This window comes from Erythranthe guttata, chromosome 10 (genome assembly GCF_056151865.1).
Source record: "Erythranthe guttata isolate IM_541 chromosome 10, IM_541, whole genome shotgun sequence".
Lineage (NCBI taxonomy): Eukaryota > Viridiplantae > Streptophyta > Magnoliopsida > Lamiales > Phrymaceae > Erythranthe > Erythranthe guttata.
Window position 1 is genome coordinate 16,307,474 of NC_142542.1, and position 72,089 is coordinate 16,379,562.

The 72,089-nt window shown below is 37.0% G+C and overlaps 1 protein-coding gene across 1 annotated transcript; it reads left to right on the plus strand.

Annotated features, from left to right (window-relative positions):
• Positions 1–25,781: 25,781 nt before the first annotated feature.
• On the plus strand, positions 25,782–47,381 carry LOC148767703 (NAC transcription factor 47-like). The gene is made up of 4 exons (XM_088824760.1): positions 25,782–26,054; positions 26,842–27,131; positions 27,216–27,602; positions 47,277–47,381. The coding sequence occupies exons 1-4, from the start codon at positions 25,880–25,882 to the stop codon at positions 47,379–47,381; spliced, it is 957 nt and encodes a 318-aa protein (XP_088680886.1). The 5' UTR covers positions 25,782–25,879.
• The last annotated feature ends 24,708 nt before the right edge of the window (positions 47,382–72,089 follow it).

Consider the following 72,089-nt stretch of genomic DNA (forward strand, 5'->3'; position numbering starts at 1 on the left):
AGGAAAAGAGTAACGCTCGTCGTACGAATAAGAAAGTTGTTGTGAAAGAAGTTGTTGTTGAAGAAGCTAACGATAATAAAGACGAGCAGCCACAACCCGAAGAAGTAGCTGCCTCGGATTTGCGCGGTGATAATACTAGCCATGATGTGGCGGCACCTCTAAACGAGGACGATCGTTTCGATTCCGAACTATACATTGCCAAATTTGATGTGTCTTCCGAAGAATATCAATTTCCGGAAATCGAACAAATATTTTCAGAAGACGTTGACTTGTACCTTGATTGGCTGCAACTTCCTAACAGCCCTGATTTTAATTCTCAGCAGGTGCAATGTCACGATATTTATGACGGGTCTCGTTTTTATTCTTTTGGCGGTGATTTGAGCTCTACTTTTAATCGGAGCATGCCAAATAAGCGGAATTTTGACAGCATGCAAAACAATGGAATTCCGGAGAGCATGCAAAACAATGGAAATCCGGGCATCATGCAAAATAATTGGAATCCGGGCAGCATGCAAAACAATGGAATTCCGGAGAGCATGCAAAACAATGGAAATCCGGGCATCATGCAAAACAATGGAATTCCGGAGAGCATGCAAAACAATGGAAATCCGGGCATCATGCAAAATAATTGGAATCTGGGTTGCATGCAAAATAATTGGAATCCGGGCAGCATGCAAAACAATTGGAATCCGGGCAGCATGCAAAACAATTGGAATCAGGGCAGCATGCAAAATATTCCAAATCCGGGCAGCATGCAAAATATTCCGAATCCGGGCAGCATGCCAAATATTCAGAATCCGGGCAGCATGCCAAATATTCAGAATCCGGGCAGCAATCAAAATCCATATTACATGCCAAACGATCATCGGGCGGCTTCTGCTGCTTACTATTTTCGACAACATGGGAGGCATAACTTTGGCATGCATGCGCATAATACGAGGAATGTCGCCCCTCAGTTGCCGAATATTTACGGAGAAAACCTAAACGGGAAAAATATTCAACATGGTCACTCAAGCAGCGGGGGCAACAACTTTGTTCCCCCGCCGGGGGTTGGTTCGACAACTTACAACACTGATTATCATCCGAGGAAGAAAGCTCGATCTAATAGTGGTTTGGAGTTGAGGTAGTGCTTTAGGAACTAGTAGTTAGGGTTTTCGTTTTTTCGTTTTCGGCACTATTTTTTCTGAAATTTGTGACAACAGTATATGTGTTGTTGTTGGTATATGTGATGTAACAGGGAGGTTCGAGCAAAGTTCGAACCCCATGCTCCCCATATTGTGGGGAAGAGATTATATATACCATTTACCTTAGTGATTAATATTTTCAAGTATATTTATATATTCTTAGTCGAGAATTTAATAAATAATTCGTAAATTATATTATGTTAGTTCGTAAAAGTTTTGAATTTCAGATTTGAAATTTTTAGAATATCGAATTGTTTTCGTATACATTGAAATATGGTTGGGTTTTGAATTTTCTTTTTTGGGAAAAAATATATGACTTATCTCCTGCTTTCGAATTTTCTCAATCTCCGACGATCTCTTATTTGAGTGTGTTGGTAAGTTTTCGAGTTTTCACCGTCAATGGTAATGTACAAAAGAAAATGACACGGGGACGTTGACACGTCGAAATGGGGAAACGAACACGGGAAAAATCTTATTTTTCCGAAAAAAAAAATGGATATGAAAACATGGGAAAGCATATAAATGTTAAAAATATAGGGGTGTGTTCATAAATTCTAAAAGATGATGCAATCTTACATTTATGCTTAACGTCAATTACATGTTGCATCCGCAAATTATATAATTTATAAGTTCCAATCAGTATTATTATTCAACAAACTATAGACGGTGCAATAAATTTGTTTTACTATAGAATTGGCATTTATAAAAAATATTAGAACACCACTAGAAGTGAAAATTAATGAGAAATAAGATTTTCAATTGTAATTTAAAGTCTTTATCTAAAAGAGGTTTTAGATTTTCTTTTGGATAAAAAATACAAACATGTTTCTTTTGGGTGGAAATGTATTTTTTCCATTACTATCAGAAACGCCCTCAAAACTTCTAAGTAATTATAAAAACGGCCCTGAAACGTATCCAAAGCACAAATAACATATTTGTACAGAAGTTTCCGTGCATCATAGTGTTGTCACAACATTATTTGCTTTGTATATCAAAATTTAGAAAATATGTCACAACATGGTCTCTCTCTCTCTCTCTCTCTCTCTCTCTCTCTCTCTCTCTCTCTCTCTCTCTCTCTCTCTCTCTCTCTTTTTGTTTATTTATTTTGCCCTGTAAAAGTGAACAGAAAAAGTAAGGCCAGAAAATTAGTAAAACACAAAAAACTGGCGTATGTGGCTTTTCGTCTGTACTTGTTTGTTCAAACAGTGACATGTATATATGATCACAATTAAAATAAGTTTTTTTTTTTTTTTTTTCTATAGTCTACTGCTATTATATAACATAAACTCGTATATTCAGTTGTTCTGACTCTGATAACATGTTGAATGACAAAATAAGTTTGTTGCCGTTGTAAATGTATTTACTACAATTTATATCGTAGCGAAAAGAAATACTCTTTTGCAACAAAACAAGTTGTTGTCTTACATGAAATTCGTTGTGAAATATATATAATACTGTTCACAACAATATATTTCGTTGCCTATGAAATTCAAATGCAACAAAAATATCTTGTTGCAAAAATGTTAATCTTTAGCCACAAATACTATATTTCGTTGCTAAAATATAACCATTGGCAACGAAACTAATTTCGTCGATATAGAAATCGTTGCCTATTTTACATTTTCTTGTAGTGAAGATATATCTTAGTGCAATTGTTTATGCGCTTAATTAACATATGGCATGCAGGTAGTTGACGTGTTCTGAAGTCTATAAATACATGCATGTCCACAAAGCAAGTTTTTATCACATATTTTAAAAGAGAAAATGAGAGAAAAAAAAAAAGATATACTAGAGTTATTTCAATATTTCTTTTAGAGTATGTTGTATGAACTCATCTCGAGTACATAACTTATAAAATCTGTTAATTTGTGCTGAAGGCTAGACTTGATTGTACGAAGAATATGTGTAAGATACATTCATTAAAGGTAAGATCATTTATTTTATTTTTATTTTATTTTTTTTATCCTTATAATATTGTTTATATATGTATATTTCACATTTTAAAGGAGTTCACAAGTATTTACTTGTGGATATTAAATCCGATGTTTTACGATTACTCCGTTGTATGTTATGTTTAGAGGTATCATACTTCACATAAATTCTCTATTTTAATTATTTACTAAGAATTCAGGGCTATTGATTATTCCTTTTTTTATATATCATTTATTTATTCTATGGTCTTACAAAACGACAATTACTTAAATACGTTCATATCGCCGAAGAAGTCAAGGGGTCAACAGGTCAAGTTTTACTACAATTACTTGAAATGCGTTTGGGTAACATCCTTTTCTAGTTGGGTACGGCTTCGACTATTCCCGAAACCCGCCAATTAATTAACCATAGACATATTTTAGTGAATGGGCGTATAATAGATATACCAAGTTATCGCTGCAAACCCCGTGATATTATCTCGGCGAAGGATGAACAAAAAACCATGTATTACTATATCTTTGTACTTTTTTATCAATTTTTTTTCTAAATTGTGTAAGTTTAAAAAATTATTTCTTATAAGATGCCTACGTATTTTCATTTTTATAAATTTTCTAAATTCTTTTAATTATTTTTTTCAATTTTATTTTCTTACATTTCTTGCAATCAATACATTTTTGTTTGTATTTGACTTCTATGTTGTATTTCAACATTAACATTTTCTGTTGAATTTAATATGACCTTATTTTGAAATGAATTTGTTTAGTGGCAGACCGAAAACGACCAACTCAAAGAAAATTGCTATGAAATTTAAATACAGTAGAAGCTCGATATATTAATACTCGATAAATTAATAACCTCGTTAAAATTATAGTTTCTTCCAGTCTCGACTCGATATATTAATACTCGATAAATTAATAACCTCGTTAAAATAACAGTTTCTTCTGATATCGACTCGATAAAAGCCTACTAAATCATTAATTCGATAATTAAATATTTCGCTAAATAAATAGAATTCTGTTAATCCCGACTGTATTAATTAGAGATTTAACTGTAATCTCGTTTTTCTAATGTATATAAAGCATTCGCTTATTAACATATTATAAAATCTCCGATTCTTGGTCTAGATACCGTGGAATCTAAGTTGTTACTAACCACTAGTATTTCTCCCCGTGCGATGCACGCGATGCACGAGGTGATATTGCAAAGAGTAAAAACAATAATAACTTCAACACGTGACATTAAAATGAGTATATTTGAAGAAAATATTAAGCGAAAAGTCATGTATGATTTGAAGAGGAAAACAAAGTTACAAAAATAGCATCACCGATTTCGTAGAAACATAAAAAGTTTAATTTTTTTTTACAATGACGTCATTGACAAAAAAAAGGGAATAACAAATAGAGTTAAGAAAAATTAATAATTAAAAAAAATAGTTACAAAGATGTAAGAGAAATAAAAATTACAATTGAATAACAAAGAATGTTTAAAAAAAATTAAAAATAAAGAAATAGAGAAATTTGAAAATTCAAAAATAAAGAATGTGTAAACTGCGGTAATAAAGAAATTCGGAAATGAAAACATGAAAAAGTACTGAAAATCGAGTATTAGTGAAAACACGAAAACTTAAAAGGTGTAGAGACACCTGAGGAGAACGGCAAGATTCATAGACTAAGTGCTTGAAATGTTCTTTGTGGCAAAATTGTATGGGTCGTCTAAAAAATCGTTAACACGTTTAAACTATTAGGAAAAAAAAAGGCAATAAGTTAGCAAATTAAACAATAAATTAGCAAAGTAAAGTGCTATTGCGTATTGTTTGGGCAAATCTTACTGTGTGCGAGATTTTTTAATGCTTTTTTCACTGCCGAAATCTTTCAATTATTGTAGAAATAACAAACTGATTCAGTTGCATGTCTGACAATTAAAATCATAAAACAATTAAAATGTAAAACCTATAGAATTTGAGACCATTGTATGAGAGTAAGAAAAACACATCAAATCTTATATAAACAAATAGTTATTCGGACATCGATCATAACGTAATCCTGGTTTCTATTGAGCAGAGTCTAAACTTCTACACAATCTTTCATAGTAACAAAACGTAGTGTATGAATCATATGCACTTAACACAAAATAAAACTGTGTAAGATAAATAACACAAAAAATAAATGACCGTATGAGACCATATTGAGGAAATTTATGTTAGAAAACAAATATTAGAAAGAATATTCATAACTCAATAATAAAATAATCATGGAAAATAAAACCACCCCAGGGATAAGTGATGTAGATATGTTATACATAACATAAAACTCATTGGTTGTGTTTGGTAAGCTTTTGGGCTTCCATTTCCATTTTATTGTGGAGAAAGATGTTTTGGGAGAAGAATTTGAAAATAAAATAAAGTTTGTTTGTGTTTTGAGAGGAGACTAGCAAGTCAAATCATGTCTAAAAGGTGTTGGAAAAGGGTATTTTGAAAGAAAAATTTGAAGGATAAAGTGATTTTAGTTTGTAATTTAGTGAAGACAGCTTTCACTGTAGCAGTCAAATCATGTCTGTTAGAGAGAGAAAATTTTGAATTCTTTTTGGGGAAAGTTTTCGAAAATATTTCAGAAAGGTAATTTTATTTTGGGGAAAGAATGAAAACACAGCTGCTTAAGAATATTCCTGTCAAATACCTAACAAGTAATATGAAGTTAATAAGAGCCATACTTTAAGATTATATAGCAACACCTGCTTTAAGATTATTTACTGCACCCAAAAGAAACGGATTAATTACTCCACAATTAAATGCTTATACATCTTAAAGAATAAATAAAGATAGTCCAAATTTCTTTTCACATAAAAAACGAATGAATTATAATCATTTGGTTAACTGAAGCATAACACATGAAAAGGCAAATATAATTACTTGACAACTACTTACATATATCATTATATGTAAGATCAATTATCACTTAATATGATAGTTTTGTAGGTATGACTTTTAAATACAAAAAAAAAAAAAAAAAAAAGATGAAACTTTGGCAATTCTAATTACCAAAATATACCATAGATAAACAACAAAGAAAGTAAACATTCAAGAGGATTGTAATGCATCGAAACAACAAAAACCCAATAACTCAGTGCATAAATGTCATCAAATTAGAAAATTTACCAAAATATACCATAGATAAACATGAGGCGTATAGCAGGCAATGCAAAAAAAAATTATCAACAAACGGAAGGGAAATCTGTATGGCCATTATATTAGAGCAGAGACAGATGATCGATGAAGCACGGAGTTGTGGGAAGAATTTCACAAATATTTATGGAAGAATCAACTGGGAATATGTAGAAAACTGACGGGAGAAAAACAAAACAAAATATATTGACTTGCAAGTAAACGGACAAAAAATGTTGGGTTTCGGGCACGCGTACGCAGCGGAAAACAAAAATTTTATGCGAATTAAACGAGTTTAAATCACATAAGCACATGCCCGACAAATTAAAATCAATTAATTGCGTACCTTTGCGCTTACAGCGAAATTAAATAACAACATATATGCTAATTAATTTAACCGAATTTAAATCAATTAACATTCTCGCGTTTAAACCAAATAACATGCTTGCAATGATTTAAAACGATTACACATAATCACATAAAATCATACGAAAGCAAACATGAATATATATAGCGTTTAAACGAAACAAGAACTTCGAGTTCGTGTGTTTACCTCTTGAAGCATGAGGCAGGAGCGCTAAGCAAGTCGAGATTTCTACGGAAACCAATCCGTACAATCGGGGCAGCAGCGGTGCAGCGGCAGCGGCGGTGAGACGGCCACGGCGGCGCGTGAATCTCACGCGCGGTCTTCCGGGGCGGCGCGTGGGGCAGCGTGCGGCTTCGGCTCGTGCGCTGCTCCTCGATTCTTCGATCTTCGGTCTTCCTCCTCTCGGATTTCACCTCGTATACTTCGATCTACTAAACACGTGGCACTAGACACGTAATAGTTAGAAAAACGGAAGAAAAAGAGAAGGAAAAAGCTACCGAAACAATCGGCCGACGAACGGCCGATTCCGGCGAAACGGCGGCGTTGACGGCGGAGGTGGCCGCGGGAGAGAGAGGCCGAGAGAGAGAGGTGGACGGCTAGGGTTAGGGTTATGTCTTGTGTGTTTGTGCAAGGCCTATAAATCAAGTATTTATAGTCCCTTGCATAAAACCCTAACGGGCTTAAGTTGGACCGGGCCCAACAGCTTAAGCTCGTTAGTGTCTTTACTTGCTCGTCTCTCTCAATTCAATGATCGGAAAATTGCAACAATTACATTTTCGGAATCATTATAATATCCTCGTCATTACGAGTGCCATCTTTCATTTTCCAACTTTCCAAAAGTGGAAACCCTAGTTCAGTGCACTTTCTAAATTTGGAAACTTCCCGATTTAGAAAGTTCACTAACACGTTTGCCTATTCTTTTCCTTTTCTTATTCTCATTCATAATTCCAAATTACGAATGTTGGACTCAATCGTATTGACTTCCAATCATGCAAAGATAAACTATTTTATCTCTGACCGTTTATTCAAAGATCTCATGTGCACGAGCAGTGTGACCCTCGATGGTTCAGGTGTAAGCTAGCCGTGGGCCCACAACCCTTTGTAGTCAAAACTCGTTCCTTAGAGTTACGATTAAGATGAAACTCGTTTCACCTTAATCACCCAACGAATCAAGATTGGCGTCTAGCAACTACGCGTCATGATTCCCTAGATACAAATGAAGTGCCTGCAAGAACCTTCAGATATAGTTAACGTACAGTACGGTCCCTTCGATTCATATGTCCCGATCGAACTAGAGGCATTGGTTCATCGAGACCTCTTTATATGTTCAATGACGGTGCGATCGTTCTAAGTGTTGTAATCCTTACGTGCATGACTTAGAGAATCGAATTCTCTAATCATCACTTAGTCAGCTCTGGCCAGAGACTTAGAATGATTACAAACTTTCAGAACACACAGGACATCCAAGACTATTCTAGCGATCGAATCCCCGACTACAATGCACAGACCTCCCACTAGATTTCGGACTGCACGAACACTGGCCCTTGGGATGGTCCTCGGTGGAACTCAGGGACAGGTCACGATACAGCTGGTCCTCTAGTGAAGTCACGGTGATGTCTAGGTCATAAGGACTAATGGTGTACAACTATACCATAGATATCTCTACTCGATTATTGAGAACCACTTAGAGATTTCTTGGGTGAGGGAGTTCAGTCAACTCGTCAACTTACGAGAACCCACTTATGTATGCCGATATCACAATACCGTTTACTGATGAGATGCAGTACACATACACTAAGTGCTAGTCTTAATGGGAAAGGCCGATATCCTCATTAGTGGCGTAACCCTTCGACTAGGAACACGTTTAACAGTTATAATACTTAAGTAAATATCTCACGATCTTAACGATCAATTACTAGTAGTTGTAATAACTGTAAGGACTATATCTATGCTTGTGACAAAGGGACAAAGATATAGAATCCCAAGGTGTTTTATCATTGATACGAATAAAGGTTTGTTTATCACATTAATAAATATGAAAGACCACAGCCACACGTTGGCTTGTTGGTCACCTACTCTAACAATCTCCCACTTGACCTAAAGCCAACTACCCATAAACCGCAATCCCATCGACTCTCGATGTTTCTCATGGACCGATCTTGGTAAATGCTTCGTGAAGGGGTCTGCAACGTTCTCTCCCGAGGTGACTCGTTCTACCTTAACTTCACCTCTATCAATGATCTCTCGGATCACGTGATACTTCCTCAGAATATGCTTCGACTTCTGATGAGATCGCGGCTCCTTAGCTTGTGCCACGGCTCCGGTGTTATCACAGTACAACGGTACTGGATCACTAGCATCAGGAATGACACCCAACTCTTGGATGAATTTCCTTATCCAAGTCCCTTCATTTGCTGCTTCGGATGCTGCAATGTATTCCGCTTCGGTAGTGGAATCAGCCGTCGTGTTTTGCTTGGAACTCTTCCAACACACGGCACCACCATTAAGCGTGAATATAAATCCACAATTCGACTTTGAGTCGTCCACGTCCGATTGAAAACTAGAGTCGGTAAAACCCTCTAATTTCAACTCGGCACCCCCATAGACCAAAAATATATCCTTAGTCCTTCGCAAGTACTTGAGGATATCTTTCGCGGCTTTCTAGTGAGCCGGGCCGGGGTTAGACTGATATCTGCTTGTGACACTCACAGCATACGCAATATCGGGTCTCGTACATAGCATGCCATACATTATGCTTCCTATGGCAGAAGCATAGGGCGTCATTTTCATCTCCTCGACTTCACTAGGTGTTTGCGGACACATAGATTTCGAGAGACGAACCCCAAGGGACATTGGCAAGAATCCTTTCTTGGATTCTTCCATGCTAAACCGTTTCATAACTGTGTCTATGTACAGGCTTTGGGATAATCCAAGCATCTTTCTCGCTCTATCTCTATAGATGCGTATTCCTAATACATAAGATGCTTCTCCCAAATCCTTCATTGAGAAACGTGTGGACAACCATGCTTTCGTTTGCTCCAACATTCCTACATCATTCCCAATGAACAGAATGTCATCAACGTAAAGCACTAAAAATATCACTGCCCTCCCACTAACCTTCTTGTATACACAAGGTTCCTCCGGATTCTTCTCAAAATCAAACTCTTTGATAGTTGAGTCGAACCTAATGTTCCAACTTTGGGATGCTTGTTTCAATCCATAAATGGATCGCTGGAGCTTGCAAACCTTTTGCTCACTTCCAGAAGATATGAAGCCTTCCGGCTGCGCCATGTAAATTTCTTCCTCAATATCTCCATTAAGGAAGGCGGTCTTCACATCCATTTGCCATATGTCGTAGTCGTACCACGCAGCTATGGCCAGCAAAATCCTAATGGACTTCAGCATCGTGACTGGCGAAAAGGTTTCCTCATAGTCAACACCTTGCCTTTGAGTGTATCCTTTCGCTACCAATCTAGCTTTATAGGTCGACACCTTTCCATCCGCTCCAATTTTCTTCTTCTAGATCCACTTGCAGCCAATAGGAGTACATGGAGTCCATTTCGGATTTCATGGCAGTTAGCCAATGTCCCATGTCCGCATCCGATACGGCCTCATTGTATGTTCTTGGATCTCGTCCAAGATCAATATGATCTTCATCATTTTCGAGGAGGAATAACCTATCCGGCATTTTCCGAACTCTTTCGGATCTACGTACCGTAGGTTCAGGAGGTATATTAGTGGTTTGTTGTATTGGTTCGATTACTTGTTCTTGCGTTTGAACTTCATTTTGTGGTTCTTGAACTACTTCAAGTTCTATCATGCTGCCCTTTCTATCGGATAGAAACTCCATTTCCAAAAAGGTGGCATTTCTTGAAACAAACGTCTTTGCTTCTTTGACATAATAGAACTCGTATCCCATTGAGTCTTCCGGATACCCCACAAAATAGCACAAGTCGGATTTACTATCCAACTTATCTCCCACTAGCCCCTTCACATAAGCGGGACAACCCCATATCCTAATATGTTTGTAGTTGGGTTTCCGGGAATGCCAAAGTTCATACGGTGTGGATTTAACTGCTTTGGTGTTAACTCTATTCAGCAAATACGCGGCAGTACGAAGTGCATGACCCCACAAGTATGCCGGTAAGTTTGTGAACCCCATCATTGATCGAACCATATCTAATAAAGTTCGATTCCGACGTTCGGATACTCCATTAAGTTGAGGAGTTCCCGGTGGAGTCCATTGGGACTGTATCCCGTTTTCTTTTAGATAGTCAATGAACTCGATGCTCAAGTATTCTCCACCACGATCGGATCGCAGCTTCTTAATACTTCGTCCGAGTTGCTTTTCCACTTCGTGTCTAAAATCTTTGAACCTTTCAAATGTTTCGGACTTGTACTTCATCAAGTACACATACCCATACCTAGAATAATCGTCGGTAAAGGTAGCGAAGTAGTTATATCCACCCTTCGCACTAACACTTAGTGGACCACATACGTCTGTATGGATCAAATCCAAAAGACCCTCGGCTCGTTCCATTTTCCCTTTGTAGGGTGATTTGGTCATTTTCCCTTTAAGGCAAGATTCACAAGTTTGCAGTGATTTCACGTCCTCCAAAGAGAACAATCCTTCACTGACAAAATCGTTCATCCTTCTTAAAGAGACATGACCTAATCTAGCGTGCCAAAGTTGTGCGGGGTTTTGATCTATCTCCTTACGTTTTGCTGATATAACATTAATAGGTATTTCACTTGGATTTAGTTCATACAAGTTGTTTAATAGTCGTCCTTTGCAAATCAAATTCTCATTCTTTTGTATAATGCAAATCAAATTTCCAAAAACAAAAGTAAAACCTTCAATATCTAATACAGGAATAGAAATAAGGTTTCTAATGAGGGACTGAACAAATAAACAATCGTTCAAAACAATAGGAAAACTAGAATCCAAAACATTTAAGTAAATTGTGCCAATGGCTTCAGCAGCAACTCTTGCTCCATTCCCCATCCTTAGGAAGGTCTCACCCGCTCAACGAAACCCTACCCTCCTGGATACCGGTTCGCGCCGAAAGACGTAGAGCTGATTGTCGATTATCTGAGGAAGCGGATTCGAGACGAGCATATACCCGTACCGGAAATCAGCGACGTCAATCTTTATCAGGCCAATCCTCAGACACTAGGAGGTTTGTTTCTCTCTTTTTTAGTGTTTTTTTTTTAGGATTTTTTTTTAGGGTTTTTCAACTGTTTTTTGTAGTATCCGTGTGTGTGACGAAACGCAAAAATCGATATATTCTTGATATATTTAACACGTGCTGAAATGTACTTACTGTTTTCCTTTTTTTCTTTTACTTTTTTAAAGTTGAAAATTTAGATGTGTTTTTTTTTTTGGGTTTTTCAACTGTTTTTCGTAGTATCCATCAGTGTGACGAAACGCAGAATCGATATATTCTTGATACATTTAATACTTGCTAAAATGTTCTACTGTTTTCTTTTTTTTTCTTTTTTTTTTAAATTGAAAATTTAGAGTCTTGTTTTTTTTTTTCTTTACGTGGATTCTACATGATGAGTTACTATGGTTTCACACGTGTGTAAAAATAGAGTCGGATTTATCATTGAAGATGAAGATTTAACACGTGTTAAAATTCATATTTATTTTTTATTTTTTATTTTTTTGGTTGAGATTTTAGATTTTAGATTCAACAAATTTGAATTTCTTTTTTAAATTGAGATTTGAAAATACAGTCTATCATTGAAGATTTAACATGTGTTGTTTTATTATTATTATTATTTTGTATTATTTGGTTGAGATTGTTCTCTGTGGGTATTGAGTTCATTCACATGATATCTTGTATAGATACTTTATATGTGTGAAGAACACATCTGAAATATTCTTAAAGATTTAACTTAACACATGCAAATTTAATTATATCTATTTTTTTCCCTTCTTTTTTATTTTTTTTAGTTTTGGATAGCTATCTATCCTAAACTTGGAGAAAATGAGTGGTATTATTTTACACCGAGGGACCGAAAGTACAAAAACGGGTCCCGCCCTAGTCGATCTGCAGGCACCAGTTATTGGAAAGCAACCGGTTCCGATAAATCTATTTGTTCTTCCGACGACAAAATTGCTGGTTACAAGAAATCGCTAGTCTTCTACGAAGGAAAACCGCCAGCTGGCACCAAGACTAATTGGATCATGCATGAATACAGATCCAACGAACCCTCTCGAGCTCGACCTAGAACCGACAAACTTGACATGAGGGTTTTATTTTATTTTCTTTTTTTTTTCAATTTTCTTCACTATATATATTTAAAATCATTTATTTAATTTTATTTATTTTTTGGTGTGCAGTTGGACGATTTTGTGCTGTGCCGTGTGTACGAAAAAACGGGTGAATCGGCCGACAATCCGGTCAAGGAAAAGAGTAAAGCTCGTCGTGCGAATAAAGAAGCTGTTGCGCAAGAAGTTGTTGTTGAAGAAGCTAACGATAAAAAAGACGAGCAGCCACAACCCGAAGAAGTAGCTGCCTCGGATTTGCGCGGTGATAATACTAGCGGTGATGCGGCGGCACCTCTAAACGAGAACGATCGTTTTGATCCCGAACTATTCATTGCCAATTTCGATGTGTCTTCCAAAGAATATCAATTTCCGGAATTCGAACTAGTATTTTCAGATGAGGTTGACTTGAACCTTGATTGGCTGCAACTTCCTAACAGCCCTGATTTTAATTCTCAGCAGGTGCCTTGTCACGATATTTACGACGGGTCTCGTTTTTATTCTCTTGGCAGTGATTTGAGCTCTACTTTTAATCGGAGCATGCCAAATAAGCGGAATTTGGACAGCATGCAAAACAATGGAATTCCGGAGTGCATGCAAAACAATGGAAATCCGGGCATCATGCAAAATAATTGGAATCCGGGCAGCATGCAAAACAATGGAATTCCGGAGAGCATGCAAAACAATGGAATTCCGGGCATCATGCAAAATAATTGGAATACGGGGAGCATGCAAAACAATGGGATTCCGGAGAGCTTGAAAAACAATGGAAAATCCGGGCAGCATGCAAAATAATTGGAATCCGGGCAGCATGCAAAACAATTGGAATCCGGGCAGCATGCAAAACAATTGGAATCAGGGCAGCATGCAAAATATTCCGAATCCGGGCAGCATGCAAAACAATTGGAATCAGGGCAGCATGCAAAATATTCCGAATCCGCGCAGCATGCAAAATATCCGGAATCCGGGCAGCAAGCAAAATCCATATAATTACATGCCAAACGATCACCGGGCGGTTTCTGCTACTTACCATTTTCGACAACATCAGGGGCATAACTTTGGCATGCATGCGCAGAATACGGGGAATTTTGCCCCTCAGTTGTCGAATATTTACGGAGAAAACGTAGAGGGGAAAAATATTCAACATGGTCACTCAAGCAGCAGGGGCAACAACTTTGTTCCCCCGCGGGGGTTGGTTCGACTACTTACAACACTGATTATCATCCGAGGAAAAAAGCTCGATATAATAGTGGTTTGGAATTGAGGCAGTGCTTTAGGAACTAGTAGTTAGGGTTTTCGTTTTTTCGTTTTCGAGACTTTTTTTTTCTTTCTGAAGTTTGTGACAACATGTTGTTGTTGGTATATGTGATGTAACGGGGAGGTTCGAGCAAAGCTCGAACCCCATGCTCCCCATATTGTGGGGGAGGGACAAATACCATTTACCTTGGTGATTAATATTTTCAAGAATATATATATAATAAATAATTCATAAATTATATTATATTAGTTCTTAAAGTTTTGAATTTCATATTTGTAATTTTTAGAATGTCGATTTTTTTTCGTATACATTGAAGTTGGGTTTTTAATTTTATTTTTCGGGAAAAAATATGTCTTTTTGGATAGAAGCTTTTACTCTATGACTTATCTCCAGCTTTCGAGTTTTCTCAATCTCCGACGATCTCTTATTTGAGTTTCGAGTTTTCTCCGTCAATGGTAAGGTACAAAAAAAATGACATGGGGACGTGGACACGGTGAAATGGGGAAACGAACACGGGAAAAATCCTATTTTTGTGAAAAAATGGATATGAAAACATGGGAAAGCATAGAAATATTAAAAATATAGGGGGTGTGTCCCTAAATTCTAAAAGATGATATAACCTTGCATTTATGCTTAACGTCAATTACATATTGCATCCACAAATTATTAATAATTTACAAGTTTCAATGCATATTATCATTCAATAAATTATAGCTGGTGCAGATAAATTTGTTTTACTGTAGAATTGGCATTTATAAAAAACATTAGAACACCACTAGAAGTGAGAATTAAAGAGAAATAAAATTTTCCAAGCACAATTCCAACTTTTTTTGTGAAAGAGGTTCTAGATTTTTTTTTGGGTGGAAATGCAATTATATTTTTTCATTATTATACAAACATGTTTTTGCGTTTCGAATACATTTTTTTCCATTACTATCAGAAACGCCCTCAAAACTTTTAAGTAATTAGAAAAACGGCCCCGGAACGTATCCAAAGCGCAAATAACACATTTGTACAGAAGTTTCCGTGCATCATAGTGTTGTCACAACATTATTTGTTTTATATATATCAAAAATTAGAAAACATGTCAAAAATATAAAAAGATAAAACATATTTTAATTATATGTCTATCTTCTTAGTTCTTACACATATATAGTACATTGGACCACACATCCCATATATCAGAGGAGATTAAAGTTTTGAATCACTTCTTCATACACATATGCACTTATAGTTATAACTGTATATATGGACCCTCTCTCTCTCTCTCTCTCTCTCTCTCTCTCTCTCTCTCTCTCTCTCTCTCTCTCTCTCTCTCTCTCTCTCACACACACACCCACACCCACACACCCCAGTGATGGGAAAGAATAAGGTCCACATTTTTTCAGACCAGACTTTAAGAAGAGAATTAATATGTAATAGTTAAAAGGTGTACAGATCACTTGTATACATACATTGTTCTTTGGCTCAATGGAGGTTAGTACTCTTTAATTTGATTATTTAATAAATTTTCCTATATTTCTTTTTTATTTTCTTACACTGTGTAAGAAAGGAAAATAAGTCCATGACCAATAGATATAATTTCTCATCATGTTTATGTATATTCATTATAAAATAAAAGGTTCATTTTTCCATAAATTTATTGTGGAAATGTTTATTCAACGAAAAAAAACCTCAAATAAAGGGCAAATTACACATCACCCGTTATAAATTTCTAATATTCGCACTTTACCTCCTAATTAAAAATTTAAAAAAGTGAATGACCCACTTCAAAATGTTATTCTTATTGCACATTACGCCAATAGCAAAATTCCGATGAATTATATTCATAATGGGAATATAATTGAGTGTTTTTGTTGCACGAACCCGTTTAGATGTTATTTTTTGTTGTGTGTTACCCATTCAAAACACTATTTTTCTGCACATGACCCCTTAAAATATTACTTTTATTGCACGATACCCACTGAAAATTGTGTTCTAGGGTAAAATGAAATCAAAACAATACTTAGAGGGGGGGTTTATCCCTTTTTTGAATATTTAGAGAAGAGAGTGCAAAAAATGAAAAAATTATAGAGGGTTAAGTGCATTTTATCCTAAAATAAATTAATCTAACTAATTAGTGGGATTTGTGGCAATTTCTTGTACCAAAAGGCGAAATTCCTCGCCCCATGGCCGAATCTCTCGGCGGCAGTTTCTTGTATTTTCTTGAATTCATTACAAAGGGAACATAACTAGTCGTCGTACCTAATAATCCACGCGTGACCCCACTCTCCCCTTTTAGGACATTAATAAGGCAACTCCATCTACCATCAGCGCACGTTAGCAAAAGCCTGAGGGGTGTTGCATAAAATGCGCTGGTGTCAACTTCACATGCAAAATGATGATGCTAAAATGTAGATCATCTGGAGTAATGTATAAAATGAACTAGGAGAGCAAAGCGGATCAGTAGCTTGACAACTTGATGATCCTGACAGTGGAAATAGTCCAGAGAATACAGTTGATAGTATTACTCAGTTAATAGGACGTACCTTAAGGAATGAGTTCAAACCTTTATTTATAGCTTAGTTGAGATTGCCGGGCCCGAACCTTACTTGAAGGTGATTGGGCCTCGGTGATAATGGTCTTCGATATTGGGCTCGTGGCCCAGTAGGTAAATAAATTGTAGGCCCATTGGGTTGGCCCAATTAGGCATATCATTAAGCCCCCCACTCTCGAGTCGATGTGGGGGCCATGTCGAAATGGGTTCTCAATCGTGTCGAGAGTAAAAATTGTAGTGTTCGTTCTTTGGCATATGGCACGATGGTGTGCGAAAATGTATTGTCGCGATGTAAGTTAATTGAGTCGTCGGTTTTGTCCCGCGACGATGTAGTAGCGAATTATCTCCTCGTGGGAGTTGTCTCGTCGCGGGGTAATAGTGTTGATCGAGTTATCTCCTCGTAGGAGTTGTCTCGCGATAATGTAGTAACACGGATCAAGTAATCTCCTCGTGGGAGTTGTCTCTGGGGTAATAGAGTTGATCGAGTTATGTCCTCGTGGAAGTTGTCTCACGATAATATAGTAGCACGGAGCTAGTATTCTCCTCGTGGGAGTTGTTATTTTTCGACATTGTCAATGTTTTGACGCGTTGCTTATATGTGTTTACATATAGCCTTGTGCGTGAAGTACTTGAGGAGGGGATCAGACTCTCAAGATTTTTTTTATGGAGGTCGTGCCCCTTGTTAGACCTCGTGAGTCTTAAGTATGTTTGGACCGTGGCCACGTTTTAATGAATGACCCATCGAAAACAGGTATATAAATTTGAGTAATCAAGTTGGCCAACTATATAGATTCTCATAATATCTCTAAGTGCTTCTAGGATTGTAATCGTGCTAACTTGAGCTTGCGATTATATAGTGAATTTTGGGCGAGCAGTCTCCTCATAGGAGTTATCTTGCAGCGAAGTTGTAGGAGCATTGGATGACGCGCGTCTAAGGAGCGTGCGGATTGAGGTCGCTCATAGCGAGTTGTCTCCTCGTGGGAGTTGTCTCGCAGCGAATCTTTTTATCGAGCGAGGTGGCTGCACGTGGGAGTTGCCTTGCAACGAATTTGTAGTGCCGAGCGAGTTGGCTCCTCGTGGGAGTTGTCTCGCTGCGGGTTCGTATTACCGAGCGAATTGGCTTCTCGTGGGAGTTATCTCGCTGCGGGTCGTAGTATCGAGCGAGTTGGTTGCACGTGGGAGTTGCCTTGCAACGGATTTGTAGTATCAAGCGAGTTGGCTCCTCGTGGGAGTTGCCTCGCTGCGGGTTGTGGTACCGAGCGAGTTGGCTCCTCGTGGGAGTTGTCTCGCTGCGGGTTCGTAGTACCGAACGAGTTGGCTCCTCGTGGGAGTTGCCTCGCTGCGGGTCGTAGGATGGAGAGAGTGATCTCCTCGTATGAGTTATCTTATTGTGGGTTCGCAGACCCGAGGGAGTTGACTCCTCGTGGGAGTTGCCTCGCAACGGGTTATATGACTGAGCGAGTTATCTCATTGTGGGAGTTGTCTCGCTACGGGTTGTAGTTCCGAGCGAGTTGGCTCCTCGTGGGAGTTGTCTCGCTGCGGATTGTAGGACGGAGCGAGTGGTCTCCTCGTGGGAGTTGTCTCGCTGTGGCGTTGAGACCCGAGGGAGTTGGCTCCTCGTGGGAGTTGCCTCGCAACGGGTTATAGGATGGAGCGAGTAGTCTCCTCGTGGGAGTTATCTCGCTATGGCGTTGAGACCCGAGGGAGTTGGCTCCTCGTGGGAGTTGCATCGCAACGGGTTATAGGACAGAGCGAGTGGTCTCCTTGTGGGAGTTATCTCGCTGTGGTTTCGTAGACCCGAGGGAGTTGGCTCCTCGTGGGAGTTGCCTCGCAACGGGTTGTAGGACGGAGCGAGTGGTCTCTCCGTGGGAGTTACCTCGCTATGGTTTCGTAGACCCGAGGTTGGCTCCTCGTGGGAGTTGTCTCGCAAGCCCCCCACTCTCGAGACGATGTGGGAGCCAAGTCGAAAGGGGTACCGGATCGTATTGAGAGTAGATCGGTGTTGTAGTCTTGCGTAAATCGTTGGCATGGCGTGGAGGAATAATTTTTTTTTTCTCATTTGATAGCGAACGCAATTTGGTAGGTGCTTGAAAGGGCTCGCGCAATTTGGTGGAGCGCGTTGAAATTCTCGTGCGATTTGGTGAAGCGAGTAAAAATCAACGCGCAATTTGGTGAAGAGTATTGACAGTTGCGCGCGCTCCGAGGATCAGAGGCGGCGTATGGAAGAGCACGCGCGCTTGGGATCGCGCGCGAGTTGGCAGCATTTGGAAGCCGCAGGAGAGAGTGTGCAGAGCGGTCAAATAAATTCATGGGGAAGCGCGCGCAATAATTACAGAAGAGAGAGAAAGAGTAGTGCAATAAATGCTGCAGGAGAGAGAGGGGGTAGGCACGTGATCTCCCCTCTTACTTCCTTTTTCTTTCCTTTTTTTTATATTATTTTTCTTTTTTCTTTTTTGGCAGGCCCGCGCGCGCTGCACGATGGGCGCGTGGCAGTCACGCGCGCGTGCTGCTCACGCGCCCTTCTTTTTTTTTTTTGTTTTTTTTTTTCTTTTTAGCCGCGCGCGCGCTGCCCATTTGGCACGTGGCTTCCACACGCTCTACCCTTTTTTTTTTTTTTTTTTTTTGTTTTTTCTCCTGGCCGGCCACGCGGGTGCTGCCCATGGGGGCGTGGCAGGCACGCGCGCCTGGTGTGTGCGCTGTTCAATTTTTTTTTTTTTTTTTTTTTTCATCTTTCTTCTTTCTTTCTTCTTCTAATTCTTCTTCTTTTTTCTTCTATTTTTTAATCTTCTTCTTTTTTCTTTTTCTTTCTTCTTCTATTTTTTCATCTTTTTTTTTTTTTCATCTTCCTCTGGGGTCTCGCGTGCGCGATTTTACCCCCTTCTTTTTTTACTCTGGTGGTTGATGTTCACCCCTTGGGATGTTATATTTTTTTAGTAGGGAGATTATACTCATCTCTTGAGATGTGATGTGAACCCACTTGGGGTTGAAAGGTAAGGGTGATGCCTAACCTTGTGATGGGTTAACTACCCACTGTATGATGAGGCGCTCGAGGCCTATGGTCTGAGGTGGATGCACACGGTTGTGTCGTTTGCTTCAGTGACAACACGAGTTGAAGTTTTCGCTGTCGTATGCTGGAGGTCCTTATCGGTTATCTGAACCGTTAGAGGAGCAAGTAGAAGTTGATATTGTTGAAGTTTCGGCGATCATACGCTGAAGGTCCTCTTCGGTTATCTGAACTGTTCGAGGGGGGGGGGGGGGGGCGGAAGTAGGCCCCCTGAGAGTCGATGACCCATGGCGAACAAAATATTTTGGGGGCACTATAAACCCCCAGGGAGTCAATAACCCTTGGCGAACGAAATATTTTGGGGGCAGATGTAAGCCCCGAGGGAGTCGATAACCCTTCGCGAGCGAAATGTTTTGGGGGCACTGTATACCCCCAGGGAGTCGATAACCCTTGGCGAGCGAGATATTTTGGGGGCATAAGCCCCCAGGGAGTCGATAACCCTTGGCGAACGAAATATTTTGGGGGCAGATGTAGTCGATAACCCTTGGCGAGTGAAATATTTTGGGGGCAGATGTAAGCCCCCAGGGAGTCGATGGCGGTGGTGCCATAGGTGGCTCCACATGTGGAGCAGGTGTTGGTATCGCGTTGGGAGCATTTGCTCCCATCGTGGCGATATATTGGGTCACGGCCTCTGTGGCAGCGCGAGTTGAAACTTCTGCTATCATGCGTTGGAACGCATCCTCGGTTATTTGAACCATTCGAGGAGCAGGGAGTGGTGGATCGCCGAGTGGTGGGTCCCGAGGGGGATCACCTAAACCTCGCGAGGCGGATCCATGGGACGTGGAGGAGGTGGTAAGCCAGAGCCTCCACGAGGTGGGAGGTTGTTAGCTGTGTCATTTTTTCTCCGAGCAAACGCCTCAGGAGGATCTTGTTGGCTACGTGATCTGGTTTGCATCGTTCCCACAGACGGCGCCAAAATGATGATGCTAAAATGTAGATCATCTGGGGTAATGTATAAAATGAAATGGGAGAGCAAAGCGGATCAGTAGCTTGACAACTTGATGATCCTGAGGTACCTGCGAAATGAGCACACGTGAACTACGCCGGGGGTTGATCCGGCGGAAACCCCTCCGACGCTCAAGTCAGACGTGCTGATGGTGGAAATAGTCCAGAGAATACAGTTGATAGTATTACTCAGTTAATAGGACGTACCTTAAGGAATGAGTTCAAACCTTTATTTATAGCTTAGTTGAGATTGCCGGGCCCGAACCTTACTTGAAGGTGATTGGGCCTCGGTGATAATGGTCTTCGATATTGGGCTCGTGGCCCAGTAGGTAAATAAGTTGTAGGCCCATTGGGTTGGCCCAATTAGGCATATCACAAAAAAAGGCCGGCGTCTGTTTTCGATCTCGTGAATATTGTACATGTGTCGTGTGTGTGTATTTTTGTGCACGTAAATTCTGCTTCTACATCTTATTCCTTTTTTTGTTTATTCTTTTTGCCTGTAAAAGTGAACAGAAAAAGTAAGGCCAGAAAATTAGTAAAACACAAAAAACTGGGCATTGGCGCCTGTGGCTTTTCGTCTCTATTTGTTTGTTCAAACAGTGACATATATATAAGAATCAGAATTAAAATAAGTTTCTATTTTTTTTTTAACTATAATGCTGCTACTATTATATAACACTAGCATCTTTCCCCCGTGCAATGCACGGCATCGTACTTTAAAAGTGATAAAAAAATGATCAATTTAATACATAAAAAAATATAATACACTAATATAGTAAAATTTAAGAAAAGGGTACTATTTATATTTTAATTTTATATGACATTAGTTTTTTTTACGTAGTAAAATTTATAATCCAAACAAATAAGTTAAGATTTAACAAATCGAATTTCTATCTTTATCTTTTAAAAGATAAAATTTGAATGTTGAGATATATTCATGAAAAAATAGAAGCTTGAAGTCGGAAGGATTCTTCACGTTCAGTGTCAATTTTGATTTGTTGAAAAATATAAGTTGGAAAGTACAGAAAAAATATTAAAAATAAATAATTACAGAAATACCATTACGGTTTCTTAGGTTGCCATACGTTTCTTTCTTTTATATATAAGATAAACTCGTATATTCCTTTCATCAAAATTTTGTCATAGCTGTTAATGAATTAAAATGTACTATCATTTAACATAAACTCATATATTCATTTCAATATTAGTTTGGCTCTGATAACATGTTGAATGACCACCTCAACCAAAAGTTTAAGCTGTTAGTAAATATATCATTTAATATTAGTATCTCCAATAAATTATGTTGAGTTTGTCACACATTGTCTGTGTGGTTTACGTCGTCTCTCGTAAAGTTTGCAAACAGTTATACGAGAGTAGGTTTATCCACTACACTTATACAAGTGTGGTTTACGTCGTGTCTCGTAAATTTTCAAAATATTATACGAGAGAAGGTTTATCTAGTACAACTACATAGTTCGGTACGAGTTCCTTCATTACCAAAAGAATATATATATATATATATATATATATATATATATATATATATATATATATATATATATATATATATATATATATAGATAATGAAAAGCATTTCATGCATGTGTGCTTGACATGCAGCAAATAAGTAAAAGTTGGATGATGAGGTTTAATTAATTACATGAACAAGGAGTTATGTAATATTATATTTTTATTTCAACTGTTTTTTATCTATAATTAATTTTGTCAATGTTTTATTTCTATTTTCCTTGCCTAAAAATCTCAATTTAATTATGTAGATTTATGGATAATTAATGTAAAACATATTAACACTGTGGAAGAGTAAAACTACCGATCAAATTGAAATAAATTATGTTTATGCCTTGAACCTGCTTTTAACCATAAGTCAAATGTTTTTTTTCTTTTCACAAAGCATGTTTGTTGAGTTTACTACACAAGATTAGAATTTCATAAATATAGTTACATGTTTAATTTATTGCATGTAAAGAAAAAATATTAAGAAAAAAATGTCAGAGATAAAAATTGGTTGGGAGATTGTTGTCAGAAAAAAGAAAAAAAGGAAAAAGTTAGATTTGTATTTTTATCATCATATCTTCCACCTATATGTTGTAAGAAGTAAATTCCGGTTTATTTGATATCAGGTGATTATTAACCGTTGATCTGCACACAATCACACACATATTCGTGTATGTATATATGCTTAGTGGGAAATTATTCACCACATCAATGATTAATAATTACCCGGTGTACTTCACCAGGTGTACCATCTCAAAAATCGTAAATTTCCAATTTAGCAACTGTTAATATTACGTTTACATCCGGAACACTAACTTAATTATAATCGGCCATCGCAATAAATTACAATTCTAATAAGCACAACTGATGACGGAGCCAGCATAGCGGCAGAAGGGGTCATGGCCTCTAACAATTCTCGAATTCCAATTTTCTTATGTAGAGATTTAAAAAAAATTGTATATAATTAGCATTTAATTATTGGCCTTATAAAACATTTTAATGCATTAGGTCCTCGAGAACTTAATTTTTTTCCACTAGTGTGCATAACAATATTTTTACGTCTATGAGAATTAATTATAAATAAAATATTAAGCACAAGCTCTGATAATGCATACATATGGTGTACATATATAGATTATATTTATATCTTATATTCTAATAACATGTAATACGATGAAATTGATTCTAATAATCTTTTATCCACCGCCCTAATTATCAAAGCCATTTTTCAATTGAATTCAACAAATCAAGTAGAAGAAATAAAATCAAATCATAGAACTAGCATATATAAGTATAACTGTAGATTAAATCCAACAACTCCTATATATATAATGTTTCAATGAAATTTTAGCTCAAATAATTATTTACTCCTGTAAAACATAAGAAAAACTATAATATGATTAGACACTATAATTTGAGTAATTAATAACACTTATTTTCATATGGTTAGGCAGAAAATATTGTCGATGTGCTAGTTGTCACAACTTTATATAGTAATAATAAAAAAGGATTAAGTCACAACAAAAATAAGTATTAATGACAACGAAAATAACAATTTTTAATATTAATTATCGCATTCGGATGTCACTTCTGCCATTTTTTAGTTGTAGTGAGTTAAATTTAAGAAAAAATATAAACTAGTAATCGAATAAACGAAGAAACTTAATCAATATATATAGAGGAAGAACGCGAAGAATTTGGATCTAGTGTTCGAAATCACCATTAAGTCTTCGTAAATCTCCCTTTTGCAAGTGTTTGTTATCTTCTTGTTATAATGAATGCTTCATAAAATTCAAGTAATATTTTTATACTTTGTGTAATATTAAAAATTTCAATTACTTTTTAAAGTAGTGGATGAACTAATTAGTCAACATATTTTAACTTTCTTAAACCTAAATTAGATTATTGATTAATTGATTATTAATAATGGATTAGTATTTGATTATTTATTATATCTGACTAAGAAGGTATTTGATTAGTTGCCCGATTTATATTTTCTCCTTTAGTCCCTATTGTAGTCGGATGGATTTTCTAATTAATCGAGAAAATAAAGTTCAACTAATATTATATATTGGAATTAATATAGCCGACAATTAAGTCCCCATTGGACTGCAATTTTCGACTATATAGAGTTATAGAAGGAGTGGAATTTGTGTGTGACTCTAATTCCTTGTGCTATATATAATAGAGATTAGGTTGATGAGAAAAAGAACTCCGACACACGCCTATTCACGTTGGGGAAGAGAATATATTTTTCTCTTCTTCTTTTCTCCCTAAGTTTCTCGATTATAGGTTTCAATTTCTTCAAGTACAAGTCCACCCTTGTAGAAGAATTATTAATCCGGCATATACAATAGATGATTATAGGTTTTTAGAGCAAACTATAATTCCCGAATTTTCTGAGCAGTCCTGCGAAGAAAATCACCATAAATCAACCGTTAGTCGGATAAGCTCGAAATTTATACAGTAGCTTTATAACCCTTGGATCTACAATCTATCCGAAGAGTTTCCCGGAGATATCGGTGAAGGAAGAGGACTGGAAATTTCTGGACAGCAGCTTTTACGAAGGTTGAAGGCTTGACGTGGATCCTCGTTTGTGCGCCGAAGATAGAAACGAATCTGCTCGCGAAAGCTGTGAGTTGCTAGATTAGATTTATTCCGCTTTAAACGAATCTAATCAAAGCATGTTAATAAAATTAAAACCGGCTAATCTAGAACCTCTTGCGAATTTTCATTGAATCCTGGGCTTCACATCCCAACAGTAAGATCATTTACCTTTTTTTTTTTTCTTTTTGTATCCTTATAAGATGCCTACGTATTTTTCATTTCAAAAGATTTTCTAAATTCTTTAATTAATTATTTTTTTCAATTTTGTTTCCTTACATTTCTTGCAATCAATGCATTTTTGTTTGTATTTGACTATTTTCTATGTTCTATTTCAACATTAACACTTTCTGTTGAATTTAATTTGACCTTATTTTGAAATGAATTTTAGTGGCAAACCGAAAACATCCAACTCAAAAAAAATTGTTATGAAATTTAAATACAGTAGAACCTCGATAAATTATAACCCTATTAAAATAATAGTTTCTTCAAGTCCCGACTCGGTAAAAACCTACTAAATTATAAGTTCGATAATTAAATATTTCGCTAAATTAATAGAATTCTCTTAATCCCGACTATATTAATTTGTAGAGATTTAACTGTAATCTCGTTTTTCCAATACATATAAAGCATCGGTTAATACCGTGCAATCTAAGTTGTTACTAACCATATCTAATTCTACACATTTTATTTTATTTTGAAACTTTTCAAGTATTTATTAAATTATTTATTTATAAAAGTAAATGATATTTCAATTCGTAGAAACCTCATCCAAACAGAATTCCAAATCACAACAAACTCCCCCTATCAGATAACTATCTAAGAGATTCAAACTAGTTCAAATACATCTCTCTCTAGACTTCTCTCTCTCTCTAACTCATTCTCACTCTCTCTATAAAACCTAATCTGACTATTTTTAACTCCACCATGACTTTTAACTACTGAACCCTCAGCTCCATATATATACAACAACAACAGAGAATATTCCGGCGGCGGAATTATCCCCAGCTGAAACTAACAGTACTCAAGTAGTGATTCCGATGCGGCCGCATGGTAATTACGCAAGGAAACCCTATCCGCCAGGATACCGGTTCGCGCCGAAAGACACAGAGCTGATTGTCGATTATCTGCTGAAGCGGATCCGAGACGAGTATATACCCGTACCGGAAATCAGCAACGTCAATTTTTACCAGGCCAATCCTCAGACACTGGGAGGTTTGTTTCTGTCTTTTTTAGTGTTTTTTGTTTTTAGGGTTTTTCAACTGTTTTTTGTAGTATTCGTCTGTGTGACGAATTGCAGAAATCGATATATTCTTGATATATTTAACACGTGCTGAAATGTACTTACTGTTTTCCTTTTTTTCTTTTTTCTTTTTTAAAGTTGAAAATTTAGATGTGTTTTTTTTTAGGGTTTTTCAACCTTTTTTTCGTAGTATCCGTCGGTGTGCAGAATCGATATATTCTTGATATATTTAATACTTGCTGAAATGTTCTATTGTTTTTTTTTTCTTTTTTTTTAAATTGAAAATTTTGAGTCTTGTTTTTTTTTTTCTTTGTGTGAATTCTACATGATGAGTTACTATGGTTTCACACGTGTGTAAAAATAGAGTCGGATTTGTCATTGAAGATGAAGATTTAACACGTGTTAAAATTCATATTTATTTTTTATTTTTTATTTTTTTTGGTTGAGGATTTAGATTTTAGATTCAACAAATTTGATTTTTTTTTAAATGGAGATTTAAAAATACAGTCAATATATCATTGAAGATTTAACATGTGTTGAGTTATTATTATTATTTTTATTATTATTATTTTGTATTATTTGGTTGAGATTTTAGATTCTGTGGGTATTGAGTTCATTCATTCACATAATATCTTGTATAGATACTTTATATGTGTGAAGAACATATCTGAAATATTCTTGAAGAATTTAACTTAACACATGCAAATATAATTATATCTATTTTTTTCCCCTCTTTTTATTTTTTTTATTTTTGGATAGCTATCTATCCTAAACTTGGAGAAAATGAGTGGTATTATTTTACGCCGAGGGACCGAAAGTACAAAAACGGGTCCCGCCCTAGTCGATCTGCAGGCACCGGTTATTGGAAAGCAACCGGTTCCGATAAATCTATTTGTTCTTCCGACGGCAAAATTGTTGGTTACAAGAAATCGCTAGTCTTCTACAAAGGAAAACCACCAGCTGGCACCAAGACTAATTGGATCAAGCACGAGTACAGATCTAACGAACCCTCTCGAGCTCGACCTAGAACCGACAAACTTGACATGAGGGTTTTATTTCATTTTATTTTTTTCAATTTTCTTCACTATATATGTTTAAAATCATTTATTTAATTTTGTTTTTTTGGTGTGCAGTTGGACGATTTTGTGTTGTGCCGTGTGTACGAAAAAACGGGTGAACCGGCCGACAATCCGGTCAAGGAAAAGAGTAACGCTCGTCGTACGAATAAGAAAGTTGTTGTGAAAGAAGTTGTTGTTGAAGAAGCTAACGATAATAAAGACGAGCAGCCACAACCCGAAGAAGTAGCTGCCTCGGATTTGCGCGGTGATAATACTAGCCATGATGTGGCGGCACCTCTAAACGAGGACGATCGTTTCGATTCCGAACTATACATTGCCAAATTTGATGTGTCTTCCGAAGAATATCAATTTCCGGAAATCGAACAAATATTTTCAGAAGACGTTGACTTGTACCTTGATTGGCTGCAACTTCCTAACAGCCCTGATTTTAATTCTCAGCAGGTGCAATGTCACGATATTTATGACGGGTCTCGTTTTTATTCTTTTGGCGGTGATTTGAGCTCTACTTTTAATCGGAGCATGCCAAATAAGCGGAATTTTGACAGCATGCAAAACAATGGAATTCCGGAGAGCATGCAAAACAATGGAAATCCGGGCATCATGCAAAATAATTGGAATCCGGGCAGCATGCAAAACAATGGAATTCCGGAGAGCATGCAAAACAATGGAAATCCGGGCATCATGCAAAACAATGGAATTCGGAGAGCATGCAAAACAATGGAAATCCGGGCATCATGCAAAATAATTGGAATCTGGGTTGCATGCAAAATAATTGGAATCCGGGCAGCATGCAAAAAAATTGGAATCCGGGCAGCATGCAAAACAATTGGAATCAGGGCAGCATGCAAAATATTCCAAATCCGGGCAGCATGCAAAATATTCCGAATCCGGGCAGCATGCCAAATATTCAGAATCCGGGCAGCATGCCAAATATTCAGAATCCGGGCAGCAATCAAAATCCATATTACATGCCAAACGATCATCGGGCGGCTTCTGCTGCTTACTATTTTCGACAACATGGGAGGCATAACTTTGGCATGCATGCGCATAATACGAGGAATGTTGCCCCTCAGTTGCCGAATATTTACGGAGAAAACCTAAACGGGAAAAATATTCAACATGGTCACTCAAGCAGCGGGGGCAACAACTTTGTTCCCCCGCCGGGGGTTGGTTCGACAACTTACAACACTGATTATCATCCGAGGAAGAAAGCTCGATCTAATAGTGGTTTGGAGTTGAGGTAGTGCTTTAGGAACTAGTAGTTAGGGTTTTCGTTTTTTCGTTTTCGGCACTTTTTTTTCTGAAATTTGTGACAACAGTATATGTGTTGTTGTTGGTATATGTGATGTAATAGGGAGGTTCGAGCAAAGTTCGAACCCCATGCTCCCCATATTGTGGGGAAGAGATTATATATACCATTTACCTTAGTGATTAATATTTTCAAGTATATTTATATATTCTTAGTCGAGAACTTAATAAATAATTCGTAAATTATATTATGTTAGTTCGTAAAAGTTTTGAATTTCAGATTTGAAATTTTTAGAATATCGAATTGTTTTCGTATACATTGAAATATGGTTGGGTTTTGAATTTTCTTTTTTGGGAAAAAATATCTATGACTTATCTCCTGCTTTCGAATTTTCTCAATCTCCGACGATCTCTTATTTGAGTGTGTTGGTAAGTTTTCGAGTTTTCTCCGTCAATGGTAATGTACAAAAGAAAATGACATGGGGACGTTGACACGTCGAAATGGGGAAACGAACACGGGAAAAAATGGATATGAAAACATGGGAAAGCATATAAATGTTAAAAATATAGGGGTGTGTTCATAAATTCTAAAAGATGATGCAATCTTACATTTATGCTTAACGTCAATTACATGTTATATCCGCAAATTATATAATTTATAAGTTCCAATCAGTATTATTATTCAACAAACTATAGACGGTGCAATAAATTTGTTTTACTATAGAATTGGCATTTATAAAAAATATTAGAACACCACTAGAAGTGAAAATTAATGAGAAATAAGATTTTCAATTGTAATTTAAAGTCTTTATCTAAAAGAGGTTTTAGATTTTCTTTTGGATAAAAAATACAAACATGTTTCTTTTGGGTGGAAATGTATTTTTTCCATTACTATCAGAAACGCCCTCAAAACTTCTAAGTAATTATAAAAACGGCCCTGAAACGTATCCAAAGCACAAATAACATATTTGTACAGAAGTTTCCGTGCATCATAGTGTTGTCACAACATTATTTGCTTTGTATATCAAAATTTAGAAAATATGTCAAAAATAGAAAAAGATAAAACATATTTTAATAATCTGTCTATCTTCTTACACATATATAGTACATTGGACCACACATCCCTATATCAGAGGAGATTAAAGTTTTGAATCTAACTTCAATTCTTCATACACATATGCACTTATAGTTATAACTGTATATATGGACCATTCCACCATCTCTCTCTCTCTCTCTCTCTCTCTCTCTCTCTCTCTCTCTCTCTCTCTCTCTCTCTCTCTCTCTCTCTCTCTCTCTCTCTCTCTCTCTCTCTCTCTCTCTCTCTCTCTCTCTCTTTCTCTCTCTCTCTCTCTCTCTCTCTCTTTTTGTTTATTTATTTTGCCCTGTAAAAGTGAACAGAAAAAGTAAGGCCAGAAAATTAGTAAAACACAAAAAACTGGCATATGTGGCTTTTCGTCTGTACTTGTTTGTTCAAACAGTGACATGTATATATGATCACAATTAAAATAAGTTTTCTTTTTTTTTTTTATCTATAGTCTACTGCTATTATATAACATAAACTCGTATATTCAGTTGGTCTGACTCTGATAACATGTTGAATGACAAAATAAGTTTGTTGCCGTTGTAAATGTATTTACTACAATTTATATCGTAGCGAAAAGAAATACACTTTTGCAACAAAACAAGTTGTTGTCTTACATGAAATTTGTTGTGAAATATATATAATACTGTTCACAACAATATATTTCGTTGCCTATGAAATTCAAATGCAACAAAAATATCTTGTTGCAAAAATGTTAATCTTTAGCCACAAATACTATATTTCGTTGCTAAAATATAACCATTGGCAACGAAACTAATTTCGTCGATATAGAAATCGTTGCCTATTTTACATTTTCTTTTAGTGAACATATATCTTAGTGCAATTGTTTATGCGCTTAATTAACATATGGCATGCAGGTAGTTGACGTGTTCTGAAGTCTATAAATACATGCATGTCCACAAAGCAAGTTTTTATCACAGATTTTAAAAGAGAAAATCAGAGCAAAAAAAAAAAAAAGATATACTAGAGTTATTTCAATATCTCTTTTAGAGTATGTTGTATGAACTCATCTCGAGTACATAACTTATAAAATCTGTTAATTTGTGCTGAAGGCTAGACTTGATTGTACGAAGAATATGTGTAAGATACATTCATAAAAGGTAAGATCATTTATTTTATTTTTATTTTATTTTTTTTATCCTTATAATATTGTTTATATATGTATATTTCACATTTTAAAGGAGTTCACAAGTATTTACTTGTGGATATTAAATCCGATGTTTTACGATTACTCCGTTGTATGTTATGTTTAGAGGTATCATACTTCACATAAATTCTCTATTTTAATTATTTACTAAGAATTCAGGGCTATTGATTATTCCTTTTTTTATATATCATTTATTTATTCTATGGTCTTACAAAACGACAATTACTTAAATACGTTCATATCGCCGAAGAAGTCAAAGGGTCAACAGGTCAAGTTTTACTACAATTACTTGAAATGCGTTTGGGTAACATCCTTTTCTAGTTGGGTACGGCTTCGACTATTCCCGAAACCCGCCAATTAATTAACCATAGACATATTTTAGTGAATGGGCGTATAATAGATATACCAAGTTATCGCTGCAAACCCCGTGATATTATCTCGGCGAAGGATGAACAAAAATCCATGTATTACTATATCTTTGTACTTTTTTATCAATTTTTTTTCTAAATTGTGTAAGTTTAAAAAATTATTTCTTATAAGATGCCTACGTATTTTCATTTTTATAAATTTTCTAAATTCTTTTAATTATTTTTTTCAATTTTATTTTCTTACATTTCTTGCAATCAATACATTTTTGTTTGTATTTGACTTCTATGTTGTATTTCAACATTAACATTTTCTGTTGAATTTAATATGACCTTATTTTGAAATGAATTTGTTTAGTGGCAAACCGAAAACGACCAACTCAAAGAAAATTGCTATGAAATTTAAATACAGTAGAAGCTCGATATATTAATACTCGATAAATTAATAACCTCGTTAAAATTATAGTTTCTTCCAGTCTCGACTCGATATATTAATACTCGATAAATTAATAACCTCGTTAAAATAACAGTTTCTTCTGATATCGACTCGATAAAAGCCTACTAAATCATTAATTCGATAATTAAATATTTCGCTAAATAAATAGAATTCTGTTAATCCCGACTGTATTAATTAGAGATTTAATTGTAATCTCGTTTTTCTAATGTATATAAAGCATTCGCTTATTAACATATTATAAAATCTCCGATTCTTGGTCTAGATACCGTGGAATCTAAGTTGTTACTAACCACTAGTATTTCTCCACGTGCGATGCACGAGGTGATATTGCAAAGAGTAAAAACAATAATAACTTCAACACGTGACATTAAAATGAGTATATTTGAAGAAAATATTAAGCGAAAAGTCATGTATGATTTGAAGAGGAAAACAAAGTTACAAAAATATCATCACCGATTTCGTAGAAACATAAAAAGTTTAATTTTTTTTTTACAATGACGTCATTGACAAAAAAAGGGGAATAACAAATAGAGTTAAGAAAAATTAATAATTAAAAAAAATAGTTACAAAGATGTAAGAGAAATAAAAATTACAATTGAATAACAAAGAATGTTTAAAAAAAATTAAAAATAAAGAAATAGAGAAATTTGAAAATTCAAAAATAAAGAATGTGTAAACTGCGGTAATAAAGAAATTCGGAAATGAAAACATGAAAAAGTACTGAAAATCGAGTATTAGTGAAAACACGAAAACTTAAAAGGTATAGAGACACCTGAGAAGAACGGCAAGATTCATAGACTAAGTGCTTGAAATGTTCTTTGTGGCAAAATTGTATGGGTCGTCTAAAAAATCGTTAACACGTTTAAACTATTAGGAAAGAAAAAAGGCAATAAGTTAGCAAATTAAACAATAAATTAGCAAAGTAAAGTGCTATTGCGTATTGTTTGGGCAAATCTTACTGTGTGCGAGATTTTTTAATGCTTTTTTCACTGCCGAAATCTTTCAATTATTGTAGAAATAACAAACTGATTCAGTTGCATGTCTGACAATTAAAATCATAAAACAATTAAAATGTAAAACCTATAGAATTTGAGACCATTGTATGAGAGTAAGAAAAACACATCAAATCTTATATAAACAAATAGTTATTCGGACATCGATCATAACGTAATCCTGGTTTCTATCGAGCAGAGTCTAAACTTCTACACAATCTTTCATAGTAACAAAACGTAGTGTATGAATCATATGCACTTAACACAAAATAAAATTGTCTAAGAAAAATAACACAAAAAATAAATGACCGTATGAGACCATATTGAGGAAATTTATGTTAGAAAACAAATATTAGAAAGAATATTCATAACTCAATAATAAAATAATCATGGAAAATAAAACCACCCCAGGGATAAGTGATGTAGATATGTTATACATAACATAAAACTCATTGGTTGTGTTTGGTAAGCTTTTGGGCTTCCATTTCCATTTTATTGTGGAGAAAGATGTTTTGGGAGAAGAATTTGAAAATAAAATAAAGTTTGTTTGTGTTTTGAGAGGAGACTAGCAAGTCAAATCATGTCTAAAAGGTGTTGGAAAATGGTATTTTGAAAGAAAAATTTGAAGGATAAAGTGATTTTAGTTTGTAATTTAGTGAAGACAGCTTTCACTGTAGCAGTCAAATCATGTCTGTTAGAGAGAGAAAATTTTGAATTCTTTTTGGGGAAAGTTTTTGAAAATATTTCAGAAAGGTAATTTTATTTTGGGGAAAGAATGAAAACACAACTGCTTAAGAATATTCCTGTCAAATACCTAACAAGTAATATGAAGTTAATAAGAGCCATACTTTAAGATTATATAGCAACACCTGCTTTAAGATTATTTACTGCACCCAAAAGAAACAGATTAATTACTCCACAATTAAATGCTTATACATCTTAAAGAATAAATAAAGATACTCCAAATTTCTTTTCACATAAAAACGAATGAATTATATTCATTTGGTTAACTGAAGCATAACACATGAAAAGGCAAATATAATTACTTGACAACTACTTACATATATCATTATATGTAAGATCAATTATCACTTAATGTGATAGTTTTGTAGGTATGACTTTTAAATACAAAAAAAAAAAAAAAAAAAAAAAAAAAAGATGAAACTTTGGCAATTCTAATTACCAAAATATACCATAGATAAACAACAAAGAAAGTAAACATTCAAGAGGATTGTAATGCATCGAAACAACAAAAACCCAATAACTCAGTGCATAAATGTCATCAAATTAGAAAATTTACCAAAATATACCATAGATAAACATGAGGCGTAAAGTAGGCAATGCAAAAAAAAAATTATCAACAAACGGAAGGGAAATCTGTATGGCCATTATATTAGAGCAGAGACAGATGATCGATGAAGCACGGAGTTGTGGGATGAATTTCACAAATATTTATGGAAGAATCAACTAGGAATATGTAGAAAACTAACGGGAGAAAAACAAAACAAAATATATTGACTTGCAAGTAAACGGACAAAAAATGTTGGGTTTCGGGCACGCGTACGCAGCGGAAAACAAAAATTTTATGCGAATTAAACGAGTTTAAATCACATAAGCACATGCCCGACAAATTAAAATCAATTAATTGCGTACCTTTGCGCTTCCAGCGAAATTAAATAACAACATATATGCTAATTAATTTAACCGAATTTAAATCAATTAACATTCTCGCGTTTAAACCAAATAACATGCTTGCAATGATTTAAAACGATTACACATAATCACATAAAATCATACGAAAGCAAACATGAATATATATAGCGTTTAAACGAAACAAGAACTTCGAGTTCGTGTGTTTACCTCTTGAAGCGTGAGGCAGGAGCGCTAAGCAAGTCGAGATTGCTACGGAAACCAATCCGTACAATCGGGGCAGCAGCGGTGCAGCGGCAGCGGCGGTGAGACGGCCACGGCGGCGCGTGAATCTCACGCGCGGTCTTCCGGGGCGGCGCGTGGGGCAGCGTGCGGCTTCGGCTCGTGCGCTGCTCCTCGATTCTTCGATCTTCGGTCTTCCTCCTCTCGGATTTCACCTCGTATACTTCGATCTACTAAACACGTGGCACTAGACAAATAATAGTTAGAAAAACGGAAGAAAAAGAGAAGGAAAAAGCTACCGAAACAATCGGCCGACGAACGGCCGACGAACGGCGAAACGGCGGCGTTGACGGCGGAGGTGGCCGCGGGAGAGAGAGGCCGAGAGAGAGAGGTGGACGGCTAGGGTTAGGGTTAGGTCTTGTGTGTTTGTGCAAGGCCTATAAATCAAGTATTTATAGTCCCTTGCATAAAACCCTAACGGGCTTAAGTTGGACCGGGCCCAACAGCTTAAGCTCGTTAGTTTCTTTACTTGCTCGTCTCTCTCAATTCAATGATCGGAAAATTGCAACAATTACATTTTCGGAATCATTATAATATCCTCGTCATTACGAGTGCCATCTTTCATTTTCCAACTTTCCAAAAGTGGAAACCCTAGTTCAGTGCACTTTCTAAATTTGGAAACTTCCCGATTTAGAAAGTTCACTAACACGTTTGCCTATTCTTTTCCTTTTCTTATTCTCATTCATAATTACAAATTACGAATGTTGGACTCAATCGTATTGACTTCCAATCATGCAAAGATAAACTATTTTATCTCTGACCGTTTATTCAAAGATCTCATGTGCACGAGCAGTGTGACCCTCGATGGTTCAGGTGTAAGCTAGCCGTGGGCCCACAACCCTTTGTGGTCAAAACTCGTTCCTTAGAGTTACGATTAAGATGAAACTCGTTTCACCTTAATAACCCAACGAATCAAGATTGGCGTCTAGCAACTACGCGTCATGATTCCCTAGATACAAATAAAGTGCCTGCAAGAACCTTCAGATATAGTTAACGTACAGTACGGTCCCTTCGATTCATATGTCCCGATCGAACTAGAGGCATTGGTTCATCGAGACCTATTTATATGTTCAATGACGGTGCGATCGTTCTAAGTGTTGTAATCCTTACGTGCATGACTTAGAGAATCGAATTCTCTAATCATCACTTAGTCAGCTCTGGCCAGAGACTTAGAATGATTACAAACTTTCAGAACACACAGGACATCCAAGACTATTCTAGCGATCGAATCCCCGACTACAATGCACAGACCTCCCACTAGATTTCGGACTGCACGAACACTGGCCCTTGGGATGGTCCTCGGTGGAACTCAGGGACAGGTCACGATACAGCTGGTCCTCTAGTGAAGTCACGGTGATGTCTAGGTTATAAGGACTAATGGTGTACAACTATACCATAGATATCTTTACTCGATTATTGAGAACCACTTACAGATTTCTAGGGTGAGAGAGTTCAGTCAACTCGTCAACTTACGATCACCCACTTATGTATGCCGATATCACAATACCGTTTACTGATGAGATGCATTACACATACACTAAGTGCTAGTCTTAATGGGAAAGGCCGATATCCTCATTAGTGGCGTAACCCTTCGACTAGGAACACGTTTAACAGTTATAATACTTAAGTAAATATCTCACGATCCTAACGATCAATTACTAGTAGTTGTAATAACTGTAAGGACTATATCTATGCTTGTGACAAAGGGACAAAGATATAGAATGCCAAGGTGTTTTATCATTGATACGAATAAAGGTTTGTTTATTACATTAATAAATATGAAAGACCACAGCCACACGTTGGCTTGTTGGTCACCTACTCTAACAATCTCCCACTTGACCTAAAGCCAACTACCCATAAACCGCAATCCCATCGACTCTCGATGTTTCTCATTGACCGATCTTGGTAAATGCTTCGTGAAGGGGTCTGCAACGTTCTCTTCTGAGGTGACTCATTCTACCTTAACTTCACCTCTATCAATGATCTCTCGGATCACGTGATACTTCCTCAGAATATGCTTCGACTTCTGAGGAGATCGCGGCTCCTTAGCTTGTGCCACGGCTCCGGTGTTATCACAGTACAACGGTACTGGATCACTAGCATCAGGAATGACACCCAACTCTTGGATGAATTTCCTTATCCAAGTCCCTTCCTTTGCTGCTTCGGATGCTGCAATGTATTCCGCTTCGGTAGTGGAATCAGCCGTCGTGTTTTGCTTGGAACTCTTCCAACACACGGCACCACCATTAAGCGTGAATATAAATCCAGAATTCGACTTTGAGTCGTCCACGTCTGATTGAAAACTAGAGTCGGTAAAACCCTCTAATTTCAACTCGGCACCCCCATAGACCAAAAATATATCCTTAGTCCTTCGCAAGTACTTGAGGATATCTTTCACGGCTTTCCAGTGAGCCGGGCCGGGGTTAGACTGATATCTGCTTGTGACACTCACAGCATACGCAATATCGGGTCTCGTACATAGCATGCCATACATTATGCTTCCTATGGCAGAAGCATAGGGCGTCATTTTCATCTCCTCGACTTCACTAGGTGTTTGCGGACACATAGATTTCGAGAGACGAACCCCAAGGGACATTGGCAAGAATCCCTTCTTGGATTCTTCCATGCTAAACCGTTTCATAACGGTGTCTATGTACAGGCTTTGGGATAAGCCAAGCATCTTTCTCGCTCTATCTCTATAGATGCGTATTCCTAATACATAAGATGCTTCTCCCAAATCCTTCATTGAGAAACGTGTGGACAACCATGCTTTCGTTTGCTCCAACATTCCTACATCATTCCCAATGAGCAGAATGTCATCAACGTAAAGCACTAAAAATATCACTGCCCTCCCACTAACCTTCTTGTATACACAAGGTTCCTCCGGATTCTTCTCAAAATCAAACTCTTTGATAGTTGAGTCGAACCTAATGTTCCAACTTTGGGATGCTTGTTTCAATCCATAAATGGATCGCTGGAGCTTGCAAACCTTTTGCTCACTTCCAGAAGATATGAAGCCTTCCGGCTGCGCCATGTAAATTTCTTCCTCAATATCTCCATTAAGGAAGGCGGTCTTCACATCCATTTGCCATATCTCGTAGTCGTACCACGCAGCTATGGCCAGCAAAATCCTAATGGACTTCAGCTCCGTGACTGGCGAAAAGGTTTCCTCATAGTCAACACCTTGCCTTTGAGTGTATCCTTTCGCTACCAATCTAGCTTTATAGGTCGACACCTTTCCATCCACTCCAATTTTCTTCTTCTAGATCCACTTGCAGCCAATAGGAACAATTCCTTTAGGTGGATCTACCAAGGTCCACACCTTGTTGGAGTACATGGAGTCCATTTCGGATTTCATGGCAGTTAGCCAATGTCCCATGTCCGCATCCGATACGGCCTCATTGTAGGTTCTTGGATCTCGTCCAAGATCAATATGATCTTCATCATTTTCGAGGAGGAATAACCTATCCGGCATTTTCCGAACTCTTTCGGATCTACGTACCGTAGGTTCAGGAGGTATATTAGTGGTTTGTTGTATTGGTTCGATTACTTGTTCTTGCGTTTGAACTTCATTTTGTGGTTCTTGAACTACTTCAAGTTCTATCATGCTGCCCTTTCTATCGGATAGAAACTCCATTTCCAAAAAGGTGGCATTTCTTGAAACAAACGTCTTTGCTTCTTTGACATAATAGAACTCGTATCCCATTGAGTCTTCGGGATACCCCACAAAATAGCACAAGTCGGATTTACTATCCAACTTATCTCCCACTAGCCCCTTCACATAAGCGGGACAACCCCATATCCTAATATGTTTGTAGTTGGGTTTCCGGGAATGCCAAAGTTCATACGGTGTGGATTTAACTGCTTTGGTGTTAACTCTATTCAGCAAATACGCGGCAGTACGAAGTGCATGACCCCACAAGTATGCCGGTAAGTTTGTGAACCCCATCATTGATCGAACCATATCTAATAAAGTTCGATTCCGACGTTTGGATACTCCATTAAGTTGAGGAGTTCCCGGTGGAGTCCATTGGGACTGTATCCCGTTTTCTTTTAGATAGTCAATGAACTCGATGCTCAAGTATTCTCCACCACGATCGGATCGCAGCTTCTTAATACTTCGTCCGAGTTGCTTTTCCACTTCGTGTCTAAAATCTTTGAACCTTTCAAATGTTTCGGACTTGTACTTCATCAAGTACACATACCCATACCTAGAATAATCGTCGGTAAAGGTAGCGAAGTAGTTATATCCACCCTTCACACTAACACTTAGTGGACCACATACGTCTGTATGGATCAAATCCAAAAGACCCTCGGCTCGTTCCATTTTCCCTTTGTAGGGTGATTTGGTCATTTTCCCTTTAAGAAGTTGTTGTTGAAGAAGCTAACGATAAAAAAGACGAGCAGCCACAACCCGAAGAAGTAGCTGCCTCGGATTTGCGCGGTGATAATACTAGTGGTGATGCGGCGGCACCTCTAAACGAGAACGATCGTTTCGATCCCGAACTATTCATTGCCAATTTCGATGTGTCTTCCAAAGAATATCAATTTCCGGATTTCGAACTAGTATTTTCAGATGAGGTTGACTTGAACCTTGATTGGCTGCAACTTCCTAACAGCCCTGATTTTAATTCTCAGCAGGTGCCTTGTCACGATATTTACGACGGGTCTCGTTTTTATTCTTTTGGCAGTGATTTGAGCTCTACTTTTAATCGGAGCATGCCAAATAAGCGGAATTTGGACAGCATGCAAAACAATGGAATTCCGGAGAGCATGCAAAACAATGGAAATCCGGGCATCATGCAAAATAATTGGAATCCGGGCAGCATGCAAAACAATGGAATTCCGGAGAGCATGCAAAACAATGGAATTCCGGGCATCATGCAAAATAATTGGAATCCGGGGAGCATGCAAAACAATGGGATTCCGGAGAGCTTGAAAAACAATGGAAATCCGGGCAGCATGCAAAATAATTGGAATCCGGGCAGCATGCGAAACAATTGGAATCCGGGCAGCATGCAAAACAATTGGAATCAGGGCAGCATGCAAAATATTCCGAATCCGGGCAGCATGCAAAACAATTGGAATAAGGGCAGCATGCAAAATATTCCGAATCCGCGCAGCATGCAAAATATCCGGAATCCGGGCAGCAAGCAAAATCCATATAATAACATGCCAAACGATCACCGGGCGGTTTCTACTACTTACCATTTTCGACAACATCACGGGCATAACTTTGGCATGCATGCGCAGAATACGGGGAATTTTGCCCCTGTGTTGTCGAATATTTACGGAGAAAACGTAGAGGGGAAAAATATTCAACATGGTCACTCAAGCAGCAGGGGCAACAACTTTGTTCCCCCGCCGGGGGTTGGTTCGACTACTTACAACACTGATTATCATCCGAGGAAAAAACTCGATATAATAGTGGTTTGGAATTGAGGCAGTGCTTTAGGAACTAGTAGTTAGGGTTTTCGTTTTTTCGTTTTCGAGACTTTTTTTTCTTTCTGAAGTTTGTGACAACATGTTGTTGTTGGTATATGTGATGTAACGGGGAGGTTCGAGCAAAGCTCGAACCCCATGCTCCCCATATTGTGGGGGAGGGACAAATACCATTTACCTTGGTGATTAATATTTTCAAGAATATATATATAATAAATAATTCATAAATTATATTATATTAGTTCTTAAAGTTTTGAATTTCATATTTGTAATTTTTAGAATGTCGATTTTATTTTGTATACATTGAAGTTGGGTTTTTAATTTTATTTTTCGGGAAAAAATATGTCTTTTTGGATAGAAGCTTTTACTCTATGACTTATCTCCAGCTTTCGAGTTTTCTCAATCTCCGACGATCTCTTATTTGAGTTTCGAGTTTTCTCCGTCAATGGTAAGGTACAAAAAAAATGACATGGGGACGTGGACACGGCGAAATGGGGAAACGAACACGGGAAAAATCCTATTTTTGTGAAAAAATGGATATGAAAACATGGGAAAGCATAGAAATATTAAAAATATAGGGGGTGTGTCCCTAAATTCTAAAAGATGATTGCATTTATGCTTAACGTCAATTACATATTGCATCCACAAATTATTAATAATTTACAAGTTTCAATGCATATTATCATTCAACAAATTATAGCTGGTGCAGATAAATTTGTTTTACTGTAGAATTGGCATTTATAAAAAATATTAGAACACCACTAGAAGTGAGAATTAAAGAGAAATAAAATTTTCCAAGCACAATTCCAACTCTTTTTGTGAAAGAGGTTCTAGATTTTTTTTTGGGTGGAAATGCAATTATATTTTTTCATTATTATACAAACATGTTTTTGCGTTTCGAATACATTTTTTTCCATTACTATCAGAAACGCCCTCAAAACTTTTAAGTAATTAGAAAAACGGCCCCGGAACGTATCCAAAGCGCAAATAACACATTTGTACAGAAGTTTCCGTGCATCATAGTGTTGTCACAACATTATTTGTTTTATATATATCAAAAATTAGAAAACATGTCAAAAATATAAAAAGATAAAACATATTTTAATTATATGTCTATCTTCTTAGTTCTTACACATATATAGTACATTGGACCACACATCCCATATATCAGAGGAGATTAAAGTTTTGAATCAATTCTTCATACACATATGCACTTATAGTTATAACTGTATATATGGACCCTCTCTCTCTCTCTCTCTCTCTCTCTCTCTCTCTCTCTCTCTCTCTCTCTCTCTCTCTCTCTCTCTCACACACACACACACACACACACACCCACACACCCCAGTGATGGGAAAGAATAAGGTCCACATTTTTTCAGACCAGACTTTAAGAAGAGAATTAATATGTAATAGTTAAAAGGTGTACAGATCACTTGTATACATACATTGTTCTTTTGGCTCAATGGAGGTTAGTACTCTTTAATTTGATTATTTAATAAATTTTCCTATATTTCTTTTTTATTTTCTTACACTGTGTAAGAAAGGAAAATAAGTCCATGACCAATCGATATAATTTCTCATCATGTTTATGTATATTCATTATAAAATAAAAGGTTCATTTTTCCATAAATTTATTGTGGAAATGTTTATTCAACGAAAAAAAACCTCAAATAAAGGGCAAATTACACATCACCCGTTATAAATTTCTAATATTCGCACTTTACCTCCTAATTAAAAATTTAAAAAAGTGAATGACCCACTTCAAAATGTTATTCTTATTGCACATTACGCCAATAGCAAAATTCCGATGAATTATATTCATAATGGGAATATAATTGAGTGTTTTTGTTGCACGAACCCGTTTAGATGTTATTTTTTGTTGTGTGTTACCCATTCAAAACACTATTTTTCTGCACATGACCCCTTAAAATATTACTTTTATTGCACGATACCCACCGAAAATTGTCTTCTAGGGTAAAATGAAATCAAAACAATACTTAGAGGGGGGGGGGGGGTTTATCCCTTTTTTGAATATTTAGAGAAGAGAGTGCAAAAAATGAAAAAAATTATAGAGGGTTAAGTGCATTTTATCCTAAAATAAATTAATCTAACTAATTAGTGGGATTTGTGGCAATTTCTTGTACCAAAAGGCGAAATCCCTCGCCCCATGGCAGAATCTCTCGGCGGCAGTTTCTTGTATTTTCTTGAATTCATTACAAAGGGAACATTACTAGTCGTCGTACCTAATAATCCACGCGTGACCCCACTCTCCCCTTTTAGGACATTAATAAGGCAACTCCATCTACCATCAGCGCACGTTAGCAAAAGCCTGAGGGGTGTTGCATAAAATGCGCTGGTGTCAACTTCACATGCAAAATGATGATGCTAAAATGTAGATCATCAGGAGTAATGTATAAAATGAACTGGGAGAGCAAAGCGGATCAGTAGCTTGACAACTTGATGATCCTGACAGTGGAAATAGTCCAGAGAATACAGTTGATAGTATTACTCAGTTAATAGGACGTACCTTAAGGAATGAGTTCAAACCTTTATTTATAGCTTAGTTGAGATTGCCGGGCCCGAACCTTACTTGAAGGTGATTGGGCCTCGGTGATAATGGTCTTCGATATTGGGCTCGTGGCCCAGTAGGTAAATAAATTGTAGGCCCATTGGGTTGGCCCAATTAGGCATATCATTAAGCCCCCCACTCTCGAGTCGATGTGGGGGCCATGTCGAAATGGGTTTTCAATCGTGTCGAGAGTAAAAATTGTAGTGTTCGTTCTTTGGCATATGGCACGATGGTGTGCGAAAATGTATTGGAGCGTGTGTCGGAGGGGCGTGAATGCGCGTTGGCGCATAGCGCGACCTAGTTGTCGCGATGTAAGTTAATTGAGTCGTCGGTTTTGTCCCGCGACGATGTAGTAGCGAATTATCTCCTCGTGGGAGTTGTCTCGTCGCGGGGTAATAGTGTTGATCGAGTTATCTCCTCGTAGGAGTTGTCTCGCGATAATGTAGTAGCACGGATCAAGTAATCTCCTCGTGGGAGTTGTCTCTGGGGTAATAGAGTTGATCGAGTTATGTCCTCGTGGAAGTTGTTTCACGATAATATAGTAGCACGGATCTAGTATTCTCCTCGTGGGAGTTGTTATTTTTCGACATTGTCAATGTTTTGACGCGTTGCTTATATGTGTTTACATATAGCCTTGTGCGTGAAGTACTTGAGGAGGGGATCAGACTCTCAAGATTTTTTTTATGGGGGTCGTGCCCCTTGTTAGACCTCGTGAGTCTTAAGTAGGTTTGGACCGTGGCCACGTTTTAATGAATGACCCATCGAAAACAGGTAGATAAATTTGAGTAATCAAGTTGGCCAACTATATAGATTCTCATAATATCTCTAAGTGCTTCTAGGATTGTAATCGTGCTAACTTGAGCTTGCGATTATATAGTGAATTTTGGGCGAGCAGTCTCCTCATAGGAGTTATCTTGCAGCGAAGTTGTAGGAGCATTGGATGACGCGCGTCTAAGGAGCGTGCGGATTGAGGTCGCTCATAGCGAGTTGTCTCCTCGTGGGAGTTGTCTCGCAGCGAGTCTTTTTATCGAGCGAGGTGGCTGCACGTGGGAGTTGCCTTGCAACGAATTTGTAGTGCCGAGCGAGTTGGCTCCTCGTGGGAGTTGTCTCGCTGCGGGTTGTAGTACCGAGCGAGTAATCTCCTCGTGGGAGTTGTCTCGCTGCGGGTTCGTATTACCGAGCGAATTGGCTTCTCGTGGGAGTTATCTCGCTGCGGGTCGTAATATCGAGCGAGTTGGTTGCACGTGGGAGTTGCCTTGCAACGGATTTGTAGTATCAAGCGAGTTGGCTCCTCGTGGGAGTTGTCTCGCTGCGGGTTGTGGTACCGAGCGAGTTGGATCCTCGTGGGAGTTGTCTCACTGCGGGTTCGTAGTACCGAACGAGTTGGCTCCTCGTGGGAGTTGCCTCGCTGCGGGTCGTAGGATGGAGAGAGTGGTCTCCTCGTATGAGTTATCTCATTGTGGGTTCGCAGACCCGAGGGAGTTGACTCCTCGTGGGAGTTACCTCGCAACGGGTTATATGACTGAGCGAGTTATCTCATTGTGGGAGTTCTCTAGCTACGGGTTGTAGTTCCGAGCGAGTTGGCTCCTCGTGGGAGTTGTCTCGCTGCGGATTGTAGGACGGAGCGAGTGGTCTCCTCGTGGGAGTTGTCTCGCTGTGGCGTTGAGACCCGAGGGAGTTGGCTCCTCGTGGGAGTTGCCTCGCAACGGGTTATAGGACGGAGCGAGTAGTCTCCTCGTGGGAGTTATCTCGCTATGGCGTTGAGACCCGAGGGAGTAGTCTCCTCGTGGGAGTTGCATCGCAACGGGTTATAGGACAGAGCGAGTGGTCTCCTTGTGGGAGTTATCTCGCTGTGGTTTCGTAGACCCGAGGGAGTTGGCTCCTCGTGGGAGTTGCCTCGCAGCGGGTTGTAGGACGGAGCGAGTGGTCTCTCCGTGGGAGTAACCTCGCTATGGTTTCGTAGACCCGAGGTTGGCTCCTCGTGGGAGTTGTCTCGCAAGCCCCCCACTCTCGAGACGATGTGGGAGCCAAGTCGAAAGGGGTACCGGATCGTATTGAGAGTAGATCGGTGTTGTAGTCTTGCGTAAATCGTTGGCATGGCGTGGAGAAATAATTTTTTTTTTCTCATTTGATAGCGAACGCAATTTGGTAGGTGCTTTAAAGGCCTCGCGCAATTTGGTGGAGCGCGTTGAAATTCTCGTGCGATTTGGTGAAGCGAGTAAAAATCAACGCGCAATTTGGTGAAGAGTATTGACAGTTGCGCGCGCTCCGAGGATCAGAGGCGGCGTATGGAAGAGCACGCGCGCTTGGGATCGCGCGCGCGGTGGCAGCCTTTGGAAGCCGCATGAGAGAGAGTGCAGAGCGGTCAAATAAATTCATGGGGAAGCGCGCGCAATAATTACAGAAGAGAGAGAAAGAGTAGTGCAATAAATGCTGGAGGAGAGAGAGGGGGTAGGCACGTGATCTCCCCTCTTACTTCCTTTTTCTTTCCTTTTTTTTATATTATTTTTCTTTTTTCTTTTTTGGCGGGCCCGCGCGCGCTGCACGATGGGCGCGTGGCAGTCACGCGCGCGTGCTGCTCACGCGCTCTTCTTTTTTTTTTTTTGTTTTTTTTTTCTTTTTAGCTGCGCGCGCGCTGCCCATTTGGCACGTGGCTTCCACACGCTCTACCCTTTTTTTTTTCTTTTTTTTTTTTTTTTTTTTTTTTTTTTTTTTTGTTTTTTCTCCTGGCCGGCCACGCGGGTGCTGCCCATGGGGGCGTGGCAGGCACGCGCGCCTGGTGTGTGCCCTGTTCAATTTTTTTTTTTCATCTTTCTTCTTTCTTTCTTCTTCTAATTCTTCTTTTTTCTTCTATTTTTTCATCTTCTTATTTTTTCTTTTTCTTTCTTCTTCTGTTTTTTCATCTTTTTTTTTTTTCATCTTCCTCTGGGGTCTCGCGTGCGCGATTTTACCCCCTTCTTTTTTTACTCTGGTGGTTGATGTTCACCCCTTGGGATGTTATATTTTTTTAGTAGGGAGATTATACTAATTCGTGTATGTATATATGCTTAGTGGGAAATTATTCACCACATCAATGATTAATAATTACCCGGTGTACTTCACCAGGTGTACCATCTCAAAAATCGTAAATTTCCAATTTAGCAAGTGTTAATATTACGTTTACATCCGGAACACTAACTTAATTATAATCGGCCATCGCAATAAATTACAATTCTAATAAGCACAACTGATGACGGAGCCAGCATAGCGGCAGAAGGGGTCATGGCCTCTAACAATTCTCGAATTCCAATTTTCTTATGTAGAGATTTAAAAAAAATTGTATATAATTAACATTTAATTATCGGCCTTATAAAACATTTTAATGCATTAGGTCCTCGAGAACTTAATTTTTTTCCACTAGTGTGCATAACAATATTTTTACGTCTATGAGAATTAATTATAAATAAAATATTAAGCACAAGCTCTGATAATGCATACATATGGTGTACATATATAGATTATATTTATATCTTATATTCTAATAACATGTAATACGATGAAATTGATTCTAATAATCTTTTATCCACCGCCCTAATTATCAAAGCCATTTTTCAATTGAATTCAACAAATCAAGTAGAAGAAATAAAATCAAATCATAGAACTAGCATATATATGTATAACTATAGATTCAATCCAACAACTCCTATATATATAATGTTTCAATGAAATTTTAGCTCAAATAATTATTTACTCCTGTAAAACATAAGAAAAACTATAATATGATTAGACACTATAATTTGAGTAATTAATAACACTTATTTTCATATGGTTAGGCAGAAAATATTGTCGATGTGCTAGTTGTCACAACTTTATATAGTAATAATAAAAAAGGATTAAGTCACAAGAAAAATAAGTATTAATGACAACGAAAATAACAATTTTTAATATTAATTATCGCATTCGGATGTCACTTCTGCCATTTTTTACTTGTAGTGAGTTAAATTTAAGAAAAAATATAAACTAGTAATCGAATAAACGAAGAAACTTAATCAATATATATAGAGGAAGAACGCGAAGAATTTGGATCTAGTGTTCGAAATCACCATTCAGTCGTCGTAAATCTCCCTTTTGCAAGTGTTTGTTATCTTCTTGTTATAATGCTTCATAAAATTCAAGTAATATTTTTATACTTTGTGTAATATTAAAATTTTCAATTACTTTTTAAAGTAGTGGATGAACTAATTAGTCAACATATTTTAACTTTCTTAAACCTAAATTAGATTATTGATTAATTGATTATTAATAATGGATTAGTATTTGATTATTTATTATATCTGACTAAGAAGGTGTTTGATTAATTGCCCGATTTATATTTTCTCCTTTAGTCCCTATTGTAGCCGAATGAATTTTCTAATTAATCGAGAAAATAAAGTTCAACTAATATTATATATTGGAATTAATATAGCCGAAAATTAAGTCCCCATTGGACAACAATTTTCGACTATATAGAGTTATAGAAGGAGTGGAATTTGTGTGTGACTCTAATTCCTTGTGCTATATATAATAGAGATTAGGTTGATGAGAAAAAGAACTCCGACACACGCCTATTCACGTTGGGGAAGAGAATATATTTTTCTCTTCTTCTTTTCTCTCTAAGTTTCTCGATTATAGGTTTAAATTTCTTCAAGTACAAGTCCACCCTTGTAGAAGAATTATTAATCCGGCATATACAATAGATGATTATAAGTTTTTAGAGCAAACTATAATTCCCGAATTTTCTGAGCAGTCCTGCGAAGAAAATCACCATAAATCAACCGTTAGTCGGATAGTCTCGAAATTTATACGGTAGCTTTCTAACCCTTAGATCTACAATCTGTCTGAAGGGTTTCCCGATCGGATCAACGGTCGCGGAGATATCGGTGGATCCTCGTTCGTGCGCCGAAGATAGAAACGAATCTGCTCGTGAAAGCTGTAAGTTGCTAGATTAGATTTATTCCGCTTTAAACGAATCTAATCAAAGCATGTTAATAAAATTAAAACCGGCTAATCTAGAACCTCTTGCGAATTTTCATTGAATCCTGGGCTTCACATCCCAACAGTAAGATCATTTACCTTTTTTTTTTTTTCTTTTTGTATCCTTATAAGATGCCTACGTATTTTTCATTTCAAAAGATTTTCTAAATTCTTTAATTAATTATTTTTTTCAATTTTGTTTCCTTACATTTCTTGCAATCAATGCATTTTTGTTTGTATTTGACTATTTTCTATGTTCTATTTCAACATTAACACTTTCTGTTGAATTTAATTTGACCTTATTTTGAAATGAATTTTAGTGGCAAACCGAAAACATCCAACTCAAAAAAAATTGTTATGAAATTTAAATACAGTAGAACCTCGATAAATTATAACCCTATTAAAATAATAGTTTCTTCAAGTCACGACTCGGTAAAAACCTACTAAATTATAAGTTCGATAATTAAATATTTCGCTAAATTAATAGAATTCTCTTAATCCCGACTATATTAATTTGTAGAGATTTAACTGTAATCTCGTTTTTCCAATACATATAAAGCATCGGTTAATACCGTGCAATCTAAGTTGTTACTAACCATATCTAATTCTACACATTTTATTTTATTTTGAAACTTTTCAAGTATTTATTTAATTATTTATTTATAAAAGTAAATGATATTTCAATTCGTAGAAACCTCATCCAAACAGAATTCCAAATCACAACAAACTCCCCCTATCAGATAACTATCTAAGAGATTCAAACTAGTTCAAATACATCTCTCTCTAGACTTCTCTCTCTCTCTAACTCATTCTCTCTCTCTCTATAAAACCTAATCTGACTATTTTTAACTCCACCATGACTTTTAACTACTGAACCCTCAGCTCCATATATATACAACAACAACAGAGAATATTCCGGCGGCGGAATTATCCCCAGTTGAAACTAACAGTACTCAAGTAGTGATTCCGATGCGGCCGCATGGTAATTACGCAAGGAAACCCTATCCGCCAGGATACCGGTTCGCGCCGAAAGACACAAAGCTGATTGTCGATTATCTGCTGAAGCGGATCCGAGACGAGTATATACCCGTACCGGAAATCAGCAACGTCAATTTTTACCAGGCCAATCCTCAGACACTGGGAGGTTTGTTTCTGTCTTTTTTTAGTGTTTTTTGTTTTTAGGGTTTTTTTTAGGGTTTTTCAACTGTTTTTTGTAGTATTCGTCTGTGTGACGAATTGCAGAAATCGATATATTCTTGATATATTTAACACGTGCTGAAATGTACTTACTGTTTTCCTTTTTTTCTTTTTCTTTTTTAAAGTTGAAAATTTAGATGTGTTTTTTTTTAGGGTTTTTCAACTGTTTTTCGTAGTATCCGTCGGTGTGCAGAATCGATATATTCTTGATATATTTAATACTTGCTGAAATGTTCTACTGTTTTTTTTTTTCTTTTTTTTTTTAAAATTGAAAATTTAGAGTCTTGTTTTTTTTTTCTTTGTGTGGATTCTACATGATGAGTTACTATGGTTTCACACGTGTGTAAAAATAGAGTCGGATTTGTCATTGAAGATGAAGATTTAACACGTGTTAAAATTCATATTTATTTTTTATTTTTATTTTTTATTTGGTTGAGTAACGCTCGTCGTGCGAATAAGAAAGCTGTTGTGAAAGAAGTTGTTGTTGAAGAAGCTTACGATAATAAAGACGAGCAGCCACAACCCGAAGAAGTAGCTGCCTCGGATTTGCGCGGTGATAATACTAGCCATGATGTGGCGGCACCTCTAAACGAGGACGATCGTTTCGATTCCGAACTATACATTGCCAAATTCGATGTGTCTTCCGAAGAATATCAATTTCCGGAAATCGAACAAATATTTTCAGAAGACGTTGACTTGTACCTTGATTGGCTGCAACTTCCTAACATCCCTGATTTTAATTCTCAGCAGGTGCAATGTCACGATATTTATGACGGGTCTCGTTTTTATTCTTTTGGCGGTGATTTGAGCTCTACTTTTAATCGGAGCATGCCAAATAAGCGGAATTTTGACAGCATGCAAAACAATGGAATTCCGGAGAGCATGCAAAACAATGGAAATCCGGGCATCATGCAAAATAATTGGAATCCGGGCAGCATGCAAAACAATGGAATTCCGGAGAGCATGCAAAACAATGGAAATCCGGGCATCATGCAAAACAATGGAATTCCGGAGAGCATGCAAAACAATGGAAATCCGGGCATCATACAAAATAATTGGAATCTGGGCAGCATGCAAAATAATTGGAATCCGGGCAGCATGCAAAACAATTGGAATCCGGGCAGCATGCAAAACAATTGGAATCAGGGCAGCATGCAAAATATTCCAAATCCGGGCAGCATGCCAAATATACGAAACCCTACCCTCCTGGATACCGGTTCGCGCCGAAAGACGTAGAGCTGATTGTCGATTATCTGATGAAGCGGATTCGAGACGAGCATATACCCGTACCGGAAATCAGCGACGTCAATCTTTATCAGGCCAATCCTCAGACACTAGGAGGTTTGTTTCTCTCTTTTTTAGTGTTTTTTTTTTAGGATTTTTTTTAGGGTTTTTCAACTGTTTTTTGTAGTATCCGTGTGTGTGACGAAACGCAGAAATCGATATATTCTTGATATATTTAACACGTGCTGAAATGTACTTACTGTTTTCCTTTTTTTCTTTTACTTTTTTAAAGTTGAAAATTTAGATGTGTTTTTGTTTTTGGGTTTTTCAACTGTTTTTCGTAGTATCCATCAGTGTGACGAAACGCAGAATCGATATATTCTTGATATATTTAATACTTGCTAAAATGTTCAACTGTTTTCTTTTTTTTTTCTTTTTTTTTAAATTGAAAATTTAGAGTCTTGTTTTTTTTTTCTTTACGTGGATTCTACATGATGAGTTACTATGGTTTCACACGTGTGTAAAAATAGAGTCGGATTTATCATTGAAGATGAAGATTTAACACGTGTTAAAATTCATATTTATTTTTTATTTTTTAATTTTTTTGGTTGAGATTTTAGATTTTAGATTAAACAAATTTGAATTTATTTTTTAAATTGAGATTTGAAAATACAGTCTATCATTGAAGATTTAACATGTGTTGTTTTATTATTATTATTATTTTGTATTATTTGGTTGAGATTTTAGATTCTGTGGGTATTGAGTTCATTCACATGATATCTTGTATAGATACTTTATATGTGTGAAGAACACATCTGAAATATTCTTAAAGATTTAACTTAACACATGCAAATTTAATTATATCTATTTTTTTCCCTTCTTTTTATTTTTTTTAGTTTTGGATAGCTATCTATCCTAAACTTGGAGAAAATGAGTGGTATTATTTTACACCGAGGGACCGAAAGTACAAAAACGGGTCCCGCCCTAGTCGATCTGCAGGCACCGGTTATTGGAAAGCAACCGGTTCCGATAAATCTATTTGTTCTTCCGACGACAAAATTGCTGGTTACAAGAAATCGCTAGTCTTCTACGAAGGAAAACCGCCAGCTGGCACCAAGACTAATTGGATCATGCATGAATACAGATCTAACGAACCCTCTCGAGCTCGACCTAGAACCGACAAACTTGACATGAGGGTTTTATTTTATTTTCTTTTTTTTTTCAATTTTCTTCACTATATATATTTAAAATCATTTATTTAATTTTATTTATTTTTTGGTGTGCAGTTGGACGATTTTGTGCTGTGCCGTGTGTACGAAAAAACGGGTGAATCGGCCGACAATCCGGTCAAGGAAAAGAGTAAAGCTCGTCGTGCGAATAAAGAAGCTGTTGCGCCAGAAGTTGTTGTTGAAGAAGCTAACGATAAAAAAGACGAGCAGCCACAACCCGAAGAAGTAGCTGCCTCGGATTTGCGCGGTGATAATACTAGCGGTGATGCGGCGGCACCTCTAAACGAGAACGATCGTTTCGATCCCGAACTATTCATTGCCAATTTCGATGTGTCTTCCAAAGAATATCAATTTCCGGAATTCGAACTAGTATTTTCAGATGAGGTTGACTTGAACCTTGATTGGCTGCAACTTCCTAACAGCCCTGATTTTAATTCTCAGCAGGTGCCTTGTCACGATATTTACGACGGGTCTCGTTTTTATTCTTTTGGCAGTGATATGAGCTCTACTTTTAATCGGAGCATGCCAAATAAGCGGAATTTGGACAGCATGCAAAACAATGGAATTCTGGAGAGCATGCAAAACAATGGAAATCCGGGCATCATGCAAAATAATTGGAATCCGGGCAGCATGCAAAACAATGGAATTCCGGAGAGCATGCAGAACAATGGAATTCCGGGCATCATGCAAAATAATTGGAATCCGGGGAGCATGCAAAACAATGGGATTCCGGGCATCATGCAAAATAATTGGAATCTGGGTTGCATGCAAAATAATTGGAATCCGGGCAGCATGCAAAACAATTGGAATCCGGGCAGCATGCAAAACAATTGGAATCAGGGCAGCATGCAAAATATTCCGAATCCGGACAGCATGCCAAATATTCAGAATCCGGGCAGCATGCCAAATATTCAGAATCCGGGCAGCAATCAAAATCCATATTACATGCCAAACGATCATCGGGCGGCTTCTGCTGCTTACTATTTTCGACAACATGGGGGGCATAACTTTGGCATGCATGCGCATAATACGAGGAATGTTGCCCCTCAGTTGCCGAATATTTACGGAGAAAACCTAAACGGGAAAAATATTCAACATGGTCACTCAAGCAGCGGGGGCAACAACTTTGTTCCCCCGCCGGGGGTTGGTTCGACAACTTACAACACTGATTATCATCCGAGGAAGAAAGCTCGATCTAATAGTGGTTTGGAGTTGAGGTAGTGCTTTAGGAACTAGTAGTTAGGGTTTTCGTTTTTTCGTTTTCGGCACTTTTTTTTCTGAAATTTGTGACAACAGTATATGTGTTGTTGTTGGTATATGTGATGTAACAGGGAGGTTCGAGCAAAGTTCGAACCCCATGCTCCCCATATTGTGGGGAAGAGATTATATATACCATTTACCTTAGTGATTAATATTTTCAAGTACATTTATATATTCTTAGTCGAGAACTTAATAAATAATTCGTAAATTATATTATGTTAGTTCGTAAAAGTTTTGAATTTCATATTTGAAATTTTTAGAATATCGAATTGTTTTCGTATACATTGAAATATGGTTGGGTTTTGAATTTTCTTTTTTGGGAAAAAATATCTATGACTTATCTCCTGCTTTCGAATTTTCTCAATCTCCGACGATCTCTTATTTGAGTGTGTTGGTAAGTTTTCGAGTTTTCTCCGTCAATGGTAATGTACAAAAGAAAATGACATGGGGACGTTGACACGTCGAAATGGGGAAACGAACACGGGAAAAATCTTATTTTTCCGAAAAAAAAATGGATATGAAAACATGGGAAAGCGTATAAATGTTAAAAATATAGGGGTGTGTTCATAAATTCTAAAAGATGATGCAATCTTACATTTATGCTTAACGTCAATTACATGTTGCATCCACAAATTATATAATTTATAAGTTCCAATCAGTATTATTATTCAACAAACTATAGACGGTGCAATAAATTTGTTTTACTATAGAATTGGCATTTATAAAAAATATTAGAACACCACTAGAAGTGAAAATTAATGAGAAATAAGATTTTCAATTGTAATTTAAAGTCTTTATCTAAAAGAGGTTTTAGATTTTCTTTTGGATAAAAAATACAAACATGTTTCTTTTGGGTGGAAATGTATTTTTTCCATTACTATCAGAAACGCCCTCAAAACTTCTAAGTAATTATAAAAACGGCCCTGAAACGTATCCAAAGCACGAATAACATATTTGTACAGAAGTTTCCGTGCATCATAGTGTTGTCACAACATTATTTGCTTTGTATATCAAAATTTAGAAAATATGTCAAAAATATAAAAAGATAAAACATATTTTAATAATCTGTCTATCTTCTTACACATATATAGTACATTGGACCACACATCCCTATATCAGAGGAGATTAAAGTTTTGAATCTAACTTCAATTCTTCATATACATATGCACTTATAGTTATAACTGTATATATGGACCATTCCACCACTCTCTCTCTCTCTCTCTCTCTCTCTCTCTCTCTCTCTCTCTCTCTCTCTCTCTCTCTCTCTCTCTCTCTCTCTCTCTCTCTCTCTCTCTCTCTCTCTCTCTCTCTCTCTCTCACACACACACACGAGTGATTGGAAAGAATAAGGTCCACATTTTTTCAGACCAGACTTTAAGAAGAGAATTAATATGTAATAGTTAAAGGGTGTACAGATCACTTTTATATATACATCACTATTACAACCCTATCATTGTTTACATCATTATTATTATTATTATATTTTATTTTATTTTATCATAACTCCTATTGCATTAGTTTCAGAGTTTCCTAAGTTTATAAAAAGATTGCTACATTTTATTTATAAAAAAAGCCAAAAGCTACTATAGCAAATTCAATGGCATTATTAGAAAGAGTTGTTTTATTCTGCTTCATTCTCTCCTTCACTACAAACCCTTTTGCACTACCTAATAAAGAACAAGAATCTGACCGGATTTCGAAGCTTCCGGGACAGCCTCCGGTGAACTTCCGGCAGTTCTCCGGGTATGTTACGTTGAACGAAGAACACGGGCGGGCGTTTTTTTATTGGTTGACTGAGGCCACAAGCAATGTTGCAAAGACAAGGCCTCTTGTTCTTTGGCTCAATGGAGGTTAGTACTCTTTAATTTGATTATTTAATAATTTTCCCTATATTTCTTTTTTATTTTCTTACACTGTGTAAGAAAAGAAAATAAGTCCATGACCAATAGATATAATTTCTCATCATGTTTATGTATATTCATTATAAAATAAAAGGTTCATTTTTCCATAAATTTATTGTGGAAATGTTTATTCAACGAAAAAAACCTCAAATAAAGGGCAAATTACACATCACCCGTTATAAATTTCTAATATTCGCACTTTACCTCCTAATTAAAAATTAAAAAAAGTGAATGACCCACTTCAAAATGTTATTCTTATTGCACATTACGCCAATAGCAAAATTCCGATGAATTATATTCATAATGGGAATATAATTGAGTGTTTTTGTTGCACGAACCCGTTTAGATGTTATTTTTTGTTGTGTGTTACCCATTCAAAACACTATTTTTCTGCACATGACCCTTTAAAATATTACTTTTATTGCACGATACCCACCGAAAATTGTCTTCTAGGGTAAAATGAAATCAAAACAATACTTCGAGGGGGGTTTATCCCTTTTTTTAATATTTAGAGAAGAGAGTGCAAAAAATGAAAAATTTATAGAGGGTTAAGTGCATTTTATCCTAAAATAAATTAATCTAACTAATTAGTGGGATTTGTGGCAATTTCTTGTACCAAAAGGCGAAATCCCTCGCCCCAGAGCCGGATCTCTCGGCGGCAGTTTCTTGTATTTTCTTGAATTCATTACAAAGTGAACATTACTAGTCGTCGTACCTAATAATCCGCGCGTGACCCCACTCTCCCCTGTTAGGCCATTAATATAAGCCAACTCCAACTAGCATCAGCGCACGTTAGCAAAAGCCTGAGGGGTGTTGCATAAAATGCGCTGGTGTCAACTTCACAGGCAAAAAAAGGCCGGCTTATGTTTCCGATCTCGTGAATACTGTGTGTCGTGTGTGTGTATTTTTGTGCACGTAAATTCTGCTTCTAAATCTTATTCTTTTTTTGTTTATTTATTTTGCCCTGTAAAAGTGAACAGAAAAAGTAAGGCCAGAAAATTAGTAAAACACAAAAAATTGGCGCATGTGGCTTTTCGTCTCTACTTGTTTGTTCAAACAGTGACATGTATATATGATCACAATTAAAATAAGTTTTTTTTTTTTTTTTTTTTTTTTTTTTATCTATAGTCTACTGCTATTATATAACATAAACTCGTATATTCAGTTGGTCTGACTCTGATAACATGTTGAATGACAAAATAAATTTGTTGCCGTTGTAAATGTATTTACTACAATTTATATCGTAGCGAAAAGAAATACTCTTTTGCAACAAAACAAGTTGTTGTCTTACATGAAATTCGTTGTGAAATATATATAATACTGTTCACAACAATATATTTCGTTGCCTATGAAATTCAAAGGCAACAAAAATATCTTGTTGCAAAAATGTTAATCTTTAGCCACAAATATTATATTTCGTTGCTAAAATATAACCATTGGCAACGAAACTAATTTCGTCGATATAGAAATCGTTGCCTATTTTACATTTTCTTGTAGTGAACATATATCTTAGTGCAATTGTTTATGCGCTTAATTAACATATGGCATGCAGGTAGTTGACGTGTTCTGAAGTCTATAAATACATGCATGTCCACAAAGCAAGTTTTTATCACAGATTTTAAAAGAGAAAATGAGAGCAAAAAAAAAAAGATATACTAGAGTTATTTCAATATCTCTTTTAGAGTATGTTGTATGAACTCATCTCGAGTACATAACTTAGAAAATCTGTTAATTTGTGCTGAAGGCTAGACTTGATTGTACGAAGAATATGTGTAAGATACATTCATAAAAGGTAAGATCATTTATTTTATTTTTATTTTATTTTGGTTATCCTTATAATATTGTTTATATATGTATATTTCACATTTTAAAGGAGTTCACAAGTATTTACTTGTGGATATTAAATCCGATGTTTTACGATTACTCCGTTGTATGTTATGTTTAGTGGTATCATACTTCACATAAATTCTCTATTTTAATTATTTACTAAGAATTCAGGGCTATTGATTATTCCTTTTTTTATATATCATTTATTTATTCTATGGTCTTACAAAACGACAATTACTTAAATACGTTCATATCGCCGAAGAAGTCAAGGGGTCAACAGGTCAAGTTTTACTACAATTACTTGAAATGCGTTTGGGTAACATCCTTTTCTAGTTGGGTACGGCTTCGACTAGTCCCGAAACCCGCAAATTAATTAACCATAGACATATTTTAGTGAATGGGCGTATAATAGATAAACCAAGTTATCGCTGCAAACCCCGTGATATTATCTCGGCGAAGGATGAACAAAAATCCATGTATTACTATATCTTTGTACATTTTTATCAATTTTTTTTCTAAATTGTGTAAGTTTAAAAAATTATTTCTTATAAGATGCCTACGTATTTTCATTTTTATAAATTTTCTAAATTCTTTTAATTATTTTTTTTAATTTTATTTTCTTACATTTCTTGCAATCAATACATTTTTGTTTGTATTTGACTTCTATGTTGTATTTCAACATTAACATTTTCTGTTGAATTTAATATGACCTTATTTTGAAATGAATTTGTTTAGTGGCAAACCGAAAACAACCAACTCAAAGAAAATTGCTATGATATTTATATACAGTAGAAGCTCGATATATTAATACTCGATAAATTAATAACCTCGTTAAAATTATAGTTTCTTCCAGTCTCGACTCGATATATTAATACTCGATAAATTAATAACCTCGTTAAAATAACAGTTTCTTCTGATATCGACTCGATAAAAGCCTACTAAATCATTAATTCGATAATTAAATATTTCGCTAAATAAATAGAATTCTGTTAATCCCGACTGTATTAATTAGAGATTTAACTGTAATCTCGTTTTTCCAATGTATATAAAGCATTCGCTTATTAACATATTATAAACAATCTCCGATTCTTGGTCTAGATACCGTGGAATCTAAGTTGTTACTAACCACTAGTATTTCTCCCCGTGCGATGCACGAGGTGATATTGCAAAGAGTAAAAACAATAATAACTTCAACACGTGACATTAAAATGAGTATATTTGAAGAAAATATTAAGCGAAAAGTCATGTATGATTTGAAGAGGAAAACAAAGTTACAAAGTTATAAAAAGTTTAATTTTTTTTTTACAATGACGTCATTCACAAAAAAGGGGAATAAAAAATAGAGTTAAGAAAAATTATTAATTAAAAAAAAAATAGTTACAAAGATGTAAGAGAAATAAAAATTAAAATTGAATAACAATGAATGTTTAAAAAAAATTAAAAATAAAGAAATAGAGAAATTTGAAAATTCAAAAATAAAGAATGTGTAAACTGCGGTAATAAAGAAATTCGGAAATAAGAACATGAAAAAGTACTGAAAATCGAGTATTAGTGAAAACACGAAAACTTAAAAGGTGTAGAGACACCTGAGGAGAACGGCAAGATTCATAGACTAAGTGCTTGAAATGTTCTTTGTGGCAAAATTGTATGGGTCGTCTAAAAAATCGTTAACACGTTTAAACTATTAGGAAAAAAAAAGGCAATAAGTTAGCAAATTAAACAATAAATTAGCAAAGTAAAGTGCTATTGCGTATTGTTTGGGCAAATCTTACTGTGTGCGAGATTTTTTAATGCTTTTTTCACTGCCGAAATCTTTCAATTATTGTAGAAATAACAAACTGATTCAGTTGCATGTCTGACAATTAAAATCATAAAACAATTAAAATGTAAAACCTATAGAATTTGAGACCATTGTATGAGAGTAAGAAAAACACATCAAATCTTATATAAACAAATAGTTATTCGGACATCGATCATAACGTAATCCTGGTTTCTATCGAGCAGAGTCTAAACTTCTACACAATCTTTCATAGTAACAAAACGTAGTGTATGAATCATATGCACTTAACACAAAATAAAACTGCGTAAGATAAATAACACAAAAAATAAATGACCGTATAAGACCATATTGAGGAAATTTATGTTAGAAAACAAATATTAGAAAGAATATTCATAACTCAATAATAAAATAATCATGTAAAATAAAACCACCCCAGGGATAAGTGATGTAGATATGTTATACATAACATAAAACTCATCGGCTGTGTTTGGTAAGCTTTTGGGCTTCCATTTCCATTTTATTGTGGAGAAAGATGTTTTGGGAGAAGAATTTGAAAATAAAATAAAGTTTGTTTGTGTTTTGAGAGGAGACTAGCAAGTCAAATCATGTATAAAAGGTGTTGGAAAAGGGTATTTTGAAAGAAAAATTTGAAGGATAAAGTGATTTTAGTTTGTAATTTAGTGAAGACAGCTTTCACTGTAGCAGTCAAATCATGTCTGTTAGAGAGAGAAAATTTTGAATTCTTTTTGGGGAAAGTTTTTGAAAATATTTCAGAAAGGTAATTTTATTTTGGGGAAAGAATGAAAACACAGCTACTTAAGAATATTCCTGTCAAATACCTAACAAGTAATATGAAGTTAATAAGAGCCATACTTTAAGATTATATAGCAACACCTGCTTTAAGATTATTTACTGCACCCAAAAGAAACAGATTAATTACTCCACAATTAAATGCTTATACATCTTAAAGAATAAATAAAGATACTCCAAATTTCTTTTCACATAAAAACGAATGAATTATAATCATTTGGTTAACTGAAGCATAACACATGAAAAGGCAAATATAATTACTTGACAACTACTTACATATATCATTATATGTAAGATCAATTATCACTTAAAATGATAGTTTTGTAGGTATGACTTTTAAATACAAAAAAAAAAAAAAAAAAAAGATGAAACTTTGGCAATTCTAATTACAAAAATATACCATAGATAAACAACAAAGAAAGTAAACACTCAAGAGGATTGTAATGCATCGAAACAACAAAAACCCAATAACTCAGTGCATAAATGTCATCAAATTAGAAAATTTACCAAAATATACCATAGAAAAACATGAGGCGTATAGCAGGCAATGCAAAAAATAAAAATTATCAACAAACGGAAGGGAAATCTGTATGGCCATTATATTAGAGCAGAGACAGATGATCGATGAAGCACGGAGTTGTGGGAAGAATTTCACAAATATTTATGGAAGAATCAACTGGGAATATGTAGAAAACTTACGGGAGAAAATCAAAACAAAATATATTGACTTGCAAGTAAACGGACAAAAATAACCCTAGGGTTGCAAATATTTCACAAAAATAGGATTAGGGTTTCGAGGCAAAACAATCCGGTCAAGGAAAAGAGTAAAGCTCGTCGTGCGAATAAAGAAGCTGTTGCGCCAGAAGTTGTTGTTGAAGAAGCTAACGATAAAAAAGACGAGCAGCCACAACCCGAAGAAGTAGCTGCCTCGGATTTGCGCGGTGATAATACTAGCGGTGATGCGGCGGCACCTCTAAACGAGAACGATCGTTTCGATCCCGAACTATTCATTGCCAATTTCGATGTGTCTTCCAAAGAATATCAATTTCCGGAATTCGAACTAGTATTTTCAGATGAGGTTGACTTGAACCTTGATTGGCTGCAACTTCCTAACATCCCTGATTTTAATTCTCAGCAGGTGCCTTGTCACGATATTTACGACGGGTCTCGTTTTTATTCTTTTGGCAGTGATTTGAGCTCTACTTTTAATCGGAGCATGCCAAATAAGCGGAATTTGGACAGCATGCAAAACAATGGAATTCCGGAGAGCATGCAAAACAATGGAAATCCGGGCATCATGCAAAATAATTGGAATCCGGGCAGCATGCAAAACAATGGAATTCCGGAGAGCATGCAAAACAATGGAATTCCGGGCATCATGCAAAATAATTGGAATCCGGGGAGCATGCAAAATAATGGGATTCCGGAGAGCTTGAAAAACAATGGAAATCCGGGCAGACTCAAAAATAATTGGAATCCGGGCAGCATGCAAAACAATTGGAATCCGGGCAGCATGCAAAATATTCCGAATCCGGGCAGCATGCAAAACAATTGGAATCCGGGCAGCATGCAAAATATTCCGAATCCGGGCAGCATGCAAAATATTCCAAATCCGGGCAGCATGCAAAATATCCGGAATCCGGGCAGCAAGCAAAATCCATATAATTACATGCCAAACGATCACCGGGCGGTTTCTGCTACTTACCATTTTCGACAACATCAGGGGCATAACTTTGGCATGCATGCGCAGAATACGGGGAATTTCGCCCCTCAGTTGCCGAATATGTACGGAGAAAACGTAGAGGGGAAAAATATTCAACATGGTCACTCAAGCAGTAGGGGCAACAACTTTGTTCCCCCGCCGGGGGTTGGTTCGACTACTTAGAACACTGATTATCATCCGAGGAAAAAAGCTCGATATAATAGTGGTTTGGAATTGAGGCAGTGCTTTAGGAACTAGTAGTTAGGGTTTTCGTTTTTTCGTTTTCGGGACTTTTTTTTCTTTCTGAAGTTTGTGACAACATGTTGTTGTTGGTATATGTGATGTAACGGGGAGGTTCGAGCAAAGCTCGAACCCCATGCTCCCCATATTGTGGGGGAGGGACAAATACCATTTACCTTGGTGATTAATATTTTCAAGAATATATATATGATAAATAATTCATAAATTATATTATATTAGTTCTTAAAGTTTTGAATTTCATATTTGTAATTTTTAGAATGTCGATTTTTTTTCGTATACATTGAAGTTAGGTTTTTAATTTTATTTTTCGGGAAAAAATATGTCTTTTTGGATAGAAGCTTTTACTCTATGACTTATCTCCAGCTTTCGAATTTTCTCAATCTCCGACGATCTCTTATTTGAGTTTCGAGTTTTCTCCGTCAATGGTAAGGTACAAAAAAAATGACATGGGGACGTGGACACGGCGAAATGGGGAAACGAACACGGGAAAAATCCTATTTTTGTGAAAAAATGGATATGAAAACATGGGAAAGCATAGAAATATTAAAAATATAGGGGGTGTCTCCCTAAATTCTAAAAGATGATATAACCTTGCATTTATGCTTAACGTCAATTACATATTGCATCCACAAATTATTAATAATTTACAAGTTTCAATGCATATTATCATTCAACAAATTATAGCTGGTGCAGATAAATTTGTTTTACTGTAGAATTGGCATTTATAAAAAATATTAGAACACCACTAGAAGTGAGAATTAAAGAGAAATAAAATTTTCCAAGCACAATTCCAACTCTTTTTGTGAAAGAGGTTCTAGATTTTCTTTTGGGTGGAAATGCAATTATATTTTTTCATTATTATACAAACATGTTTTTGCGTTTCGAATACATTTTTTTCCATTACTATCAGAAACGCCGTCAAAACTTTTAAGTAATTAGAAAAACGGCCCCGGAACGTATCCAAAGCGCAAATAACACATTTGTACAGAAGTTTCCGTGCATCATAGTGTTGTCACAACATTATTTGTTTTATATATATCAAAAATTAGAAAACATGTCAAAAATATAAAAAGATAAAACATATTTTAATTATATGTCTATCTTCTTAGTTCTTACACATATATAGTACATTGGACCACACATCCCATATATCATATCAGAGGAGATTAAAGTTTTGAATCTAACTTCAATTCTTCATACACATATGCACTTATAGTTATAACTGTATATATGGACCCTCTCTCTCTCTCTCTCTCTCTCTCTCTCTCTCTCTCTCTCTCTCTCTCTCTCTCTCTCTCTCTCTCTCTCTCTCTCTCTCTCACACACACGCACACACACACACCCACACACCCCAATGATGGGAAAGAATAAGGTCCACATTTTTTCAGACCAGACTTTAAGAAGAGAATTAATATGTAATAGTTAAAAGGTGTACAGATCACTTGTATATATACATTGTTCTTTGGCTCAATGGAGGTTAGTACTCTTTAATTTGATTATTTAATAAATTTTCCTATATTTCTTTTTTATTTTCTTACACTGTGTAAGAAAGGAAAACAAGTCCATGACCAATAGATATAATTTCTCATCATGTTTATGTATATTCATTATAAAATAAAAGGTTCATTTTTCCATAAATTTATTGTGGAAATGTTTATTCAACGAAGAAAACCTCAAATAAAGGGCAAATTACACATCACCCGTTATAAATTTCTAATATTCGCACTTTACCTCCTAATTAAAAATTTAAAAAAGTGAATGACCCACTTCAAAATGTTATTCTTATTGCACATTACGCCAGTAGAAAAATTCCGATGAATTATATTCATAATGGGAATATAATTGAGTGTTTTTGTTGCACGAACCCGTTTAGATGTTATTTTTTGTTGTGTGTTACCCATTCAAAACACTATTTTTCTGCACATGACCCTTTAAAATATTACTTTTATTGCACGATACCCACCGAAAATTGTCTTCTAGGGTAAAATGAAATCAAAACAATACTTAGAGGGGGGGTTTATCCCTTTTTTGAATATTTAGAGAAGAGAGTGCAAAAAATGAAAAAAATATAGAGGGTTAAGTGCATTTTATCCTAAAATAAATTAGGGTTAATAAGATATAACCCCCTCATTAGAAAAAATATTAGGACTAACCACCTTACAATATTTTTAATGGGTCAAACCCCCTCAGAAATGTCAATTACTGAACTACCCCTATAATTTGTAATAGCAAAGACCCCCCCCCCCCCACCGTTTTCCCCAAATACAGCATATCTTCAACCATATTCTTCAATATAATTTCTCCCCCATTTCTGTTGGTCTGCTATATTTATGCCGATAAATTCTCCCAAAAAACAAACTGCAATATATATCGGATATTTTCCCCTTTCAAACATTGCCCTAGTTTGCTACATCTTCAGCGAAAAATAAAAATCAGAATACCATTATATTGTGCAATTCGTTCAGCAACACAGGTTGACAAAAATGGTGAAGAACGGCAAGAAGAAGACAGGTAGTTTGCTATATACCCATCTCTACCACATAATTTCTGTTTTTGACACCTTCTTCAGCGACTTCGAAGGACAAAATCGAGGTCTCCTACAGAAACGGTATGCAGCGGTACGCGACGACCATATGCGACGGTTCGGATGTCTTCTATGGTTGATTACTCAAAAATGGAGTTTGTAAACACGATTGTTTTTTAAATCTACAGATCTATGGTCGCACTATTTGTTGACTCATAAAATATTTTTTTTCCTATGAAATTTGTTTTATCAGAGTCCAAAACAAAGAAAAGATCAGTATAAAAATCGGTAGTTCACTATATTTTTCCCGAAGTCAACTATAAAAATCGGTAGTTCACTATATTTTTCCCGAAGTCAACTATAAAAATCGGTAGTTCACTATATTTTTCCCGAAGTCAACTATAAAAATTAGATAGTCAACTATAATTTTTACGATGTCAACTATAAAAAATGGTAGTTAACTGTATTTTTGCCAGAGTCAACTACAAAAATTAGATAGTCAACTATAATTGTTCAAATTTCAACTATAGAAAAATTGGCAGTCAACTATAATTTTTCCATTAATTTACCATATTATTTTTCAATTTAAGATACTATGATATTATAAAATTGAATACTCATGATAAAGATCCCATCTTCATGAAAATATAAATTTCGTAGAGTAGAAAATAAAATGATTTCAAGGACCAAAAAATGAGATATAGAAGAAAAGGTACAATAGTGAGCAGAAATATTGGAAAAAAAATGAAACAGAAACTGACGAGAAAAGAGGAATTGAGGGAAGAGAAAGAAGAGAGAGAGGAGAGAGAGGGAGAAAAAAAATAAAAAAAGATACGGGGAAAGAGAAAATTGGGGAGGAGAAAGAAGAGAGAGAAGATAGAGAGAGAGAGAGAGAGAGAGAGAGAGAGAGAGAGAGAGAGAGAGAGAGAGAGAGAGAGAGAGAGAGAGAGAGAGAGAGAGAGAGAGAGAGAGAGAGAGAGAGAGAGAGAGAGAGAGAGAGAGAGAGAGAGAGAGAGAGAGAGAGAGGGAAGAGAGAGAGGGAGAAAAAAGAAGAAAATAAAAAGATACGGGAAAAGATGAAATTGGGGAGGAGAGAGAAGGGAAGGAAGAGAGAGAAGATAGGAGAGAGGAGAGAGAAAAATAAGAAGAATAAAAGAACACGTTAAAAAATTGAGGAAAATAAGGAAGAGAGAGAAATTAATGGAGATATAAAATGACGGATATGAGAGAAATAAGGAGAAGAGAGAGAAAGTTGGAGATAAATATGGACAAAAAAGGGCATAATGGGCATTAACATAAGCTTAGGGGGGTCACACAATTCAGAAAATATTAAATGGATTTGTCTACAAATGGTCAATTATAAATTGGGCCTATACTATATTATTTTACCTAATGAGGGGGTTATCCCTCATTTTCCCAATAAATTAATCTAACTAATTAGTGGGATTTGTGGCAATTTCTTGTACCAAAAGGCGAAATCCCTCGCCCCATGGCCGAATCTCTCGGCGGCAGTTTCTTTTATTTTCTTGAATTCATTACAAAGAGAACATTACTAGTCGTCGTACCTAATAATCCACGCGTGACCCCACTCTCCCCTTTTAGGAAATTAATAAGGCAACTCCATCTACCATCAGCGCACGTTAGCAAAAGCCTGAGGGGTGTTGCATAAAATGCGCTGGTGTCAACTTCACATGCAAAATGATGATGCTAAAATGTAGATCATCTGGAGTAATGTATAAAATGAACTGGGAGAGCAAAGCGGAGCAGTAGCTTGACAACTTGATGATCCTGACAGTGGAAATAGTCCAGAGAATACAGTTGATAGTATTACTCAGTTAATAGGACGTACCTTAAGGAATGAGTTCAAACCTTTATTTATAGCTTAGTTGAGATTGCCGGGCCCGAACCTTACTTGAAGGTGATTGGGCCTCGGTGATAATGGTCTTTGATATTGAGCTCGTGGCCTAGTAGGTAAATATATTGTAGGCCCATTAGGTTGGCTCAATTAGGCATATCATTAAGCCCCCCACTCTCGAGTCGATGTGGGGGCCATGTCGAAACGGGTTCTCAACCGTGTCGAGAGTAAAAATTGTAGTGTTCGTTCTTTGGCATATGGCACGATGGTGTGCGAAAATGTATTGGAGCGTGTGTCGGAGGGGCGTGAATGCGCGTTGGTGCATAGCGCGACCAAGTTGTCGCGATGTAAGTTAATTGAGTCGTCGGTTTTGTCCCGCGACGATGTAGTAGCGAATTATCTCCTCGTGGGAGTTGTCTCGTCGCGGGGTAATAGTGTTGATCGAGTTATCTCCTCGTAGGAGTTGTCTCGCGATAATGTAGTAGCACGGATCAAGTAATCTCCTCGTGGGAGTTGTCTCTGGGGTAATAGAGTTGATCGAGTTATGTCCTCGTGGAAGTTGTCTCATGATAATATAGTAGCACGGAGCTAGTGTTCTCCTCGTGGGAGTTGTTATTTTTCGACATTGTCAATGTTTTGACGCGTTGCTTATATGTGTTTACATATAGCCTTGTGCGTGAAGTACTTGAGGAGGGGATCAGACTCTCAAGATTTTTTTTATGGGGGTCGTGCCCCTTGTTAGACCTCGTGAGTCTTAAGTATGTTTGGACCGTGGCCACGTTTTAATGAATGACCCATCGAAAACAAGTAGATAAATTTGAGTAATCAAGCTGGCCAGGCTATATAGATTCTCATAATATCTCTAAGTGCTTCTAGGATTGTAATCGTGCTAACTTGAGCTTGCGATTATATAGTGAATTTCGGGCGAGATGTCTCCTCATAGGAGTTATCTTGCAGCGAAGTTGTAGGAGCATTGGATGACGCGCGTCTAAGGAGCGTGCGGATTGAGGTCGCTCATAGCGAGTTGTCTCCTCGTGGGAGTTGTCTCGCAACGAGTCTTTTTATCGAGCGAGGTGGCTGCACGTGGGAGTTGCCTTGCAACGAATTTGTAGTGCCGAGCGAGTTGGCTCCTCGTGGGAGTTGTCTCGCTGCGGGTTGTAGTACCGAGCGAGTAATCTCCTCGTGGGAGTTGTCTCGCTGCGGGTTCGTATTACCGAGCGAATTGGCTTCTCGTGGGAGTTATCTCGCTGCGGGTCGTAGTATCGAGCGAGTTGGTTGCACGTGGGAGTTGCCTTGCAACGGATTTGTAGTATCAAGCGAGTTGGCTCCTCGTGGGAGTTGTCTCGCTGCGGGTTGTGGTACCGAGCGAGTTGGCTCCTCGTGGGTGTTGTCTCGCTGCGGGTTCGTAGTACCGAACGAGTTGGCTCCTCGTGGGAGTTGCCTCGCTGCGGGTCGTAGGCTGGAGAGAGTGGTCTCCTCGTATGAGTTATCTCATTGTGGGTTCGCAGACCCGAGGGAGTTGACTCCTCGTGGGAGTTGCCTCGCAACGGGTTATATGACTGAGCGAGTTATCTCATTGTGGGAGTTGTCTCGCTACGGGTTGTAGTTCCGAGCGAGTTGGCTCCTCGTGGGAGTTGTCTCGCTGCGGATTGTAGGACGGAGCGAGTGGTCTCCTCGTGGGAGTTGTCTCGCTGTGGCGTTGAGACCCGAGGGAGTTGGCTCCTCGTGGGAGTTGCCTCGCAACGGGTTATAGGACGGAGCGAGTAGTCTCATCGTGGGAGTTATCTCGCAATGGCGTTGAGACCCGAGGGAGTTGTCTCATCGTGGGAGTTGCCTCGCAACGGGTTATAGGACGGAGCGAGTGGTCTCCTTGTGGGAGTTATCTCGTTGTGGTTTCGTAGACCCGAGGGAGTTGGCTCCTCGTGGGAGTTGCCTCGCAACGGGTTGTAGGATGGAGCGAGTGGTCTCTTCGTGGGAGTTACCTCGCTATGGTTTCGTAGACCCGAGGTGGCTCCTCGTGGGAGTTGTCTCGCAAGCCCCCCACTCTCGAGACGATGTGGGAGCCAAGTCGAAAGGGGTACCGGATCGTATTGAGAGTAGATCGGTGTTGTAGTCTTGAGTGAATCGTTGGCATTGCGTGGAGAAATAATTTTTTTTTTCTCATTTGATAGCGAACGCAATTTGGTAGGTGCTTTAAAGGGCTCGCGCAATTTGGTGGAGCGCGTTGAAATTCTCTTGCGATTTGGTGAAGCGAGTAAAAATCAACGCGCAATTTGGTGAAGAGTATTGATAGTTGCGCGCGCTCCGAGGATCAGTGGCGGCATATGGAAGAACACGCGCGCTTGGGATCGCGCGCGCGGTGGCAGCCTTTGGAAGCCGCAGGAAAGAGAGTTCAGAGCGGTCAAATAAATTCATGGGGAAGCGCGCGCAATAATTACAGAGGAGAGAGAGAGTAGTGCAATAAATGCTGCAGGAGAGAGAGGGGGGGTAGGCACGTGATCTCCCCTCTTACTTCGTTTTTCTTTCCTTTTTTTTATATTATTTTTCTTTTTTCTTTTTTGGCGGGCCCGCGCGCGCTGCACGATGGGCGCGTGGCAGTCACGCGCGCGTGCTGCTCACGCGCTTTTCATCTTTTTTTTTTTTTTTTTTTTGTTTTTTTTTTTCTTTTTAGCCGCGCGCGCTGCCCATTTGGCACGTGGCTTCCACGCGCGAATGCATTGCACGCGCTCTACCCTTTTTTTTCTTGTTTTTTTTTTTTTTTTTTTTTTTTTTTGTTTTTCTCCTGGCCGGCCACGCGGGCGCTGCCCATGTGTGCGCTGTTCAATTTTATTTTATTTTTTTTTATTATTTTTTTTTTTCATCTTTCTTCTTTCTTTCTTCTTCTAATTCTTCTTCTTTTTTCTTCTATTTTTTCATCTTCTTCTTTTTTCTTTTTCTTTCTTCTTCTGTTTTTTCATTTTTTTTTTCATCTTCCTCTGGGGTCTCGCGTGCGCGATTTTACCCCTTTTTTTTTTACTCTGGTGGTTGATGTTCACCCATTGGGATGTTATATTTTTTTAGTAGGGAGATTATACTCGTCTCTTGAGATGTGATTGTTAGAGTAGGTGACTAACAAGCCAACCTGTGGCTGTGGTCTTTCGTATTTATTATTGTAATAAACGAACCTTTATTCGTATTAATGATAAAATACATTGGCATTCTATATCTTTGTCCCTTTGTCACAAGCATAGATATAGTCCTTACAGTTATTACAAGTACTAGTAATTGATCGTTAGGATCGTGAGATATTTACTTAAGTATTATAACTGTTAAACATGTTCCTAGTCGAAGGGTTACGCCACTAATGAGGATATCGGCCTTTCCCATTAAGACTAGCACTTAGTGTATGTGTACTGCATCTCATCAGTAAACGGTATTGTGATATCGGCATGCATAAGTGGGTGCTCGTAAGTTGACGAGTTCACTGAACTCCCTCACCCTAGAAATCTCTAAGTGGTTCCCAATAATCGAGTAGAGATATCTATGGTATAGTTGTACACCATTAGTCCTTATGACCTAGACATCACCGTGACTTCACTAGAGGACCAGCTGTATCGTGACCTGTCCCTGAGTTCCACCGAGGACCATCCCAAGGGCCAGTGTTCGTGCAGTCCGAAATCTAGTGGGAGGTCTGTGCATTGTAGTCGGGGATTCGATCGCTAGAATAGTCTTGGATGTCCTGTGTGTTCTGAAAGTTTGTAATCATTCTAAGTCTCTGGCCAGAGCTGACTAAGTGATGATTAGAGAATTCGATTCTCTAAGTCATGCACGAAAGGATTACAACACTTGGAACGATCGCACCGTCATCGAACATATAAAGAGGTCTCGATGAACCAATGCCTCTAGTTCGATCGGGACATATGAATCGAAGGGACCGTACTGTACGTTAACTATATCTGAAGGTTCTTGCAGGCACTTCATTTGTATCTAGGGAATCATGACGCGTAGTTGCCAGACGTCAATCTTGATTCGTTGGGTGATTAAGGTGAAACGAGCTTCATCTTAATCGTAACTCGAAGGGGACGAGTTTTGACCACAAAGGGTTGTGGGCCCACGGCTAGCTTACACCTGAACCATCGAGGGTCACACTGCTCGTGCACATGAGATCTTTGAATAAACGGTCAGAGATAAAATAGTTTATCTTTGCATGATTGGAAGTCAATATGATTGAATCCAACATTCGTAATTTGGAATTACGAATGAGAATAAGAAAAGGAAAAGAATAGGCGAACATGTTAGTGAACTTTCTAAATCGAGAAGTTTCCAAATTTAGAAAGTCCACTGAACTAGGGTTTCCACTTTTGGAAAGTTGGAAAATAAGAGATGGCACTCGTAATGACGAGGAAGTTATAATGATTCCGAAAATGTAATCGTTGCAATTTTTCGGTCATTGAATTGAGAGATACGAGCAAGTAAAGGAACTAACGAGCTTAAGCTGTTGGGCCCAGTCCAACTTAAGCCCGCTAGGGTTTTATGCAAGGGACTATAAATACATGATTTATAGCCCTTACACATACACAACAAACCCTAACCCTAGCGGCCGTCCCCTCTCTCTCTCGCCCTCTCTCCCGCGCGGCCACCACCGCGCCACCGTCGCCGCTCCGTCGCCGGAACAGGCCGTTCATCGGCCGTTCCTTGTTCGGTATTCTTTCTCTTTTCGTTTCTTCCGTTTTATTCTAACTACTTCGTGTCTAGTGCCACGTTTTAGTAGATCGAAGTATACGAGGTGAAATCCGAGAGGAGGAAGATCGTAGATCGAAGAATCGAGGAGCAACGCACGAGCCGAAGCCGCACGCTGCCCCACGCGCCGCCCCGAAGCCGCGCGTATATCACACGCGCCGCCGTGACCTCACGCGCCGCTGCTGCCGTTGCACCGCTGCTGCCCCGATTCTACGGATTGGTTTCCGTAGTAATCACGACGTATTAATCGCCCCTACCTCACGCTCCAAGAGGTAAATACACGAAACCCTAGTTTCGTTTTGAGTTTCGTTTAATCCATGATTTCATGTTTTGCTTTGTATGATTTTATGTGATTATGTGTAATCGATTAAATCGTTGCAAGCATGTTATTTGGTTTAAACGCGAGCATGTTAATTGTTTTTAATTCGGTTGGAATTATTAGCATGTAAATTGTTTTTAATTTCGCTAGAAGCGCAAAGGTACGCAATTAATTGAATTTAATTTATCGGGCATGTTCTTATGTGTTTTAAGGTCGTTTAAATCGCATAAATTTTTGTTTTCCGCTGCGTATGCGTGCCCGAAACCCAACAGTGGTATCAGAGCTCGTTGCGCAATTAATTGCGTTCGTGTTTATATGCTATGATTTTATGCATGTTCGATTTATTAAAGTAGTGATTGTCGTATTATGTAATTGGGAGTTTTCGTAAGTTTAAAATATTTTTGAAATATTGTTTAGAATTTTTCCAGCTTTAAAATTGTTTAAAATTGGAAAATCGGATCTGAAATTGTTTTTAAAATGTCGGTTTTTAAATGTTCGGATCGTACCGGTCGAACCGGCCGGTTCGATGGTTGTGTGCGATCTAGTTGACCGAATCCACGTGGATTCGGGTCGGTCAGACCGGTTCTCGGTCCGACTGACCCAGCCCACTGATTTGGGTCAGCTGGACCGGGCAGAACCGGACCGCTTCGGTCCGAACCGGTCAGACCGGTTGGGCCGAACCGGTCCACTGAAAAATAAAAAAAATAAACAAAAAAAAAATAAAAATAAAAAATAATTCAGATTTCTAAAATTAAACTTAAAACAAATTGATTTTAATTTTTGGAAAATTATTTTCAATTAATCCCAATTAGATAATTGGATCGACAATCATCTATTTTAGTAAATAGGTGTTAGATTAATTAATTAATTTAAATTGTTAAATTGATTTCAATTAATAGAACACATATATAATATTGATTATATACTCAACTTAATTAATAGTACCTCAACATTATTTGAATGATTTATGCTAGTTGAGGTTCTATAATTATTTTGAACAACTCGATAATTAATTAATGTAATTAATTATGTAGTTAGGTTGTATGTTCCTCTTAGGACAATATGCGTTTCCATATACCTTTAGAGAACATAGATGTAGGAATCACATAGACCAATCCAAAACCTTCTGATGAGATAAAAAAACTTTTAAATAAAAATCCCTCATTCTTAATTCAATTAAGAATCATTTCAAGCTATAAAGGAAAACCCAATCTGTTGAGTTATTTCTTTCCTTCTGCCAACGGTTGGATTATGTGTAGCCCTTTACTATAGTGCAGTAAGCCGTGTTAGCGGGGAGTGCTATGGTAGAGTAAGCTGTAATTCAATTGACATAATGATGAAGGTAGCCGTAGAAAAGGGTTATGTTGAATTAACGTGGTCGGCTAGATTAACTAGGGACTGCATTAGTTTGGCATAATCAAGTTCTATGAGCATCTTTGATTGGTAGGTTAGACTTGACACACGACGATTTTGATATTCGCGAGATTAACTTAGGTCATTATCAAGTGTGAGGAAAATTAATTTAGGGTCATATTGTGGATATGATTGATTGTGATCTACCTTTGGGCAAATATAATCGGGCTAGATTAACTACGGGTTATATTTGTCTATTGGACCTAAAGCCCATTAAGAAAAATCAGTTTTCTCGTTTGTCTACTAGAGGGAAGTGGAACTCGATAAAATTAGTGGGAGAACAATTAAATAACATAAGTCCAAACATTTAATTGTAACAATCATTTAACGCGAATCTCTAATAATCCTCTTCTCTATATGTCTCAGATAATTATGTCTAAGAATCCCATAATGTCAATCCTCGACAATAAACTCAATGGCCCTAATTACCTAGATTGGTTGCGTAGTCTTAAGCTTGTGCTAACTGTTGAGGGGCGTCTCTATGTTTTGAACGAGAGGCTTCCCGCCACTATACCTGCCACAGCGACTGATGCTGAAAAGGAAACTTATGAAGTTTGGAAGAAAGATGACACTCATGCTAGGTGCTATATGATAGCCGCCATGGAGCCCGCGCTTGCGAGGAAATATGAGTCTCACTTGCATGCTTTCGATATAAAGGCTCA

Bases quoted from the DNA above. Each gene is read 5' to 3' on its own strand.
- LOC148767703 (XM_088824760.1), top strand. From the start codon at position 25,880: ATGCGGCCGCATGGTAATTACGCAAGGAAACCCTATCCGCCAGGATAC. The intron at 26,055-26,841 runs GTTTGTTTCTGT...ATTTTTGGATAG, and splicing joins CAATCCTCAGACACTGGGAG to CTATCTATCCTAAACTTGGA. The intron at 27,132-27,215 runs GTTTTATTTCAT...TTTGGTGTGCAG, and splicing joins CCGACAAACTTGACATGAGG to TTGGACGATTTTGTGTTGTG.